At 44.6% G+C, this 60,948-nt stretch overlaps 2 protein-coding genes across 2 annotated transcripts; one reads left to right on the top strand and one right to left on the bottom strand.

Moving 5' to 3' along the window:
* Nucleotides 1-20,015: 20,015 nt before the first annotated feature.
* LOC116981999 (oxytocin-neurophysin 1-like) lies at nucleotides 20,016-25,838 on the top strand. The gene is made up of 3 exons (XM_033035267.1): nucleotides 20,016-20,135; nucleotides 23,099-23,303; nucleotides 25,783-25,838. Exons 1-3 carry the CDS (start codon nucleotides 20,016-20,018, stop codon nucleotides 25,836-25,838), a joined length of 381 nt encoding a protein of 126 aa, XP_032891158.1.
* Nucleotides 25,839-49,365: 23,527 nt separating this feature from the next.
* Nucleotides 49,366-56,619, bottom strand: LOC116985372 (progonadoliberin-2). Its single transcript, XM_033040187.1, has 2 exons — nucleotides 56,482-56,619; nucleotides 49,366-49,479 (listed from the first exon to the last, which is right to left on the bottom strand). The coding sequence occupies exons 1-2, from the start codon at nucleotides 56,617-56,619 to the stop codon at nucleotides 49,366-49,368; spliced, it is 252 nt and encodes an 83-aa protein (XP_032896078.1).
* Between the last annotated feature and the right edge of the window lie 4,329 nt (nucleotides 56,620-60,948).

Genomic DNA, 60,948 nt, shown 5'->3' on the forward strand with positions numbered 1-60,948 from the left:
TAAAGAGATTCATTCATTCCCACTTCAGCACCATTTGCTTTCCCAACCCGAACCATCACCTATCTATGTTCTCCAGACATGCTGCCTGACCTGCTGAGATGCTCCAGCACCTTATAATACAATACAATAATACTTTATTAGCCAAGTATGTTTTGCAACATAAGAGGAATTTCATTTGCCAAGTCAGTCATACAAATAAAAAGCAACAGAACACACAAAATACATTTTCACATAAACATCCACCACAGTGTCTCTTCCACATTCCTCACTGTGATGGAAGGTGAAAACAAAAGTTCAATCTCTTCCCTTCTTTGTTCTCCCGCGGTCATGTGCCTCGAGTCTTCCGTTGACGGGCTCATCTTACTCCCGTAGCCGATGGTCGAGCCATCCTCGTCGGGGCGATCAAGCTCTGGCAACGGAGGGGAATCTCAGCTCCCCCACGCTGGCGATCGGACCCCGGGTCGGGGCTTGTCGAATCCTTCTGTGACATTGGAGCTCCTGGCATCCAAGGCCTCTACCCGAGACAGCGAGCTCTCAATGGTAAAATCCGCAGGCCACGGATGGAGCGATCCCAAGGGAGAGATTGGCTGCGATGGTAAGTCCACGGCACCCGGGGTGGGGCTCAAAGTTAGTCCTGAGCAAGGCATTCAACTCCACGATGTTAGGCCGCAGAGCGACCGGAGATACGACCTGGAAAACAATCGCATCTCCGGCAGGGGAAGAGATTGAAAACAATTGTGACATTTCGGGTGGAGACCCTTCTTCCGTCTGAATTCCTTCTCTCCAGAGATGCTGCCTGTCCCGCTGAGTTACTCCAGCTTTTTGTGTCTATCATCACTGTAACATCACCAGGAAGTGCAAATTAAAATCATCATGGCTAATAGAGTGCTCATTTTGTCTAACTAGAGGATGAGAATTCAGAGAGCAAAGCTTTGATACATCGATATAAATTGCTTTGAGCATGTTTGGCATATTCTGTATAGATGTGGGCACCACAATTACAATACAGTAAACACTCAATATAATGGACCACGCAGAGTTAGATGGTGTCTGTTAATACCGCTACGTCCGTTATAACCGAAAAGGGGGGTTAATATGTACAATGCTAATGAGAAAATAGCCAATAAACCCACACTACACAATAGACGGTAAAGGACACAGAATACACAGAACCTTGGGGCTGGACAATGGCGTCACGGTAGAGTTGCTATCTTACATCGCCAGTGACCCGGGTTCGATCCTGGTCTCGGGTGCTGCCGGCGGCAGCGTGGGTTTCCTCCCGTGTTGCGGAGGCGTGTAAGTTCGCGGTTAGGTTTGGCTTCTGTAGGGTTGTGCGGGTCGCTGGTGGAGCAGCTACCCCACGGCTCTGGGGGCCCGGGTACGAGCCTGGCCTCGGGAACTCACGGTGGCTTCATGAGTTTCCTCCAGATGTTCCAGTGTACTGGTTCTATCCCTAACATGATGAGTTATCCCCGGTTGTGCGGGCTGCCGCTGGTGTGCCGGGTCCTGGAGCGCTCGGGATCGGGCCCGGGTCTCTGGTGCCGTGAGGGCGATGGCTCTGCCGGCAATTCAAAGGGTTCGCGGTGCCTGTGGTGCTGAAAGCCTGCACGTCTGAGCGGTGGGGGGTGGGGAGAGGTGGCAGCTGGGGCTGCGCTGCTCGGGAGAAACCCACACTCTCACAATGTCTTTGCAATGTGGGAGGAAGGATAGAACCAGCACCGTTTGTAGGTTACTTGCCTTGGTATAACATGTTTTTTTAAATGCCAGGGGTGGGGAACATTTTCATGTTGGAATGCCGCATTAAGTTAGCTGTAATCTAATAAGGCCGCATCCAAGAAACTTCAATTAGATATACTTCACGACATTTATCTTGAAAGTTGTTGACAAAATCTATTCCTCGTGTTCTACCTGTAAGAGTGCCCAAAGCGAGTAACTCTTCGCAGCAATTAAATAGCCCTCATGACTTACTAATGTTTTAATTGTGGCCGTCAGTCGGGGAGGATTATTTCTTTGAATCTTCTTTTACTGTTTGGTATTTTAAATACGTTCATTTTAAGATTAAAATAAAAATAATAAAAGACGAACAAAACATATTAATAAAAATAAAAGGATTTGTTCTACAAAGTTTTGTTCTATCCTACACACTACAATTTTACTTCGGAGTCATGTGAGTGACTACGTGAAGAACCCCGCCAGGACGCATGCGTGTCATATCGCTACACGCATTGCGAAGCGTCAGACGCGATGGAAGGACGTTCCCCCGCGGCGGCAGTTTAAAAGCCGCTAATTGCAGGTAAGCGTTTACTCTGCGGTCTTTTTTGTTTCCATTTCCAACTACAGGTAGGAAAATGGAGAAAACAAAGAAGACAAGGGCTGCGACAAAGCTGGTGAGGGGGGACCGCGGAGTAGCGGGCAGCCAGCAACAGCAGCCGACGGCACTTGGATCACCCGTAGTGGGATCAGCTATGCCCGATGTCGCCACCGCACCGGCCAAATCCACGCGGCGGGGCGGCTAGGCTAGACACAAAACTAACAAGGTCGTGGACTCAGAGGAGCCCGACTTTGAACCACCGCGGGCGGCCAGCGACCGAGAGCGCTGGAGCCGAATGGAGCGGTGAATGGAGCATTTGCTCCAACGTGACAGACTCCGGGAGATGGAGTCGGGTCACTGTGGGCCCTATGATAAACCCACAGCAGTACCTTTTCAAAGGCTGCACAGTGCTTCTACCTCATCGGAGGGGAGCACAGCGGGTCAGTTCTGGGCTGACCTGGAAGAGGGGTCCGCAGAAGAAAAGACAAGTGTGCATGGGGTGCGGGAAAAAGAGAATTTACTGGACATGGTGGCCAATTTTATACAGCCGAAACAGACTGGACAAAATCTGGAGCCAAAGCTTGCTGCCAGTATTGACTACATGTCTCTAAACCAGTTACAAGAGCAGGCTGTACTGGACACCACAGGAAGACACCTGGCACCGGGCAATTGCATATCTCTGAACGTTCCAATAGTTAACAACTGTATATGGAAACACATTGGAACAGGAGTCAGGAGTATGGATGTAAAATTGCAAAAAGTACTGAAATTACTGACCGCAGGGATAACAGCATTTGCCCGTACAGTGGACGACAGGGAAATGTCCCAGGACCAACAAGATGCACTGGCACTATTCTGCAACACCCAGCATGAAATAAATAACATCAGGAAAAGTGCCATTCAACCCACACTGAACCCAAAATTCGCGGGACTGTGCAAACCTGGGACCACGAAACCACCCATACTCTTGTTCGGAGGCAACCTATCGAAGCAGGTAAAAGAGCTCGATAAGGAAGCCAAAACCTTGGGATTAATAAAAGGAACACCAACAAAAACCCACTACAGCCAAAGACAGCACCCCTACGCACCCACCAGCAGAACTGGTGAAAGCTCGAAGGCACGGTATTTCAAACATGAGTCTTTTTTAGGCCATGGCCCAGGCCGGCCTTTTTGGAAGATGCGGGGAACCCCAACGCCAACCAAACCGAAAAACCAGACACCAGCGCAACAACAACAGCGAAAAAACTACAAAAAGAAGTAAACCTGCCACTGGTAACAATGGAGGTAGGTGGGTCTGGTTCCCTAAAAAATATGGAGAGCATGGAGGTTGGGGGGAGACTACACTGGTTTTTGAATGCATGGAGCATATTAACAACCGATACTTACATCTTAAGCAGTATCCAGGGATATACAATAGAGTTTATACACAAGTACAGCCCTCCAGTTCAACATATACCGAACCGAGTGTTCGTGCTTTCTGATAAAGAAAAATCAGAGGCACAAGCTGAACTGGAGCGGCTTTACATAAAAGGTGTAATTGGGATAACTCAACACGAACCATTAGAATTCGTGTCCAATATTTTTACCAAAATCAAAAAAGATGGTGTAGTGGCCATTTGGCCTATTTTGCATGTCATTGTGGATGGCATGTTCCTTTAAATTTTAGCCAGCCCGTTATAATGTGGGTGGGATTTTATGACGTGTCTTGGGGCGTGTTTATGCAGCTTAACTGCTTGCGTGTTAGTTTAGTTGGGAATTCGTTTTGGACAGGAGAGGGAGAAGGTTTATCCTTCGACCATGTCAAGCATGTCAAGCATGTCAAGCATGTCAAGCCTCATGTGAAGAAGAAGACACGAAGAGTTTTCTAGTATCTGAAGCAATGCGCTGGAGTTCGAAGAAGATAGCTGGAACAAGTCGGAAAACCTTGGATGTATCTTACTGTTTTATATCTACAATAAAGAAAATATTCATTAAAAGACTGTGTGCTGAAGCTTTATGAAAGTAGAAGCTCTGTAAGTCTCTGAGGCAGCTTGCATGCGTACCGAAGATATTCCCCTTATCCCCTCTCAACCAATTAGTGGCTAGGGAGTTAATTTCCTGAAAGATCTGAAAAATCTGCCGCTACATTAAGTCGAAGGATACCTCCGGCAGGGGGTAATTGCCAGTCCCAGAGATTGGGACAGAAGAAGAAGAAGAAGATAAGTAAAAGCGAACCTCCGGCGGGGGTAAATACCAGTCCCTGAGATAGGGACAGAAGATCGAAGTGCGAAGGCTAAGACCTAGGAGAGGTGCGGCCAGAGCAGGACGAAGGCTAAGACCTCGAAAAGGCGCAGCCAAAGAAGATTGGTTCCAATCGTGGAACTGAAGAAGATCTCGGCCAGGAGGAGCCTTGAGGTCTATCAACAGCATCGGAACGCATCGGAAGACGTATCACTGGATTGTGAGTACGAATTGATTATTACCTTTTGAATTAAAATTACGGTTTTAATTGAAAGAATTCTGTAATAGAGCTCAACAAGCTGTTTTCTCCAGCGTGTCTGGGAAAGGCAGACCGACCTTGGATTGTTTTGAATCAAAGAGATAAAGGAGCATTCCATTGGAATTAGCATCATTTATTTTGCACCTGGAATTAGAGAGAAGTTCTCTACATTATCAGTATGTTTTAGTTTTGGAAGAAATTGTTGATAATAACAAAGTCACTCAGAAGCAGAGACTTTTTTTCGACTAATTTACAGACTTGGCAATCTGCCAAGACCTCTTTTAAATCATGAAGGAAGATGAGGGCAGAGCTATGCCAGAAGAGCCACATGGTGGTGAAGAAAGACCAGCCAGACAACTTAAACTCACTGAGAAAGGTCGAGGTTATGTTCTCAAGGAGGCTGAATTGGATAGGAATAAGTTGGGGAAGAAGATTAGAAAGCTGTTTGAAAGTGTGAAGACACTCATGGAATCAGAAGAGAGCCAGGAAAAGGTGGAAGAGAAATTACGCCTGATAAGTAGCCTTAACCATGAGCTGAGAGAGAGGCAGGACACACTGCTGGAGGCAGAGCGTTCTCCAGAGGAGCGTGAAAGACATTTTAAGTGGGATTGTGAAAATACGGAGTATTATGATGAATCCAAAGAAGTTGTAGAAGGATGGTTAGAGCAAGTTAGCAAAAGTAAAGGTAGCAGAAAAGAAGATACTAAGCCAGAAGAAGAAGGTGATGAAATAGCACCGGAAGATAGTATCTCAAATGTATCTTCACAAAGATCAGGCCGTAAATCTGGTAGCTCAGCCAGTTCGGTTTAGAGGGCTTCTGCTCATTTGGGAGCAAAGGCTGAGTTAGCAGCGCTCTCAATAGAAGCGGATGCTATGAAGAAAAAACATGAGATGGCCCGACAGCAAGATGAGACAAACCGACAGCAAGATGAGACAAAGCGACAGCAAGAAGAGATGATGCAACAGATGGCCCGACAGCAAGATGAGACAAAGCGACAGCAAGAAGAAATGGCGCGATGTCAGGAACAACTGGAATTAGATACAAAGTTGAAGGTGGCTAAAGCCAGAAGGGACATACTGGAAAGTGAAGGGTCTAGATGCAGCTCTAGATCATCAAAGGCGATAAGCTCTAGACAGAGAGCCAGACCTGCTCAGAGTGAATTGGCAGTTGAATCGATTCCACGGTCAAAGTCCACAGGATACCTTGGATTGGAAAACCTAAATAGGTTTAGTGAACCTTCAGCTCAGCAAATGGATGCTAGACCGAAACTAGCTACTATAAGAACATCCGTACAAACTCGAGAAAGACCAGTGGACCAAGGAGAAGGGAATCAGGTTGGTCTAATGGCACTGCTACATAAGCAATCTGAATTCAACGAGATTATAGCTCGATGAAATAAATCTCTCATTTTGCCACCAGTTGAAATTCCTACGTATGCTGGAGATCCTTTGGAATATGAAACTTTCGTGAGGGCACTGGAAGAGGTATTAGAGAAGAAAGTTATGGATGAAAAAGAGCGCTTAAGGTTTCTGGTGAAGTACACACAAGGAAAGGTGAAGAGGCTTGTGGAAAGTTGTCAGATGGAGCCAGACAACCAGGGCTATAAAAAGGCGAGAAGATTATTGAAGGAACGTTTTGGTGATGAACAGAGGATTGCGAATGCATACATTGAAAAGGCCCATGATTGGAAAGAAATCAAGCCAGAAGATGTGGAAAAATTGAGTGAATATGCAATATTTCTGAGAAGATGTTGCAGCTCGATGAAAAATCTTGGCTATATGGAGGAAATTAATCTTTCAAGTAATATGAGAATCATCATTAGCAAGTTGCCCAGAAGAATGAGAGAAAAGTGGAGAGAAAGGGCAGGTAAAATACGTGATAAGAGCAAACAAGTAGCCAGGCTACCAGACCTGGTGGAATATTTAGAAAGAGAAGAACGGTACATGTCAGATTCATGCAGCGGGATTATTGAAGAAGCCAAGCCACTTGCAATTTATAAGGGTTCTACCTATGTCAAAACTAAACAAAAGACAGGGCCTAAGAAAAGCAATTTTGCTACCAATATAATACCTGAGAAGGTGTTAGGTGGTGCAAAATAGGATGCACCGACCAGAAAGAATGAATTCTGTCCATTTTGTGATGAAGTAGGTCACACCATAAGATGGTGTCGTAAATTTAAGGAAAAGAAATATGAAAAAAAGATGGACTTTTTAAAAAGGAATGGAATCTGCTATGGATGTTTAAAGAAAGGGCACATGGTAAAAGACTGTAGGTGTCCAATAATTTGTGACAAATGTAAGCAGAATCATCCTGATGTGCTTCATACTGTAAAGAAAGAGCCAGATCATACTGAGCAGAAAAAGGAGTCAGCGGATGTAAATGCTATCACCTCGCCTCAAGTAACTGCACATATTGGGGCCGGAGAGAAAGCATGCATTTTCTCTATTTTACCAGTACAAGTGAGAAATAGGGAAACTAATGTAGTGTTGCATACATATGCATTTCTGGATCATGGGAGTTCAGCTACTTTTTGCACAGAGAATTTGATGAGAAGGTTGGACATTACTGGAGAGAAAGTTAAAATTCAAATGCGTACCATGAATAAAGAAAAGGATTACCAGAGTTATTATATAACAAATATGGAGATATCCAGTTTGGATGAAGATAATTTTATTCCAATTTCAGAGGTTTTCACACATGAAACAATGCCTGTTGGTCGTCAAAATGTACCCAGATGTGAAGACTTACAGCAATGGCCTTACCTGAAAGAAGTCAAAATAACAAAGATAAATTCTGATATTGACTTACTTATTGGAACGAATGCCCTGAGAGCATTAGAACCTGTACAGATAATTAGGAGCCAAGGGGATGGACCGTATGCTATGAAGACCCCATTAGGATGGGTTATTTATGGCTCCTTGGGTAAGAATAAGGAAAGCACCAGCAAAATGAATTGCCGTGCTGTTGCTGTTAACCAAATATCTACAGGTAAATTGGAAAAGCTGTTAATGAAGCAATATAACCATGACTTCAATGAAAGTACTAGCCAAGAACATGAAGAAATGTCTAGAGAAGAATTGAAATTCTTAGATATTATGAACCATTCAGTTAAGATGAAAAATGGACATTATTGTTTGGATTTACCTTTCAAGAAGGAAAGTGTCAATTTACCAAATAATCGCTATATGGCTGAACAGCGTATTCAAGGTTTGAAACGTAAATTTGTTAAGAACACGAAATTTCAAGAGGAATATACATCCTTCTTACAGAATATGATTAATAATGATTATGCCGAAAGGATACCAATGAATCAACTATATCGAGATGATGGAGAGATCTGGTATATTCCGCACCATGGGGTGTACCACTCGAAGAAAGGGACATTGAGGGTGGTCTTTGACTGCGCGGCAGTCTTTAAAGGGACATCACTTAACAGTGAATTACTGCAAGGTCCAGACCTTACTAACTCGCTCCTTGGAGTTCTCATCAAATTTAGGCAAGAACCGATAGCTTTGATGGCTGATATCAGAGCAATGTTTTATCAAGTGAAAGTAACTGGTAAACATATTGATTATCTGTGATTCTTATGGTGGCCTGAAGGGGATGTGCAGCAAGACCTTGTTGATTACCGAATGAAAGTACATCTTTTCGGAGCAGTGTCATCTCCAAGTTGTGCGAATTTCGCTTTGAGGAAAACCGCAGAGGATAATAAAGATTATTTCCCAGAGGAGGTAATTTCCACTTTGAAAAATAATTTTTATGTGGACGATTGCCTAAAATCCGTATCTACCGAGTTAGAGGCAATTCAAATAGTGAAGCACCTAACCTTTCTCTGCAATAAGGGAGGATTTGTATTTACCAAGTGGGTCAGCAACAGTCGTGCTGTTTTGGAAAGCATTCCACCAGATGACAGAGCCGAAGAAACCAAGGTGATGGATTTAGACAAAGACAACTTGCCAATGGAAAGGGCACTGGGACTGCACTGGTGTGTGGAAACGGATGTGTTTAAGTTTAAATTGTCAATTCAAGAACGACCATGCACAAGAAGGGGTATCTTATCTGTGATTGTCTGAGGAAGGGTTTCGGCCCGAAACGTCGCCTATTTCCTTCGCTCCATAGATGCTGCTGCACCCGCTGAGTTCCTCCAGCAATTTTGTGTACCTTCGATATTCCAGCATCTGCAGTCCCCTTTTGAACACATTGGTTCAGTATATGATCCTTTGGGATTTCTTGCACCATTTACACTGCTAGCCAAGTTAATTTTACAGAATCTGTGTCGAGAAAAACTTGGTTGGGATGAGAGTATAACTCAAACATCCTCGCACAGTTGGACAGAATGGTTAAAAGACCTCCAAAAAATGTCAACGTTTAAAGTAGATCGGTGTATAAAGCCTAAAACCATTGGTAATATCGGAAATGCGCAACTGCATCACTTTTCGGATGCCAGCGAAAGTGGTTATGGGACTGTTTCATACTTAAGACTACAAGATGTAAACAAAAGAGTGCATGTTGCATTCGTAATGGGAAAAGCCAGAGTAGCACCATTGAAGCAAAAGACGATTCCCAGAATGGAACTTACAGCAGCAGTCTTAGCTGTGAAAATTGACATAATGCTGAAAAAGGAACTGCAATTTCAACTGGAAGAATCTACCTTCTGGACCGATAGTACTACGGTTTTGAAATACATTAACAATGAAAACAAACGTTTTATGACATTTGTTGCAAATAGAGTTTCCTTTGTACTAGGAGCTACTAATGTTTCTCAATGGAGATATGTTAATACAAAGGAAAATCCTGCGGATGAAGCCTCTAGGGGACAAACAGCAAATTGCTTTCTTAATAACAAGAGATGGATCAATGGGCCAAAGTTTCTTAGTATGCCAAGTAGAGAATGGCCAAAGCTTGAACTCGGATTTGAAATCTCTACAACAGATCCGGAAATTAAACAAAACATTTCGGTGAATGTGATTGAAAAAAACTCATATGACACCGTGAATAGTTTAATTACCCACTTTTCATCATGGAATAAATTGAGAACATCGGTAGCCTGGTTTCTTAAGATAAAAACAAGATTGTTGATGAAAATTCGGGAAAAGAAACAAATAACAGAAAGTATCTTGGAGAAGAATCCTGCGGAAAGGGAAAAGGAAATCAAATTCCAGACGCAAGTTTTTGAAGCTTCACCTAGCCAACAGTGCCTATGTCTTGATGATCTCCTCAAAGCAGAAAATGCGATCATTTCTTTCTGTCAAAGGCAGAAATACAAAGAAGAGATATTAACATTACAAGCTGGTGGAGAAGGGGTAAAAAGAAGTAGTCAATTGTATAAGCTCGACCCAATTTGGGAAGGAGATCTTCTGCGGATGGGTGGACGCCTAAACAGATTGGCAATGCCTGAAGAAAGGAAACGTCCTATCATTCTCGCTAAGGATTTTTACATAACAACATTATTATTACGGCATATTCATGAACAAATTGGGCATGGAGGAAGAAATTACATGCTATCCCAACTTCGTAAAAAATATTGGGTTACCAAGGCAAATTCAGCAGCAAGAAAGATAATAAAAAATTGCATCATATGCACGCGAGAGCGTGGGAAACTTGGTATACAGAAGATGGCAGACTTGCCTTTGGAGAGGATCACTCCAGACAAACCTCCATTCACAGATGTGGGGGTGGATTATTTTGGTCCTATGGAAGTTAAGAGAGGACGTAGCCTTGTGAAAAGATATGGTGTGATCTTCACTTGTATGGCGAGTAGAGCGGTACATCTTGAAGTTGCATCTACACTCGACACGGACTCATGTATTCAGGCATTAAGGAGATTTATTTGTCGACGGGGTCAAGTTACTTCGTTAAGATCGGATAATGGTTCGAATTTCGTTGGAGCGGATAGGGAACTAAAAAAAGCACTCAAAGACTTAAATCAGGATAAAATCCAATATACTATGCTTCAACAAGGCATAAAATGGAACTTTAATCCTCCAATGGGTTCCCATCATGGCGGTATTTGGGAATGATTAATTCGTATGGTACGAAATGTGCTACGCTCCGTTCTGAGACAACAAGTTTTGGATGATGAAGGGTTACAGACACTGTTTTGTGAAATTGAGGCGATTTTAAACGATCGACCTATTACGAAAGGTTCTGACGATCCTAATGACCTGGAAGTACTCACACCAAATCATATTCTTCTGCTGAAAACCATTCCAAAACTTCGACCTGGGCTTTTTGTAAAAGAAGATTTGTATATGAGACGTAGATGGAAGCAAGTACAATATATGGCAAATCTTTTTTGGAGGAGATGGATACAAGAGTATTTGCCTTTAATCCAAGAACGACAACGATGGCTAAGGATTAAAAGGAACTTTGTTCCAGGCGACATTGTGTTGGTGGCTGACTCTACAGCATCTAGAGGTTCTTGGTTAATGGGTAGAATACTGGAAATCATGCCTGATGTTCAGGGTTTGGTACGTATAGTGCGACTGAAAACAAAAAACAATGTTTTAATAAGACCAATAACTAAGTTGTGCTTGCTTCTAGAAGGCGAAAGCGAGGAAGGAAGAGTCGAGAAAGAATTGTGATTGCAGATATATAGTGCATGCTATTTTTTCCTCATTAGTATGGTGGTTAGTATCCACGCCTGGCATGCGGGCGATCGCGGTTTGATTTCCTGACGAGGGAGCCACAGGGTTTTATTCCCTGATATTTTGATTTTGATTTTGATGTATGTTAAGCCTTAATGGCCACTTTTTTGATGTTATTTGGTAATTGCCTCATTATGTATTCGGAACAATTAGGGGCCGGTATGAAGTGGCCATTTGGCCTATTTTGCATGTCATTGTGGATGGCATGTTCCTTTAAATTTTAGCCAGCCCGTTATAATGTGGGTGGGATTTTATGACGTGTCTTGGGGCGTGTTTATGCAGCTTAACTGCTTGCGTGTTAGTTTAGTTGGGAATTCGTTTTGGACAGGAGAGGGAGAAGGTTTATCCTTCGACCATGTCAAGCATGTCAAGCATGTCAAGCATGTCAAGCCTCATGTGAAGAAGAAGACACGAAGAGTTTTCTAGTATCTGAAGCAATGCGCTGGAGTTCGAAGAAGATAGCTGGAACAAGTCGGAAAACCTTGGATGTATCTTACTGTTTTATATCTACAATAAAGAAAATATTCATTAAAAGACTGTGTGCTGAAGCTTTATGAAAGTAGAAGCTCTGTAAGTCTCTGAGGCAGCTTGCATGCGTACCGAAGATATTCCCCTTATCCCCTCTCAACCAATTAGTGGCTAGGGAGTTAATTTCCTGAAAGATCTGAAAAATCTGCCGCTACAGATGGTAGTTGTCGCATCATCATCGATCTGACAAAATTGAATACATTTGTACAATATATTCACTTTAAAATGGAAACCTTTGTTACTGCTAAACAATTAATTTCCAAAGGTTACTTCATGGCCAGCATCGATTTAAAAGATGCTTACTATACAGTGCCTATACGAGGTGACTACAGATGTTACTTAAAATTCAACTGGATGGGACAACAGATGGCAGTATAAAGCACTGCCAAATGGTCTATCATCAGCCCCCAGGCTGTTCACAAAAATTTTAAAACCAGCCCTAGCATTTCTACGGAAACATAAATACATGGTTATGGCATATTTAGATGACATACTCATTGTGGGCAAAACTTTGGAATTGGCCAAACAAACTGTAACAGCCACAAAACAGCTATTTGAAAAACTGGGGTTTATCATCCATCCAGTTAAATCTAAACTAACGCCGTCCACTACTATGGATTATTTGGGGTTCACCATTGACTCAGTTCACATGACGGTGGCACTACCTAAGGGAAAGGCTAGAGATTTAATAGAGGCTTGCAATAACCTCATTGACATCAGAAAACCATCCATCAGATTGGTAGCAAAAGTAATTGGTAAAATGGTGGCTGCTTTCCCAGCCACACAATTTAGACCTCTACATTACCAAAACGTACAGAGAGCAAAAATACAAGCGCTCAAAATTAATGCAGGTCACTTAGACAGACTTATGAGACTACCAATCCAAGCCAAAACGGAACTAATATGGTGGATAGACAACATCTGGCTTTGTTCAAAACCAATCATTGTCAGTAACCCTTCCATGGTACTACAAACTGATGCCAGTGCACTTGGGTGGGGAGCCACCAATACCATCACCAGCTGTGGAGGTAGATGGACTGCACAGGAGGCATCTTACTTACTCACACTGGGCATAAACTACTTGGAAATGTTGGGTGCATTCCATGGCCTAAAGTCATATTGTACTGGGTCATATCACCAGCATGTTAGACTACAAATAGACAATACCACTGTGGTAGCATACATTAACCACATGGGTGGAAACAAATCGATATCATGTGACAATCTGGCTAATTCAATTTGGCAATGGTGCATCCAAAGAGATATTTGGATATCAGCCACTTACCTACCAGGAAGACTAAATTTAGTGGCAGACACCAGGTCACGCAAATTTAATGAAAACACCGAATGGATGTTGAACAAAATAGTATTTGCTGATATTATTTTGGAAGTGGCGGCGCTGGGAACGGCTGCGGCTCGCCTGCAGTCCGTTGTCTTTTACTTTTTTGTGTTGTTTTTTTCGTTTTGTCTAGTTACGTTTTTGGTTTTTAGGTCGTGTTTATGTGGGGGGGGGGGGGTGGGGGGTGAAACGGGGCTTGAGCCCGGGGCTGGAACTGCGCTCTCGTGAGAGCGGCCTGACGAGGGGCTGAGAGACTTTCCCGTGAGGGGCTGTGGCCCGTCGGAGTGGCCCAGCCCGAGGGTGGAACGGCACTCCCGTCGGAGTGGCCCAGCCCGAGGGTGGAACGGCACTCCCTTCGGAGTGGCCCAGCCCGAGGGAGGAACGGCACTCCCGTCGGAGTGGCCCAGCCCGAGGGAGAACGGCACTCCCGTCAGAGTGGCCCAGCCCGAGGGTGCAACGGCACTCCCGTCGGAGTGGCCCAGCCCGAGGGAGAACGGTACTCACGTGAGGGCGATCCGGCTCGGGGCTGGAACGGTGCTCCGGTGGCTTGGACGGCGTTCTGGCAGCGGTGACCTGAGTCCTGGGTTGAGCCGCGGGCCAGCGGCTGCATGTGCTGGACTGGAGGGCGGCAGCTTCGACCACCCCCGGGCCGCGGTGTTTGAACCAGCCCGTTTGCGGGGTTCGGTGAGCCGCGGGACTGTTGTGCCATCGCCCGGTGGGGAATCGCCTCAGCGCAGAGGGAGAAGAGGAGGGAAGAGACAGTAACCCTAAGATTTTTGCCTCCACCACAGTGAGGAGGTGCTTGGAGGATACACTGTGGTGGTGTTAATTTGTGTTTATTGTTGTTTATTATTGTATGATTGTATGTATGACTGCAGGCACGAAATTTCGTTCAGACCGTAAGGTCTGAATGACAATAAAGGTATTCAATTCAATTCAATTCAATTACAGCAAAATATGGAACACCAGATATCAATCTGTTCGCATCCAGACTAAACAACCAGATACCAAACTATGTTTCATGGGAGCCAGACCCCGGGGCAGCAGCGACAGATGCATTTTCGCTGCATTGGGGGAAATTGTTTATTTACGCATTCCCTCCTTTCTGCCTCATCAGTCGGGTATTAAGGAAAATACAACAAGACTCTGCGTCTGGTATTTTGGTAGTACCCGATTGGCCTACACAATCATAGTTCCCAGTGGCACAAAACATGGTGTTAGAACCATGTATTACCATCCCACATAGACCAGACTTATTGTTACATCCCGTAACAGGAGATAGCCACCCATGCCATACATATTTGAACCTATTAATTTGTAGAGTTTAAAAACACCACTTCTACAACTGGGACTAACGGACCGAACAGTGAACATGATCTCGGCGGCCCAAAGACAATCGACTAAAAAACAGTATCTGGTCTACATCAGGAAGTGGGAAATGTACTGCCATAAAAACAACATCACCAACAGAAACATGAACATCCCGTCTGTTCTGGAATATCTGGCAGGCCTCCACTATGATGAGGGGTTCAGTTACAGTGCCATCAACAGCGCCAGAAGTGCCCTGTCGACTTACCTATGGCAAGGGACAGAGCGTTACTCTGTAGGGACTCACCCACTGGTAACAAAGCTCATGAGGGGAATTTTTAATACTAATCCCCCAAAAACCAGGTACTCCCAAATTTGGGATGTAAGTATTATCCTGAAGATGCTCAGAAACTGGTCTCCAGCATCAGCTCTGTCCCTACACAGACTGACTTTAAAAACAGTCATGCTAATGGCATTAGTCACGGCACAGAGGGTACAGTCACTGCATAAACTTAGACTGGACAACATGACTTCCTCACCTGACAATATTACGTTCCACATCTACGAGCTAGTAAAGCAGAACAGACAGGGATCAGCAGGCCTCAATATACCATTTAGGTCATACCCTACAGATGACCATCTCTGTATAGTTAGACACCTGTCATTATACATAGAGAAAACAAAAATCCTAAGAGGCAATGAGAAGGGACTTCTGATCAACCACAAGCAAACTCACAAAAGAGTGATGGTCCAGACCATCTCGAGATGGCTGAAACAGGTGCTTACACAGGCTGGGGTGGATACTAACATTTTTAAATCTCATTCCACCAGGGCTGCAGCTACATCGGCAGCAATACAATTGGATGTGCCCATGGACCAAGTCCTCGAAGCAGCAGGATGGTCAGGGGAAAGAACATTTTTGGAGCGCAGAAGGTTAAGGGGGGACTTGATAGAGGTTTTTAAAATGATGAGAGGGATAGACAGAGTTGACGTGGAAAAGCTTTTCCCACTGAGAGTAGGGAAGTTTCAAACAAGGGGACATGACTTGAGAATTAAGGGACTGAAGTTTAGGGGTAACATGAGGGGGAACTTCTTTACTCAGAGAGTGGTAGCTGTGTGGAATGAGCTTCCAGTGAAGGTGGTGGAGGCAGGTTCGTTTTTATCATTTAAAAATAAATTGGATAGTTATATGGATGGGAAAGGAATGGAGGGTTATGGTCTGAGCGCAGGTATATGGGACTAGGGGAGATTATGTGTTCGGCACGGACTAGAAGGGTCGAGATGGCCTGTTTCCGTGCTGTAAATTGTTATATGGTTATATGGTTATTCCAATTATTTTACAATAAACCAGTAATGAAATCTGGAACATTTGCAGAAAAAAATTTAAGTTCTGTAAATTAATTCAAACCCATAAAAGGGTTATAATTTGTGTTAATAAATTTTATGATTTCAATGTCGAATTCATGTCCAAATTATGTTAACACTATTCCTCCTACAGTCAAGGCAGACGTGATGCATGGACTCGTTTCCACGGCATGAAATCACAGAGCTTTAAAATCTTCACGTAGTCACTCTGGTGACTCCGAAGTAAAATAGTAAGATTAAACGAGAACTTACCAGTTTGAAGTTTGATCTGTATTTTATGAGGAGTTACGATGAGGGATTACGTGCCCTCCGCTCCCACCCTTGATCATATACTTAACTAGTATCTCTTCTCTAATCTTACTATGTTTAGTCATTACAGTTGTCTGTGATTTCACACCGCTGCTTTGAAGAATGACACGCATGCGTCCTGGCGGGGTTCTTCACGTAATCCCTCATCGTAACTCCTCATAAAATACAGATCAAACTTCAAACTGGTAAGTTCTCATTTAATCTTACTATTTATGTGTAGGAAGGAACTGCAGAAGCTGGTTTAAACCGAAGATAAACACAAAATGTTGGAGTAACTCAACGGGACAGGCAGCATCTCTGGAGAAGGATTGTGTGATGTTTCAGGTCGAGACCCTTCTTCAGACTTCAGCCCAGTCCAGTCTCGACCCGAAACGTCACCCATTCATTCTCTCCAGATGAGGTTAATGCCCGGGATGGCGGGACTGTCATATGATGAAAGAATGGAGCGACCTGGCTTGTATTCACTGGAATTTAGAAGGATGAGAGGATATCTTATGGAAATATATAAAATTATTAAGGGATTGGACATGCTAGATGCAGGAAACATGTTCCCGATGTTGGGGGAGTCCAGAACCAGGGGCAATAGTTTAAGAATAAAGGGTTGGCCATTTAGAACTAAAATGAGGAAAAACATTTCCATGCAGAGAGTTGTGAATTTGTGGAATTCTCTGCCTCAGAAGGCGGTGAAGGCCGATTCACTGGATGCATGTTTGTGTCACAACATCTGACATCTGTACTAATCAAGCAGTTGCATGTCGAGGCATTTCTTCAGAATGAGCATCAGTGGAAAGGGGAACGAGAGATATAGATGGTGTTTAGGACAAGTGAATGGAAGATATGCAGAAAGCAATAATAATCAAGGAAATGTTGAGCCCACAATGGATGCCTTCTTTGACCAAGGGCTGGGGTAGATGTCTCTCGAATCTTACCCAGTCTCCATGGATATATTACCAGAACCACAGCTGTTTCTCAGGGTAACTTTCTGCCCCAGCTACTCTGAAATGATGGGGTTTGGTTTCCTGAGTTTTAAATGTTCTTTGCATTGAATGGACACGTTACTACGGTTCGAAATCTGCTGACTCGGATGTTTACAAGGGATTGGTCTCTTCGGGCCCTTGCGCCTGCCAACCTTTCCAACCTCCTTCAGCACATCCCACAAATGCTCCCGTCCCTCACTCCAACCCACTGTGCTTTTCATCCCGAACGTCAGAACGACCAGCTGTCTTTGCACCACGCTCTGGATCTCCCTCCGTTTCACACGCCACCTCCTTTTCAGAACCTCCCAACGTCTCCAAAAGCAAGCTGTTCTCCTGTCTGTTCACATCCCAGCTCAGTGTCCGCTTTGCCCGGAGTCTTTGCATGCAACCAGTAACATGGCACGCGTTCAAATAATCCTTTCAGAATCTTTCCTCTACAGACATGCTGGGGCCAGTTCAGGATAAGGCTCTTCCTTATGTTATGAATTATCATGACCAAAAGAACTGAAGGATTCAACAGTGGCAGAGGCCAGAGAGAGGCTCACAGGCAGAAAGCAAAGAGTAAAGGTTTGCAACTGGAATACTTGCCAGCGAGATTCACCAGGGCTCAGTACAGTGTCACTTGATTTTCGTAATATACATTAATGATTTAAATTTAAATGTAAGGCGATGATACTGAACGGCGGCCAAGCCAGGCGACTCTCTCTGTGCCAGAACTCGGGTTCGATCCTGACTATGGATGCTGTCTGTACGCCATTTGTACATTCTCCCTGTGACCTGCGTGGGGTTTGCTCCCACACTCCAATGACGCACAGGTTTGTTGGTTACTTGGCTTGGCAAAGTTGAAAAACATTCCCTAGAATGTGCGGGATAGTGTTAATGTACGAAAATCACTGGTCAGCACAGACTCGGTGGGCTGAAGGGCCTGTTTCTGCGCTGTATCTTTAAGTAAACTAAACTAAACTAAAGTGTATCTGTAATCATGCATTACAACCGCCCCACTCCTTCAAACCTCTAATCCAACAGCAGCATTTCTTACTTATTGCTATTGACAGCAGTATTACTTACTTACGCTATTCCCTTCATCATGTGAATATGCAGGGATATGGGTACTTTGGGTAATGGCAGGTGCCTGTGAAAGAGTGGGCTTCACTGATAGTGACAATACATTGCAAGATGCTGGAGACCCATGTGACCTACCTGTCGCCAGTAAGTCTGGACCTCTGAAGAAGCTCCAGGAAGCTTCTGCCCATGTGACCCACCTGCCACCACCAAGTCTGGGTTACTAAAGAGGTTTTTGTTATGTTTCAATACACTGATACAGGGTACTGAATAGGTGCCGTGATTGGTTTGTAGGGGTAGCCTCCCCCAGTACTTTCAAGCCGTTAGTTTTCCCGCCACTGTTCAGGGATATATAAGGGTGATCCTTTCGTTGGGGCGTGTCGGTGGTCTTTACTTCTGTTCTGTTTACGCGAGGCTGCTGAGGGCTCGAGTGAGTCGATCCGAGGCTGGCCCCACGGTGTTGGATACAAATAAAGAAGGGTTTGGACTCGAGTGTTGGACTCAGTGGTTTACTAACCCAGACTAGGGAGAGAGTATTTGATCCGGAATCAACAATCACCGATCTGGTCCCACAATGGAGACTGGTCCAGAAGGTTATCTCCCATGGAGATCCAGGCCACGTTGGCAAACTGGATCCACAAACGGCAATGGGAGACACAGGGCTACATAAGAACATGCAGATGCTGGAACCTTGAGTCTTGCTGGAACCTTGAGCAACCTTATCCCTCTAAACCTGCCCTATCCATGTACCTGTCTAAATATTTCTCAAACGTTGTTATAGTCCCTGCCTCAACTACCTCCTCTGCCAACACGTTCCATACACCCATCAACCACTGTGTAAAAAAGTTACCTACAGTATGTCCACTGGTTCTCTCTGTGCAAGAGACTCTGTGCGTTTACCTGATCTATTCCTCTCATGATTTTGCACACATCTATAAGATCACCCCTCATCCTCCTGCACTCCAACAAATAGAATCCTAGTCTGCACAACCGCTCCCTATAGCTCAGGCCCTTGAGTCCTAGCAACATCTTTGTTAATCTTCTCCGTACCCTTTCCAGTCTGACAACATCTTTCCTATAACACTGCCCATGGATGCTATAACCTGGTGGTGTGAACTTGAATAGCAAAGTTCTATAGATCCAGTAGTTTCACCAAAGCTGTTGTAGGTCCATTCATCAACTCTACCATTCACTCTTGTCTTTATCTGGATCCAATTCTCATTGATGACATCTTACTGAGTCTGCTCAAACTCATTCATGTCTTCTGGTGGAAAGCTCAGTCCAATTTGTTACCTCATCAATTCCAGACACTTCTGACCCCCAAACCTTTCCCTAAATCACACTAATTTGGACTGTTAATTTCCACCCATCCCTTGATTGTGATGATCTTTATGCATTAAAATACATCAGTAGATTTTAATTGGTAAATGATAATTCAGTTTGGAACGGCCTGCACTTTTATGCATTAAACAAATTAAGCGTTTGTAAAATTAAAATATCGAAGTCATGGATTGACCTCAGGTGAATTGTGAGTTGCATTGTATGAGTGTAATCAGCTAACAAAACATTAGTAACATGATAGCATCGCAGTGCACGGAGTATTCTGAAGGGTATAAAAAGGGAGTGGATTGGAAGTTGCTCAGTGCAGGTTGGAAGGTTTCCTGTTGTCAGACACACCAGGAGAACATCATGCACTCCGCTTGCCTCACTGTCGGTCTCCTCTTCCTCATCTCCATCGCTTCGGCTTGTTACATCAGCAACTGTCCTCAAGGAGGCAAACGATCCATCATGGACATGGACATCAGACAGGTAAGGAGAAGCTTTCTTCATGCATCGTCCAGTACTAATGGCTCGTCATGGTTTCTTGTTCCTCAAAATGGCATTTTCACGTTGAGAACCAGTACGGAATTTCACAACTGTTCCGTACTGAATGTAGCCCAGGGTTCTTCCCGCAGCCTCCGACAGGCATTAGCATGGTCCTTAACCAAGATTGGCTTCCACCTAGACTGGCTGTGGTATAAGAGTTAGTGACCCGTCCTGTACAGACTGTTGAATGCAAACCCTCTGTTCATAAGTAAGTGGACTATTATACAGTGACATCAGTGACCATTTACCTGTTTTTATTGTTTATCACTGTAGTTATAGGAAACCTATGAACACCAGTCATTTCAAATACCAAAGGGTGAGAACCGAAGAAAACATAAATGCATTTAAGAATGAATTACTGAAACAGAATTGCAGGGTAATATATGAGGGTGAAGATGTCGACAAAGCTTACAATGGATTTCTAAATATTTTAAAATCACGTTATGACAAAAACTGTCCTGTGAAACAATTTAGTGACAACAACAAACAAATATTCCATGGATCACTAAGGGTTTAAAAAATGCCTGCAAAAAGAAAACCACACTATATAGACAATTCATAAAATATCGAACTTCAGAAGCAGAAAATAAATATAAAAAATATAAGAATAAATTAACCAATATTATGAGGATATGTAAGAAAGAATACTATAATAAAACGTTAGAGAATAATAAAAACAATATGAAAGGTTTATGGAACGTGCTAAATAGTATTATTAGAAATGGATCAAAAAATACAGGCTACCCTTAGTATTTTATTGAGGAAGACAATACAATAAATAAGATGGATGATGCGGTTAATGGTTTTAACAAATTCTTTATAAATGTGGGACCAGATTTGGCAGAAAAAATGAATGACCCAGAAACAAAAGAAGGGGCAGATACTGATCTTGGGGATAGAAATAATAGCTCTATCTTCCTTAGAGCAGTCGAAGGAAAAGAAATCATAGACACTGTAAGAAAATGTAAAAGCAAATCCTCTACTGATTGGAATGATATTGATATGATTATAATAAAAAACGTTATTGAAGAAATTGCAGAACCATGAACTCATATCTGTAACTTGTCTTTTCAATCCGGTAAATTTCCGAACAAAATGAAAATAGCTAAAGTAATACCATTATATAAAACTGGGGATAGACACCATTTCACAAATTACAGTCCTGTTTCTTTACTCTCCCAATTCTCCAAGATCCTTGAAAAAATTTTTACATAAAGACTTGACAATTTCATTGAAAAACATAAGCTTTTGGTCCACAGTTAATATGGACAGACAGATCAACATCTATGGCACTAATGGAACTAATCGAGGAAATCACAAATTGCATAGATAATAAAAAACTTGCAGTGGGAATATTCATAGACTTAAAAAAAGCATTTGATACCGCAAATCACGACATTTTACTCATGAAACTGGATAGGTATGGCATCAGAGGGGTTGGATTGGATTGGGTGAGATGCTATTTAAGAAACAGGCAACAATTTGTAGAAATAGGTGAACACAAATCAACTTACATGAACATAACTTGTGACCTCAAGGGTCTGTGTTAGGTCAAAAGCTTTTCATAATATACATTAATGACATATGCAAAGTATCAAATATACTGAAATTGATTATATTTGCCGATGATACGAATATTTTTTGTTCCGGTGACAATTTGAAGCAGCTTTTGGAGGTCATCACATCAGAAATGAATAAATTAAAACAGTGGTTTGATGTCAACAAATTGTCTCTAAATTTAAGCAAAACAAAGATTGTGCTATTTGGAAAACATAAAACAAACCCTCAAGTACAATTGAAAATAGATAATATAAGTATAGAAAGTGTATATGAAAATAAATTTCTTGGTGTGATCTTAGACCACAAAATATGCTGGAAACCACATATAAACCACGTCAAAGCAAAACTGGCAAAGTCTATAGTAGTATTGGGAAAATCAAGACACATTCTGGGCCACAAATCATTACATACTCTGTATAATACACTCACATTGCCATATCTGAGTTACTGTGTGGAGATATGGGGTAACACCTACAAAACCAACCTATAGCCGTTATGCACATTACAAAAAAGAGCAATAAGAATTATCAATAACGTTGGATATCTTGAACATACCAATTTATTATTCTTAAATTCACATACACTGAAGTTCACCGATCTGGTTAAATTTAAGACTGTGCAAATCATGTACAAAGCAAGAAATAATTTACTTCCAAGAAATATATAAAAACTGTTTATGTAAAGACAGGGTGGGTGTAAATTGAGAGGGGAACATAATTTAAAAAAACTCAATGTCAGAACAACTCTTAAAAGTATGTGCATAGCAATCTGTGGTGTGAATTTGTGGAATGGTCTGGAACAGGAGATAAAACTTAGCACAAACATAATTCAGTTTAAAAAGATGTACAAAAACACTTTTTTTAAAGGATTTTGGGATGAGGATAGGTGATTGTGAGTGGGATATTTGTTGTACTGATTGTATTGGGAAGGGTGATTATAGGGCGATGGGTTGTATATATGACTAAGATACTGTATAGTATATGAGGGTTTTTTCTTTTCTCTTTAATTTATTTCTCCCTTTTTTGTATGGCTTTGCAAATATTTGATTAGTGTATAAATGTAAATAATTTGGTGTACATATAGCTGCTGGTGTACATATGGTGTACATATAGCTGCTAAATTTGATCTGCTGATCTTGGGGATAGAAATAATAGCTCTATCTTCCTTAGAGCAGTCAAAGGAAAAGAAATCACAGACACTGTAAGAAAATGTAAAAGCAAATCCTCTACTGATTGGAATGATATTGATATGATCATAATAATGTTGCCATTGGGGTTTCGTGATACTGGTTTATCTCTGCCAGAGGCTGGTCTTACTGATATAATTCATTCTGTGCTCTTGCCCAGTGCATGTCTTGTGGTCCCGGCAACAGAGGCCAGTGCTTCGGGGCCAAGATCTGCTGCGGGGAGGAGATCGGCTGCTTCTTCGGAACGTCGGAGACATTGAGGTGCCAAAAGGAATCCTACCTGCTCTCTCCGTGTGAACCTGCCGGCAGGCTCTGTGGCACGAACGGTGGGAAATGTGCCGCGGCGGGAACCTGCTGCACTGCTGGTGAGATGCTGCCACTTTAAACCGCCTTCAGTTCAGTTCAGTTCAGTTTAGTTCCTCCACTTCCCAACACCATGGCTCCGGGGTGGGGGAGATGGAGAGAACTAGCAGAGGGATTGGGGAATGGGTGTTAATGGGAAGAAAACTGCAGCGTTTTAATAATAACAGAAACTGTTGAGGCTAGAAATGTGGAACAGAAGCAGAAAACGCTGGGCGCCCCGTTTCAGCCAAGTCTTTTAGTTTGAGTTTAGTTTATTGCCACGTGTACTGAGATACAGTGAAAATAGTTTGTTACGTGCTAACCAGTCAGCAGAAAGACAATACCTGATTACAATTGAGCCATTTACCGTGTATACAGTAGATACACGATAGGGGAATCATATTTAGAACAAGGTAAAACCGGCAAAGTCCGATCAAGTATAGTCCGACGGTCACCAAAGAGGTAGATAGTAGTTCAGCACTGCTCTCTGAATGTGGTAGGATGATTCAGTTGCCTGATAACAACTGGGAAGAAACTGTCCCTGAATCTTGAGGGACTGCTCCAATGGCTTTGTTTCAAATTGTCTTAATTTCAAACTAATCTAAGCTTCCAGGTTCTGATGAAGTGCATGGTCCATTTTGCCATGGACCCCTTCAGTTAAAAACCCATGATAGTTCATAAGTTCATAAGTCATAGGAGCAGAAGGAGGTCATTCTGCCAATTGAGTCGACTCCACCATTCAAACATGGCTGATCTACCCTTCCTTCTTAACCCTATTCTCCTGCCTTCTCCTCATAACCTTTCACACTCTTACTGGTTTGGCTCAGCCACCAAGCACGACACCTCGTCAGCAGAGAAGGTTATTAGCTGCAACCTTCCCTCCATTGATGAACTGTACACTGCAAGGGCCAGGAAGCGAGCGGGTAAGATCATCTCTGACCCCTCTCACCCTGGCCACAAACTCTTTGAATCACTTCCCTCTGGAAGGCGACTCCGGATTGTCAAAGCTGCCACAGCCAGACATAAAAAGAGTTTTTATCCACGAGTAGTTGCTCTACTCAACAGCCAAAAATCTGCAGCCTCCCTTTGATCTGGTATTTAGTTGGTTCACATGCTTGATCAATGGTGTTTTATCATTAATGTTTTATTATTATTAATGTTTAGTGTTTTCTGAGTCATTCGTAACTGTCACTGTATGTCATGTTGTTACTTGTACGCGGAGCACCAAGGCAAATTCCTTGTATGTGAATACTTGGCCAATAAACTTACTTACTTACTTACTTACTTACTTACTTACTTACTTACTTACTTACTTACTTACTTACTTACTTACTTACTTACTTACTTACTTACTTACTTACTTACTTACTTACTTACTTACTTACTTACTTACTTACTTACTTACTTACTTACTTACTTACTTACTTACTTACTTACTTACTTACTTACTTACTTACTTACTTACTTACTGTATCAAGTATCTGTGTATCTCCACATTAAAAATACCCAATGACTTGGCCTCCGCAGCTCTCTGTGGCGATGAATTCCACAGATTCACTACCCTCTGACTATAGAAATTCCTCCTCATTACCTTTCTAAAGGTACGTCCTTGTATTCTGAAGCTATGCCCCCTGGTTGTAGACTCTCCCAATAATGGAAACATCCTCTCCACATCCACTCTATCCAGGCCTTTCACCCTTCAGTAAGTTTTAAATCCTCCGTCATCCTTCAAAACTCCAGCGAGTTGTGGCCCAAACATTGATCTGTCCATGTACTGTACCTGTTCACATGACTTTTAACTGGTGTAATTACATCTGCCTCAACTACCTCATGTTCCATACATGTACTGTCCTCCGAGTTAAAATGTTGCCCCTCCAGTCTCTTTTAAATCTTTCCCCTTTCACCTTAAACCTGTGCCCGTAGTCAAGATCGAATCCGGATATTTAGCGCTGTAAGGCAGCAACTCTACCGCTGCGCCACTGTGTTGCCCTGATGAATAAAGTCATTTGGCCCATTGAGTCAATGCTGACTCAGAGCGAAGCTCTAACTTGCTTTACTTCTCTAACCTTTCTTAGTTGTGAGTAAATGTGATAGAAATGAAAAAATTAACTCTGTTTCCCACTCCACGGATGCTGCCCAACCTGCTGAGTACTTCCAGCATTACCTGGTCCATTTCACAGATTGGATTATTCACCAAACTCAAATGGATATTAATTCCTTCTCTATGTCTCATGAGATGGCAATGTTATGCTTTAAATGGTTTAAATAGCTTTAGTCATAAAGTCATACAGCGTGAAAACAGGCCTTTCCACACAACTTGCCCATACCGGCCAACATGTCCCAACTACACCAGTCTGTACTGTGTTTGGCCCAAATACTAAACGTGTCCTAAACATGTACCAGGCTAATTGTTTCTTAAACGTTGTGATGGTAACGCTGTTGTTGGAGATGGTTGAATGTATGTCGATAATAAAGGTCACTTGTGCTGTTCATTCATTGCAGAGAGCTGCACATTGGATCCTGCGTGTAACTCCAGGAGCATCTTCACCTCAGATTAAAGCGCGTCTCTGGGGAAACGTGATCTGCAGCACAAACCCTCGCTACCTAAAGCTCAAGCCGATAAATGTTTAATACTATTACGTTTTGATGCTGAATAGATAGAAATTATAACCTGTAAAGGTTTCCAGACATGTACAGATGTGTTAAATAAATGTGAAATAATGCAGCACTTGGAATAACCATTAACATTAAATAAACAAAATACAAACACCTTGCTCTTTTTTGAGATTATTTCAGAATGCATGAAATGTCTGTCACTGACAATGCCGCACCTATAGTACTGCCCTGATGTCTGTGTTCATATCTGTGTTCGTATTTCACAAATTACATTTCAAGCAATGAATGTAAAACATTTAATGGTACATTCTGAATAGAGTTAATAATATAATTAGGGCGGCTTGATGGCGCAGCAGTAGAGTTGCTGCTTTACACAGCTTGGAGCACTGGAGACCCAGGTTCGATCCTGACCACGGGTGCTGTCTGTGCGGAGTTTGTACGTTCTCCCTGTGACCGTGTGGGTTTTCTCCAAGATCTTCAGTTTCCTCCAAAACTCCATAGACATACAGGTTTGTAGGTTAATTGGCTTGGTGTAAATGTAAATTGTCCCGAGTGTTTGTCGGGCAATGTTAATATGCGGGGATCGTTGGTCGGTGCAGACTCGGTGTGCCGAAGGGCCTGTTTCTGCGCTGTATCTCTAAACTAATTAATGTACTGGAGCAGTTCCAGCGAACTGACGTCCCTCTCCTCTCCTCTCCTCACCTCACCTGACCATCCTCGCCCCAGGGGCGCCTCCTGCAGCCCACCTTGAAGATACTGGAGGCATTACCCAGGGTCACCCTCCTGCCAGCCCTTGCTCCTCACGTCCGACATCTCCAGCTTCCTCCCAGTTATGTCGTCCACTGAGCCTTCGAACAGGCCCCGTCGTCCGACGAGCCTTCGGGTGGGTTAGTGGTCTCATCGTCCGACGGGCACGTTGTGGGGAGGGGAAGGTGAACCATTCAGGTCTGCAGTTCGCTCCTAATTTTGATATGGTGCAATGGTATTAAGCAGGATTGCCTATATTACTTGTAGTGGCCAACTTTCCCGATATTGGGGGAGTTCAGAACCAGGGGTCCCAGTTTAAGAATAAGGGGTTGGCCATTTAGAACTAAGAGGAGGAAAAACCTTTTCACCCAGAGAGTTGTGAATCTGTGGAATTCTCTGTCACAGAAGACATTGGAGGCCAATTCACTGGATGTATTCAAGGTAGAGTTACAGTAGATGTAGCTCTTAGGGCGAACAGAATCAAGGGATATGGGAAAAAAGAGGAGCGGGGCACTGATTTTGGATGATCAGCCATGATCATGTTGAATGGCGGTGCTGGCTCAATGGGCCGAATGGCCTACTCCTGCACCTATTTTCTATGTTTCTATGTTTCTGTCGGTCAGCCAGCTTTTGATATTCTGGACTATCCCCAGATTATATTGACAAAATGAGACTGAGAACCAGCAATCATCTTTTATAATATCTATAGTCTCTTTAGTTAAACATTTGCAAGGACAAATACCAGGTAAAGCTATCCTTTATTGAAGGTATTAAACTCTCACAGTGTCTGGTGCAACAATTTATCATCAGCCATGTCACATGGTACTCATAGAAACATAGAAACATAGAAATTAGGTGCAGGAGTAGGCCATTCGGCCCTGTGAGCCGGCACCGCCATTCAATATGATCATGGCTGATCATCCAACTCTGTATCCCATACCTGCCCTCTCTCCATACCCCCTGATCCCTTTAGCCACAAGGATCACATCTTACTCTCTCTTAAATATAGCCAATGAACTGGCCTCAACTACCTTCTGTGTCGGAGAATTCCACAGATTCACTACTCTCTGTGTAAAAAATGATTTTCTCATCTCGGTCCGAAAAGACTACCCTCTTATTCTTAAACTGAGAACCCTTGTTCTGGACTTCCCCAACATCAGGAACAATCTTCCTGCATCTAGCCTGTCCAACCCCTTAAGAATTTTGTAAGTTTCTATAAGATCCCCCCTCAATCTTCTAATTTCTAGCAAGTACAAGCCGAGTCTATCCAGTCTTTCTTCATATGAAAGTCCTGCCATCCCAGGAATCAGTCTGGTGAACCTTCTCTGTACTCCCTCTATGGCAAGAATGTCTTTCCTCAGATTAGGAGACCAAAACTGTACACAATACTCCAGGTGTGGTCTCACCAAGACCCTGTACAACTGCAGTAGAACCTCCTTGCTCTTATCCTTTTGCTATGAATGCTAACATACCATTCGCTTTCTTCACTGCCTGCTTCATCTGCATGCCTACTTTCAATGACTGGTGTACCATGACACCCAGGTCTTGTTGCATCTCCCCTTTTCCTAATCGGCCACCATTCAGATTATAAGTCTGCTTTCCTGTTTTTGCCACCAAAGTGGATAACCTCACATTTATCCACATTATACTGCATCTGCCATGCATTTGCCCACTCACCCAAACTATCCAAGTCACCTTGCAGCCTCCTAGCATCCTCCTCACAGCTAACACTGCCCCCAGCTTCATGTCATCAGCAAACTTGGAGATGTTGCATTTAATTCCCTCATCCAGATCATTAATATATATTGTAAATAGCTGGGGTCCCAGCACTGAGCCTTGCGGTACCCCACTAGTCACTGCCTGCCATTGTGAAAAGGACCCGTTTACTCCTACTCTTTGCTTCCTGTCTGCCAGCCAGTTCTCTACCCACATCAATACTGAACCCCCAATACCGTGCATCCACTATTTTTGCGGCTACTTCCTTAAGTACTCTGGGATGCAACTTATTTGGCCCTGGGGATTTATCGGCCTTTAATCCATTCAATTTACCCAAAACCACTTCCCGGCTAACCTGGATTTCACTCAGTTCACTCAATCATTTAACCCCCGGTCCCTTGCTATTTCCGGCAGATTATTTATGTCTTCCTTAGTGAAGACAGAACCAAAGTAGTTATTCAATTGGTCTGCCATGTCCTTGTTCCCCATGATCAATTCGCCTGTTTCTGACTGCAAGGGACCTACATTTATTTTAACTAATCTTTTCCTCTTCACATATCTATAAAAACTTTTGCAGTCAGTTTTTATGTTCCCTGCCAGTTTTCTTTCATAATCGATTTCCCCTATTTTTTAATTAAGCCCTTTGTCCTCCTCTGCTGGACTGAATTTCTCCCAGTCCCCTGGTAGGCTGCTTTTTCTGGCTAATTTGTATGCTTCATCTTTTGTTTTGATACTCGATGATGTTTCATCAGAAGGTTCCGGTTATTGGGTATTTTTAAAGCGGATTTTGACTGATTCTTAATTAGTAAGGGTGCCAAAGGTAATGGGGAGAAGGCAGGAGAATGGGGTTGAGATGGAAAGATAGATCAGCAGAAAGATTGAATAGACAATAGACAATAGGTGCAGGAAAAGAACATTCGGCCCTTCGAGCCAGCACCGCCATTCACTGTGATCATGGCTGATCATCCACAATCAGTAAGTCATTCCTGCCTTCTCCCCATATCCCTTAACAGATAATAACCTGCCTTCCTGTTTTTGCCACCAAAGTGGATAACCTCACATTTATCCACATTAATCTGCATCTGCCATGCATCTGCCCATTCACCCAACCTGTCCAGGTCATCCTGCATCCTCATAGCACCTTCCTCACAGTTCACCCTGCCACTCAGCTTTGTGTCATCTGCAAATTTACCAATGTTACTTTTAATCCCTTCATCTAAATCATTAATCTATATTGTAAAAGCTGCTTGCAGTGTCGCTGCTGCTGGCGCCGACGATGGCTGCCACTGTGTACTGCTCTGTAAACTGCAAGGGCCAGGAAGCGAGCGGGCAAGATCATCTCTGACCCCTCACATCCTGGCCACAAACTCTTTGAATCACTTCCCTCTGGAAGGTGACTCCGGGCTATCAAAGCTGCCACAGCCAGACATAAAAACAGCTTTTTTCCACGAGTAATAGCTCTACTCAATAACCAAAAATCTGTAGCCTCCTTTTGCTCTGGCAGTTTATTTAATTCACATGTTTAATGAATAAAGTTTTATTATTAATGTTTAATGTTTTATGTGTCACTCCTAACTATCACTGTATGTCATGCTGTCACTTGCGGGGGGGAGCACCAAGGCAAATTCCTTGTATGTGAATGCTTGGCCAATAAGCTTATTCATTCATTCATTCAGTCTTGTGGGCAACACTATTGTTAATCATCTTATGTATGCAGACGACCTGGTCCTGCTCTGTCCATATAGTGCTGGGCTGCAGCAGATGCTGAAGGTGTGCTCTCAGTATGGCCTTGATTATGACATAAAGTATAACGCTAAGAAAAGCCGCATAATGATAGTTAGAAGCGCTGAGGACAGGAAATCAACTTTTCCGACCTTTTATTTGTCAGACAGTCCTCTTGCTGTGTGTGAGGAAATTAAATACCTAGGTCATGTCATATCCGATGACTGGACGGATGACAAAGACCTCTACCGACAGCGCTGTAAATTTTATTTTCAAGCTAACATGCTTATAAGGAAGTTTTCTATGTGCTCTGACTCTGTGAAGTGTTCCCTGTTCAGAACCTACATCACACCGTTATATACTGCTCAATTGTGGTCTAACTATAAGAAAAAGAGTATGCAGAGGCTCAAGGTAGCATACAATGATGCAATGAGGTTGCTGCTTCGTGTCCCTAGGTGGCATAGTGCCAGTCAATTGTTTGTGTCCACTAGAGTGCCAACCTGTGAGGCACTCTTAAGGCAGCTGATGTTTAGTTTTATGTGTCGCCTGGACAAATCAGAGAACCACATAATTGAAGCCCTAGTCAGCCCTCTGAAAAGCTGCTATAGATTCACTTCTAGGCTAAGATGGCATTGGTGCAATAGCTTGTATATCTTATAGGCTAATATGCAATTTTTAATGTATTTTTGTATCTCCTTATACTGTATGATGTGTTATATGGACCTGTGTCTGAAATAAAGCTTTATTATTATTCATTCATTCAAATAGCTGCAGTACCAGCACCGAGCCTTGCGGTACCCCTCTAGTCACCGCCTGCCATTATGAAAGGAACTCGTTTATCCCTACTCTTTGTTTCCTGTCTGCCAATTTTCAATCCATGTCGGTACCCTACCCCCAATACCAAGTGCTCTAATTTTGCCCACTAATCTCCTATGTGGGACCTTATCAAATGCTTTCTCTACGTCCAGGTACACTACATCCACTGGCTCTCCCTTGTCCATTTTCCTAATTACATCCTCAAAACCTTCCAGAAGATTAGTCAAGCATGATTTCCCCTTCATAAATCCATGCTGACTCAGACCGATCCTGTTACTGCTATCCAAATGTGCCGCTATTTCATCATTTACAATTGACTCCAGCATCTTCCCCACCACCGATGTCAGGTTAGCTGGTCTATAATTCCCTGTTTTCTCTCACCCACCTTTCTTAAAAAGTGGATAACTTTAGCTACCCTCCAATCCACAGGAACTGATCCTGAATCTATAGAACATTGGAAAATTATCATCAATGCGTCCACAATTTCTAGAGCCACTTCCTTATGTACCCTGGGATGCAGACCATCAGGCCCTGGGGATGCATCAGCCTTCAGTCCCATCAGTCTGCCCAACACCATTTCCTGCCTAATGTGAATTTCCTTCAGTTCCTCCGTCAATGTAGAACCACTTGTACATCAGGGAGATTGTTTGTGTCTTCCTTTGTGAAGACAGATCCAAAATACTTGTTCAGTTTGTCTGCCATATCCTTGTTCCCCATAATTCACCTTTTTCAGTCTTCAAGGTTCCAACTTTGGTCTTAACTAATTTTTTCCTCTTCACATACCTAAAGAACCCTTTACTATTCTCCTTTATATTCTTGGCTAGCCCTTCGTACCACTTTTCTCCCCATATTGCCTTTATTGTTATCACCTGGTGCTCTTTAAAATTGGAGTAAACTTAGTCATGGAGTCATAGAGTGATACAGTGTGGAAACAAGCCCTTCGGCCCAGCTTGCCCACACCAGCCAACATGTCCCAGCTACACTAGTCCCACCTGCCTGCGCTTGGTCCATATCCCTCCAAACCTGTCCTATCGTTGGGATAGTCCCAGCCTCAACTTCCTCCTCTGGCAGCTTGTTCCATGCACACACCAGTGTTTGTATGAAAACGTTACCCCTCAGATTCCCATTAAGTTTTTTCCCCTTCACATTGAACCTATGTCCTCTGGTCCTTGATTCACCTACACTGGGCAAGAGACTCTGCATCTATTCCTCTCATGATGGGCCAACTGGACTAATTCTGCTCCTATGACATAAACCTATGGTACATTTGGTTCTTGTAAAGGAGTCAAGTCTGACACACTGTAACCTTTACTGAGTCTTTAATTAAGGCACATGTCACACACGTCACAGTACTAACTGCATCTAGTCTTCAGGCGTACTGGAACAAACAGGGAGGAGCAAGGGGAGGATATCACAGTTATACTGATATGGCTGGGCGTGGTTAGTGGTATTGAGGTAGCTACATTATAGGTTGCATGCATAAACCATCTACATCCTTTCCCTTGGAAATTTAAAATTGAAGTTATAACAGTGGCAGGGTGGTTATACAACACCTGCAAAACTAAACGAAATCACCGTAACGGTCAGGAGGTTTGACAACCCGACCCGAGCGAGTGCGCATGGCACCCTCACCCTCCCCACCCGAAAGAAGAGGAGGAGGAGCAATATCAGCCGGGAAGGAGAAAGCCGGTGGAGACCCAACCGGGAATGCGGAAGGAGACCCGACCGGCACAGGCGAGCCAGGGGAAGGAGACGGGGGAGAAGGAGAACTAAGAGATTAATTAAGACGGGGAAAATAGACTATGAAAGGAATTTAGCGAACAACATAAAAACTAATAGTAAGAGTTTTTATAGCTATATAAAAAGAAAAAGGGTGGCTAAGGTGAACGTTGGTCCATTGGAGGGTGAGACTGGAGAGTTGTTGGTGGGGAACATGGAAATGGCAAAGGCATTAAACGAGTATTTTGTATCAGTCTTCACCATAGAAGACACAAAAAATATTCCAACGCTGGATAAACAGGAGGCGGTAGGAATGGAGGAGCTAAATACTATTAAGATCACCAAGGAGGTGGTATTAGGGAAATTAATGAGACTGAAGGAGGATAAATCCCCTGGGCCTGATGGATTACATCCAAGGGTCTTGAGGGAGATAGCAGTGGGGATTGTGGATGCATTGGTGATAATTTTCCAAAACTCCCTGGAGGCAGGAACGGTCCCAGTGGATTGGAAAATGGCCAATGTAACACCTATATTTAAAAAAGGAAGTAAACAGAAGGCGGGTAACTATAGACCGGTTAGTCTAACATCGGTGGTGGGTAAAATGTTAGAGACAATTATTAAAGAAACACTAACGGGGCACTTGGATAAACATGACTTCATCAGACAGAACCAGCATGGTTTTGTGAAGGGGAAATCGTGTTTAACGAATCTGCTCGAATTCTTTGAGGAAGTAACAACCCGGGTGGATAAAGGGGGACCGGTGGATGTGGTATACTTGGACTTCCAAAAGGCTTTTGACAAGGTGCCACATAAGAGACTATTGCTAAAAATAAAAAATTATGGGATTGGGGGTAATATATTAGCATGGGTAGAGGATTGGCTAACAAATAGGAAGCAGAGAGTGGGGATAAATGGTTCATACTCGGGATGGCAACCGGTAACTAGCGGGGTTCCGCAAGGGTCGGTGCTGGGACCCCAGTTGTTCACAATTTATATAAATGATTTGGAGGAGGGAACCAAGTGTAATATATCAAAATTTGCAGACGATACAAAAATGGGAGGGAAAGTAGGGGATGAGGAGGATAGGAAGAGTCTGCAAAAGGATATAGATAAGCTAGGTGAGTGGGCAACAACTTGGCAGATGAAATTTAATACTAATAAATGTGAAGTCATTCACTTTGGGGAAAAAAATGATAGGGCAAGTTATTTTCTAAATGAGGAGGAGCTGCGTTGTAATGCAACGCAAAGGGATCTAGGGGTATTAGTACATGAATCACTAAAAGTCAGTATGCAGGTGCAGCAAGCAATCAGGAAGGCCAATGGAGTTTTGGCCTTTATTGCTAGGGGGATTGAGTATAAAAACACGGAGGTCTTGCTGCAGCTGTACACGGTATTAGTGAGACCACATTTGGAATACTGTGTACAGTTCTGGGGTCCATACTTAAGAAAGGATGTACTAGCCCTGGAGGCAGTGCAGCGAAGGTTTACAAGATTAATTCCTGCAATGAGGGGATGGACATATGAGGAAAGGTTAAGTAAGCTGGGACTCTACTCTTTGGAGTTTAGAAGAATGAGAGGCGATCTCATTGAAACATATAAGATCGTGAGGGGCCTTGATCGGGTGGATGCACCGAGGATGTTCCCAATGATCGGGGAGGCTAGAACTAGGGGACATAGTTGCAGAGTGAGGGGGGGCTCTTTTAAAACTGAGATGAGGAAGAACTTCTTCACCCAGAGGGTGGTTAGTTTGTGGAATTCACTGCCCCAGGGAGCAGTGGAAGCAGAAACGTTAAATATATTTAAATCTAAAATAGATGTTTTTTTAGCTGCCAAGGGGATAAGGGGCTACGGGGAGAGGGCAGGGATATGGACCTAGGTATGGTTAGTATAGTAAGACCTGAGTGATCTCCTGGACAAGTGTCGATCGCCTGGATTGGGGTCGGAGAGGAATTTCCCGGATTTTTTTCCCGAATTGGACCTGGGTTTTTATCCGGTTTTTTGCCTCCCCCAGGAGATCACGCGGTTCTTGGGGTGGAGAGGGGTGATAGCGGTATAAAGGGGAGGGTAGTGTCTTGTGTTCTGTGTCTTGTGTCTACTGTTTGTGGGTAAGTGTGTCTGTTTAGTGTTCAGCCATGAGCGAATGGCGGTGCGGGCTCGACGGACCTGGTGGTCTACTCTCGCACCTACTTTCTATGATTCTAAGGAGGAGAAGGAGAGCGGGCAGGGGAGGAGAACCCCGGAAGGGCAGAGGGAGGAGAACAGGGCAAGCGGACTGACCGGGGCATGCAGGGAGCTAAGGGGTAGTTAGTAGTGGGAGGCTCGAAACGCAACGGAGGAGCATAGGGGGGCCGCAGGAGGAGGCTGAGGCTCGTTAACGGCCAACAAGTGCTGGCGGCTACGGCGGTAGATAGTTCCTTCAAAGTCCACCAAGTAGGATCTGGGTGAATTGTCCACCCCAACCACGGTCGCGAGTCGGGAGAATCCGGTGGCTGTCTGCATGCGGACGACCTGGCCAGGCAGTAGTGGTGAGAGCGGGCGGCAGGACTTGTCGTGAGAGTGGCGCTGTACTTCATGCCTTTCAGCAATCCGTTGCTGGACGGCAGCAGGCTGGAGGACCTTGGGCACTAGGGATTGCTGGGCGATCGGCATCGGTGGGCGAAGAACGCGGGACATCAGACGTTGGGGAGGGGATCGCATGGTAATGTCCCTGGAAATGTTACGAAGGTTTAGCAGACCCTGGTAGAAGTCACCATTGGAGAGACGAGACTGCTCGAGCAAATTCTTGGCACTGCGGACAGCACGTTCGGCCAGGCCATTGCTCTGCGGGTATTCAGGGCTGCTGGTATAGTGAGTGAAGTTCCACTTCACAGCGAAAGCTTTAAATTCTGCACTGGCGAACTGACGGCCGTTGTCGGTCTGCAAGCGGACCGGGGACCCAAAAGTGGCGAAGTGGCGGCGCAGCTTACTGATGACCATTTCAGAGGTGATAGCAGGGAGAAGGTCCACCTCGAACCAGTTCGAGTAGGAGTCGACCAACACCAGGTAGTGCTTGCCTCGCCATTCGAATATGTCATCAGCCAGCGATGACCAGGGCATGGCAGGGGCGGGCTGCTGCAGAAGTGGCTGGCGCTGCTGATGTGGGGCAAGAGTGTTGCAATCAGGACAAGGGGCTACTCGGGCTTTAATGTACTTGGCCATGCCGGGCCAATAGTATTGTTCTTGGGCATGTGAGACGGTGGCATCGGCTCCGGGATGCCCCATGTGGGCAGCGATGTAGTACAAGTCGTATAGGGAGGCAGGGACGACCACCTTGTGACCCTTGATGATGATCCCGTCCCGGAGCACTAGTTCATCTCGAACCAGAAAGAAAGGGTGGACACCAGCAGGCAGCGAGGTTCGTTTGCTTGGCCACCCCTGCTGGATGACAGCAGCGAGCTGTTGCAGGTCTGGGTCGTTGGCGGTGTGTTCAACCAGGCACTGCAGCTGTTTAGAGGGAACAAAGTTGACATTGAGTACCTGCAGATCCTCCTGTTCGTAGGGATGTCTGTCGCAGGAGGACCGGGGGGCCCTGGACAGCGCGTCAGCCACATGCATCTCAGTGCCCCTCTTGTAAACGATCTGAAAGTCGAACCGCTGGAGCTGTAGCATCATGCGCTGGAGTCTAGCTGGAGCGATGTGGATAGGTTTGTTGAGGATGGTCACCAAGGGTTGATGATCCGTCTCGACGGTGAACTCGGTACCGAAAAGGAAGTCCTTGAACTTGGAGCAGGCGAATACAACCGCAAGAAGCTCTTTCTCGATTTGTGCATAGCGCTGCTCAGTGTCCGTCATGGTTCACGAGGCATAAGAGATGGGCTGCAGCGAGCCATCATCATGGAGTTGCGGGCAGGCAGCACCTAGTCCGAAACGGGAAGCATCACACGTAACTACAATAGGACGTTGCAGATCGAAAAACTTGAGAGTCGGCGTGCTGATCAGCTTTGTTTTGAGGAAGTCGAAAGCCTGCTGGTGTTGGGGAAACCAGGACCAGGCGATGTCTTTTTTCGTCAGTTGCCTCAGGGGTGCGCTCAACTCGCTGAGGTCGGGGATAAACTTCCCCAAATAGTTGACCATGCCCAGGAAACGCTGCAGGCTGGTAACATCTGTCGGGGCAGGCAGCTCGGAGATAGCGTTGGTCTTCTGCGGATCAGGTTTCAGCCCGTGGGCCGTGAAGATGTGGCCAACATAGGGTACTTCAGCTACACGGAACTTGCACTTTGACAGGTTAAGCTTTAAGTTGATCTGGCGAGCGTGGTCTAGAATCCGTCGGAGGTTGTGGTCGTGCTCAGCAGCATCTTTCCCATAGACCAGGATGTCATCCACGATAATGGCACACGGCAGGCCATCAAACAGTTGCTCCATGGAGCGTTGAAACACTTCGCTAGCGGAGTTGATGCCGAATGGCATCCGCAAAAATTTTAACCTTCCGAAGGGGGTGCCAAAAGTGGTTAAGTCTGAGGAGCGTTTGTCTAGGGGTATTTGCCAGAATGAGCTCCTGGCATCAAGGACAGAGAACACCGTGGCCTGACCAACCTGGGCAGCAACATCTTCTACAGTCCTCATAGGGTAATGGGGACGTTTTATTGCCAGATTCAAATCTTTGGGGTTGATGCACACCCGTATCTCGTTCTTACCCTTCTTCATGGTGGCGACCATGGTGGAGACCCACTCGGTGGGTTCGCTGACAGCTGCAAGCACTCCCATGTCAACCATGTTCTTCAGCATGGCTTCGACCTTGCCCTTCATGGCAAAGTACACCCTGTGTGGAGCACGGACCACCGGTACAACCGACGGGTCAGTTGCGATCTTGTATACAAGGGGCAGCTTACCCAGTTCATCATCGAATAGGTCAGGGTACTCGGAGAGTGGATTCAGCATCACACGCACTTCGTGGACAGTACGGTCGAAAGACACCAGACCGAGATCCTGACACGCCTGATTGCTCAACAGAGTCACACAGTCACAGTCAAGAATGAAAAAGGACAGGTCACGGGATGATTTCTGCAGCACACAGTGTAAGGTGGCCCTCCCCACAGGTGTTAGCTCCTCTCCCCCATAAGCACGCAATATGGAGCGATCAGCAGTTAACAGCTCATTATTTCTTATCTGTTTGAATAGGGATGTTGACATAACATTCACCTTCGCCCCCGTGTCGAGCTTAGCAGTGAAGGACTTGTTGTTGACAGTAATGAGCACAGAAGGATCAGGGAGGCGAGATCGGCCATGAAGGAGAGTGTAAACACTGGCATCTCCCATGGAATTGCTGGGCTCAGAGTCGAGGGCAGTGTCGACAGAAGACTGGGAATCGAATTCGTTATCAACTTGCTGAAGGTTGTTTAAAACTTGTCTAGGAGCTGGGGGAACGTTCCCACGGGAGCGACAGGCAGCTGAAAAATGGTTCATCTTCCTACAGCAAGCTTTGCCAAATGCTGGGCACTACGACTGCATGGAGTGGATATAATTGCAGTTGGGACACTTCTTGACAAGCGGGACCCGAGGGGCATAAGTCGGCCGCGGCGTAGGGCAAAAGCTGTCTTGCTTGCGACGGGGCATAGCAACACCAGTCAGATTAATAGCCCGATTGTCAGATCCCCTCTGCCCATGTGGCGGGTCAACTACTTCAGCCATGCGGCATGCATACATAGCCTCAGTCAGGGTGAGGTCTGGTCTTCGCAGCAGATCTGCATGTAGCTTCTGATCTAGCATGCCGGCGACAAGGATATCTCTGGTGAGCTGATCACGCATGGTCTCGAAACGGCACCGCTGAGCAAGGTAGCGCAGGTCAGCGATAAAACATTCAACAGGCTCATCAGGCTGCTGTTTCCTTGTAAAGAATCTAGCCCGCTCCAATATACGGTTGGAGGGCAAGTCACAAATCTCCGCAAACTTGCGTAAGAGACATACCGGGTAATTGGCAGATTCCGCCTGCTCGACGACCTGGTCGTTGTCATCCAGGACCGCTGGATTGTAAGTGAAAGCCTGAGCACGCTTCATAGCATCGGGACCGGCAAGGTTCAGCAGTAGTGAGGCTTTGACTGCATCGGGGTCATTTCGGTGCACGATGTTGATGAAGTGGTTGTAGTCCATCACGAAAATAGCCCAGCGTTCCGCAATGTCAGCGTCAAAGACAAGGGGAGAGGGCTTTCGGCATGAGAATGCCATGGTAAATGGGGAATTAAACACTAGTAAAACTAGGGACAAATAAAACCCGATAAACAGGAGGTGCGCGTTTAACTTACTGACACCATGTAAAGGAGTTAAGTCTGACACACTGTGACCTTTACTGAGTCTTTAATTAAGGCACATGTCACACACGTCCCAGTACTGACTGCATCTAGTCTTCAGGCGTACTGGAACAAAAAGGGAGGAACAAGGGGAGGATATCACAGTTATACTGATATGGCTGGGCGTGGTTAGTGGTGTTGAGGTAGCTACATTATAGGTTGCATGCATAAACCATCTACAGTTCTTAAAGGTATCTATGTTTATATAAATTGCTTGCCCTTCTAAAAATTAAAAACAAACTCATAATTATCTACTACTAACATATATGACATTTTACAACCAGTTAACTCTCTATTACAATCTACCGTTAAAATTCAGATTCAGATTCAGATTCAGATTCAATTTTAATTGTCATTGTCAGTGTACAGTACAGAGACAACGAAATGCATTTAGCATCTCCCTGGAAGAGCGACATAGCAAATGATTTAAATAAATAATAATAAGTGATAATAAGTGTCCGGGGGGTGGGGGGGTGATTGGCAGTCACCGAGGTACGTTGTTGAGTAGAGTGACAGCCGCCGGGAAGAAGCTGTTCCTGGGCCTGCTGGTTCGGCAACGGAGAGACCTGTAGCACCTCCCGGATGGTAGGAGGGTAAACAGTCCATGGTTGGGGTGAGAGCAGTCCTTGGCGATGCTGAGCGCCCTCCGCAGACAACGCTTGCTTTGGACAGACTCAATGGAGGGGAGCGAGGAACCGGTGATGCGTTGGGCAATTTTCACCACCCTCTGCAATGCCTTCCGGTCGGAGACAGAGCAGTTGCCATACCATACTGTGATGCAGTTGGTAAGGATGCTCTCGATGGTGCAGCGGTAGAAGTTCACCAGGATCTGAGGAGACAGATGGACCTTCTTCAGTCTCCTCAGGAAGAAGAGACGCTGGTGAGCCTTCTTGATCAGAGTTGAGGTATTGTGGGTCCAGTTAAAAATTCAACTAACTACAAATTCACTCGATGACTTGATCCCTTTTTTCACCGATGGAAAATGGAAGCTACCCTTGAGATCGCTGTAATATTCATTCCAAGCACTGGTAATTCCAGTGAACTATTTTTCAAGATAGACACAAAAAGCAGGAGTAACTCAGGGGGGACAGGCAGCATCTCTGGCGAAGAGGAACGGGTGACATTTCGGGTTGAGACCCTTCTTCTGACTAACAGGAGATCAAGCTACCTAGATTGAGTATCGTGCAATGAGAAGGGGTTAATTCATAATCTGCCTTTCTGGGACCATTGGGGAAGAGTGACCACAATGTGATTAGGTTTAGGACACGGGTTTCTGAATGAACCCATGCACTTGCCTTCGTACAGAAGAATTCTATTATGTTACAGTCACTCACAAAGAATCCACAATGGATGAGAAATGAGTTGTCTATGAGATGGGGAGCTTTGTTGAAAGGCAGGACAGTGGACGGACAATGGCTGATATTTAAGAATGAAAAATGCAGGGCCGACAGCAGTTTTTCCTCCCTCCCTCGGCCTCCTGAACTCAGTGCTTTGCTGAGCACAGCCTGTGCTTTCACCTCACATCCAGAGAAGCTGGAAAACAGAGCCCTGTAAGTTTAGTAGTTGCTTCAACACATGTAACAGTGGATATTTTTCTAAGGTAGAGATAGACAAATTCTTCATTAGAACAGGTGTCAAGGCTTATGGGGAGAAAGCAGGAAAATTAGATTAAGAAGAGTCTCGACCCGAAACGTCACCCATTTCTTCTCTCCAGAGATACTGCCTGTTCTGCTGACTTACTCCAGCTTTTTGTGTCTATCTTAGGAAAATAGGATGAGGAGGCAGAGATCAGCCATGATTGAATGGCGGAGTAGACTCGATAGGCCGAATGGCCCAATTCTACTCCTACAACTTGTGAACTTGTGAACACGGCACAGTCTGAAGAGGTGTTTCGGCCCGAAACGTCGCCTATTTCTTTCGCTCCATAGATGCTGCTGCACCCGCTGAATTTCTCCAGCACTTTTGTCTTCCTTCAATTTTCCAGCATCTGCAGTTCCTTCTTGAACAGATTGATCCAGATCTGTGAACCCTCCTCCAGGGAATCACTCTCCATTAATCTCTGTGGTCCCGTCTGGCCTGCCTATCTCAATGTTTCCTAAACACTCCTATCGTACCTGCCTCCACCACCTCCCCCAGCAGCACGTTCCAGGTACTCGCCACCCTCTGTGTAAAAAAACCTGCCGCACACATCTCCATCAACTTTGCTCCTCTCACCTTAACCTATGCCCCCTAGTATTTGTTTTCTTCCCATCCTGAGAAAAAGACTCTGACTGTCTACCCTATCTATGTCTCCCGTAATTTAATACACTTCTTCCATGTCTCTCTGCAACCTCTGGTGTTCCAGTGAAAAATATCCAAGTCTGTCCAAAAATATCCAAATATCCAACCACCCTGTGGCTAACAATGCCCCCTAATCCCTGCATCATTCTGGTAAACCTCCTCTTCCTCCTTTCCAGAACCTCCACATACTTCCTGTAATGGGGTGACCAGAACTACATGCAACACTCCAAATGTGACCTAACCACAGTTCTATAAAACTGCATCATGCCTTCTTGGCTCTTATACTCTATGCCCCAACCAACAAAAGTCAGCAATCTGATGGGGTTTTTTACCACTCCTTTACCATATCCCCACTTTTCCTACTTGTGTTGCCACTTTCACAGAGTTATGGACTTTGGACTCCAAGATCCCTCTGTACATCAGTGCTCTTGAGGGTCATGTTATTCATTGTATGTTTTCCCCGTAAATTTGACCTCCCAAAATGGACCTCACACTTGTTCAGATTGATCTCAATTTGCCATTTCTCCAGCGATTGCTGGTTCTTACGTAAAAAACTCAAAGCGCTGGTGTGGCCTGGCAGTGGCGGCAGGGGAGATGGTGTGAGCCGGGGGTAGCAAGGGCAGCCGTCGCCAGGTCCGTCCGCAAAAACCAAAATCCATTGTAAAGAGGTCCATTAATACAAGGGTTTACCATATTTCTCCTGATGTTACATATTCCGTCTGTTGAGTTTGCTCATTAATAGAACAGAAACATACAGAATAATGAAAGGCTTGGATAGAGTGGATGTAGAGAGGATGTTTCCACTAGTGGGAAAGTCTAGGACTAGAGGTCATAGCCTCAGAATTAAAGGACGTTCTTTTAGGAAGGAGATGAAGATGAATTTCCTTAGTCGGAGAGTGGTGGATATGTGGAATTCATTGCCAAATAAGGCTATGAATGAACATTTTTAAGGCAGAGATAGATACACAGTAGATTCTTGATTAGTACGGGTAGATTCTTGATTAGTACGGGTAGATTCTTGATTAGTATGGGGATTCCTGATTAGCACGGGTGTCAGAGGTAATGGGGAGAATGCAGGAGAATGGGGTTAGAAGGGAGAGATTGATCAGCCATGATTGAATGGCAGAGTAGACTTGATGGGCCGAATGGACTAATTCTGCTCCTATTGCTTATGATCTTATGAGCTTACGATTAACGATTATTTTCTCATCTGTAAAGATTCATCTTAGGCAATGTACAAAGAAGTACCGAGAGTGGCAAGGTGGCGCAGTGGTAGACTTGCTGCCTGGGCTCAAGACCCGGGTTCGATGCTGACTACAAGTGCTGTCGGTACGGATTTAGAACGTTCTCCCCGTGACCTGCGTGGGTTTTCTCCGAGGGCTCTGGTTTCCTCCCACACTCCAAAGACGTCCAGGTTTGAAGGTTAATTGGCTTGGTAAAATTGTAAATTGTCCCTTGAGTGTGTAGGGTTGTGTTAGTGTGCGAGGATCGCTGGTCGGAGGGCCGAAGGGCCTGTTTCTGCGCCGTATCTCTAAACTAAACTAAACTAAACTAATCTAAACTATTCCTTCTGTCACGTTTGCTCGGTAACAATGATTTTCTCATTTGTAAAGATCCATCTTAGGCAACTTACTGAAGAAATGTCACCCATTCCTTCTCTCCAGAGATGCTGCCTGTCCCACCATGTTACTCCAGCATTTTTTGTCTGTCTTCGGTTTAAACCAGCATCTGCAGTTTCTTACTATACAAAGGAGCATCTAGTTTAGGACGTCGCAGGTGGTACATGCAATGGGAGTGATTTGCATTAAGAACTGGAACACTAACTGTTGTGTTCTTCTGTGACTGACTGCGCTGCAAACACCATTCAATCTTCAGATTTTGGTGGACCAACCCGCAACACAAGATCACAAAGAACATTTTGTAACCTGAAGCTTTAATGCAATCAACTTTTAATGCTGAATAGGTAGAAATTATAACTTACAAAGGTTAAGGAATGGACAGATGTTCCAAGGCAGATGTTTAGAGGTGTATAAAATCTTGAGGGGAATAGATAGGATGAATGTACAGAGCCTTTTACCCAGAGGAGGGGAATCAAGAACCACAGGTTTAAGGTGAGAAGGTCAAGATTTAATAGGAAACTAAGAGCCATTTTTTTTTACTCAGAGGGTGGTAGGGATATGGAATGAACTGCCAGAGGAGGTAGTTGAGGCTGGTACGATAACAGCATTTAAAAGACAGTTGGACAGGTACATAGATAAGAAAGGTTTGGAGAGATATGGTCCAAACATGGGCAGTTCAGAGTAGCTTAGATGGGGCATCTTGGTGGCATGGACAAGTTGGGCCAAAAGACTTCTTTCCATGCTGAATGACTATGACCCTATGATGGATGTTAAACTGTGCCAAAGCTTGAAAGAAGAGCTAAAGATAAATAAAATGTTTGTCTTCATACCTTAAATATTTTTCATTTTCGAACAATGACAGTTCAGAGCTGGTGTTGTGATGTAACCAGCACAGAGGTGAACATCTCTACAGTGTTTAATATAATGTTCACGTGAACAGCCTCTCATCACTGCCGTGTGTTCTGGACTCGTGTACATATTTGACACAAAATTCTTTGCAGATTTTAAAATCATATTTTTAGATGTTTTTTTTCATTATCAGTTTGGCTTACAATTTACACATTTGGACACAATTTGTAAGGAAAGTAGACTTCATTTCTTCTTCTGAATCTGTCGCATCAACATATCAGTCTGATGTTAGAGTGGGGCAAAGTGGGAAGGGGGGGGGTGGGGGTGGGGAAGAGAAAAAACAGAGTTAACAAAACCCCGTACAGCCACGAACACTCAAATCTACTGAGACTCCGAGGATTACCTGTACCCCCCAAGAAAGACGAATGCAACAATTTCACGCCTGCAGTTCTACATAATAGCAATTCTGTTGAAGTTTAGTTTAGAGATACAGCACAGAAAAAGGCCCTTCGGCCCGTCAGGTCTGCGCCGACCAGCGATCCCCGCATATTAACACTATCCTACACCCACTGGGGACAGTTTTTACATTTACCAAGCCAATTAACCTGCAAACCTGTACGTCTTTGGAGTGTGGGAGAAAACCAAAGGCTCACACAGAGAGTTGTGAGTCTGTGGAATTCTCTGCCTAAGAAGGCGGTGGAGGCCGGTTCTCTGGATGCTTTCAAGAGAGAGCTAGATAGGGCTCTTAAAGATAGCGGAGTCAGGGGATATGGGGAGAAGGCAGGAACGGGGTACTGATTGGGATGATCAGCAATGATCACATTGAATGGCGGTGCTGGCTCGAAGGGCCAAATGGCCTACTCCTGCACCTATTGTCTATTGTCTATCTCGGAGAAAACCCACACATGTCATGGGGAGAACGTACAAACTCCTGACAGGCAGCACTCTTAGTCAGGATTGAACCCGGTACTCCAGCGCTGCATTCGCTGTAAGGCAGCAACTCTCCCGCTGAGCACCGTGACTGCCCTCATGACAGTTATGACATGTTGGCTGGAATGAAAGGAATATCACACAAACAGACCCTGGATGGCAGTGTTCAATCACGCAATCTTGCAGCACTGTATAAGGCCTCTCACCTTATTGTGCTCTTTGCAAAATCTATCGAACAATAGAAGTCCCCTCTCTTGCTCCTTGCCTATTGTCCTTCAATTTTGAAAGATACTGTTAAATGTGCTAAAAGTGCTTTTTTTAAACCAGAATATCCTACATCCTAACAACTTGCTGCCCGTAAATAAAATTAATTTTGAATATCATTCAGACAAAAAATGTCAGGAGGTTGTGGGGAGACCTGATGATATTACATAAAATCATGAGAAGCATAGATAGCATGGGTAATCAGAAGCTTTTTTCCTGGGATGGAAAAATCAAGTACTACAGGACACAGCTTTAAGTTGTGAGGGGCAATGTTTACAGGAGATATGCAGGGAAAGGTTTTTACATGGAGGGTTGGTGAGTGCCTGGAGCATGCTGCTGAGGGGCATGGTGGAGGCAGATATGATGGGACATTAGAATGACACTTGGATATGCAGGTAATGGAGGGATATGGATTATGTGCAGACGGATAAGAGTTGGTCCAGCATTATGTTTGGCACTGACATTATCGACCTGTTCTTGTGTTGCATGTGTTATAGAAACAAGGAACTACAGATGCTGGTTTACCAAAAAAGACACAAGGTACTGGTGGAGTAGCTCGACAGGTCAGGCAGCGTCTCTGGAGAACATGGACAGGTGATGCTTGACGTTGGGACCCATCTTCAGATTGATTGTAGTAGGGGGAAGAAACCTGGGGGAAACATACTGTTCTATGTTCTATGTATTTGTTAAAAATAAACAGTGAGAAGCCAAGGTTTATTTTTTTGTGTAGGTTGCTGGTTTACACCGAAGATAGACACAAAATGCTGGAGTAACTCAGTGGGTCAGGCAGCATCTCTGGAGAGAAGGAATAGGTGATGTTTCCTCATGCTTTAAGACCCTGAAAAGACCCTGAAGAAGGGTCTCAACACGAAATGTCACCTATTCCTTTTCTCCAGAGATGATGCCTGACCCACTGAGTTACTCCAGTATTTTGTGTCTATCTTCAGTGTAAACCAGCATCTGCAGTTCCTTGACCAGAACCACAGGCAAAACTCCAAATAAGTCAAAGTCCGACCAGGCTACATCACAACTTCCTGACTCTGATACTCATTGCCCCAACCAATGAAGGCAAGCATTCGACATGCCTTCTATTTGTGTTGCCACCTTCAGGGAGTTGAGGACTTGGACCAAAAGATTCCTCAGTAATTCCTCTGTACTAGGACGGCTCGGCGGCACAGCTGTAGAGTTGCTGCCTTATTGTGCTTGCAGCGCCGTAGACCCGGGTTGGATCCCAACTACGGGCGCTGTCTGTACGGAGTTTGTACGTTCACCCCGTGACCGTGTGGGTTTTCTCCGAGATCTTTGGTTTCCTCTCACACGCCAAAGACGTGCATGTATGTAGGTAAATCGGCTTGGTACAGTGTAAATTGTCCCTAGTGTGTGTAGGATAGTGTTAATGTGCGGGGATTGGTTGGTGCAGACTCGGTAGGTCAAAGGACCTGTGCCCGTGCTGTATCTCTAAACTAAAACTAAACTAATCTTCAATGCTCTTGTGTCTTTCCATTACTTCTAGATTTTTCCCTTACATTCGTCCTCCCAAACTGCAACACCTCACACTTGCTCGGAGTAGACTCCATCTGACATTTCTCCACCCATTATTGAGGCCGAAGATAGATACAAATTGCTGGGGTAACTCAGCGAGTCAGGCAGCATCCCTGGAGAAAAGGAATAGGTGACATTTCGGGTCGAGACCCTTCTTCAGACTGAGAGTCAGGGGAGAGGGATACTTGGGATATGAAGTGGTACAAAGAACAAATGAATGAAAGGAAGGCCAAATAATAGTTTAAATCTGTGTCCTGCACTGTCAATAGAATGTATTCCTCCTGGATTGATCAATGGACTTCCTCATTGCGAGTCCCCTATTAAATTTCCCTTTAGATTTTTGTGCTCCTAACTGGAACTAACCCAACTACTCCAGTCTCATCACATAATGGAAGATCGTTTCTAACCAGGGAGTGTGCGAATGCTGAACAAAGTCCATCGATGGGTTTCTGAGCCTATGTACCAACTTGTGGACATATGTGTGTTGTCGATTGAGATGTGTGAATACGACCAGGGTCCGATATTTTTACCTTTACCACCCTTACCAGCATTGATGTGCAGAAGGATCTTGGGGTCCAAGTCCATAACTCTCTGGAAGTAGTAACATAAGTAGAGAGAGTGGAGAAGAAGGCGTATGGTATGCTTGCCTTCATAGGTTGAGGCATTGCTTATATGAGCAGGAGTCATCTTGCAGCTTTGTAGTACTTTGGTTTGCTGCATTAGGAGTATTAGCAGTTCTGGTCGCCCCATTACATGAAGGATGCAAAGCCTTTGGACAGGGTGCAGAAGAGATTTATGCCCCTGTCCCACTTAGGAAACCTGAACGGAAACCTCTGGAGACTTTGCGCCCCACCCAAGGTTTCCGTGCGGTTCCCGGAGGTTGCAGGTGGTTGCCGGAGGTTGCAGGTACAGGTGCACAACCTTTTATCCGAAATTCCAAATAACGAAAAGTTCCGAATAGCGGACATTTTTTCGGTCCTTGAAGTAAGGGCCTTGAAGACGTTCACCGAGGGCGGCCCGCAGAGGTGACAGCGGAACCTCCGGTCGGTCCTCGAAGAAAGGGGAACTAAATCCCCATTCATAAACGAGAAGGTGAGGGTATATTGCGCGGGAGGGTTAATAATTGACAATCTGCTGCTGCCTGCCCGCTGAGTTAAAAAGTTCCCACGGTAGACTCACGATACACAGTGTATCGTGAGTGTTGCGTGGGAACATTTTAACTCAGCGGGCAGGCAGCAGCAGATTGTCACTCCCTTCAGTTTCACCCCACCTACATCCCTCTGCTTCCCGGCCATGTGTGTGACCCCTTCCCTCCCCTCTCCAGCTTCCCGCTCATTGCAACGGCACGGGGGCTTTGCACTGTCTTCACGTCGGCGATGCCAGCAGGTCAGTGCCAGTCACCGGAGACGTCAGGACCAATGGGACACCGACCCCCAGGCCCACTGCAAGCACGGAGATCCCAGATCAGCAACTCCAGCCCAGCCCCGCTCCAACTCCAGAGGAACACGCTCCCCGTAGGGGCAGAAGCTGATGGTGTGCAAGGTACGTCTTGTTCTTGGGGTGGCGCAGCTCGGGCTGTGGGCAAACTGCCACTTGTCGCCGTAGCGGCCCATCGGGGAGCGGATTCCTCTGGAGTTGGAGGGGGAGGGGGGTATTGTGCTGTTTGATCTCCCCCTGCTATCCCAGGGACAGGGAGACACAGCGGCTTTTGAGAATGGTGGGCAATCACTTCCAAAGTTCTGCCCACACAGTCAGTACACCTCTCCTACACTTGTCTCCCGCACTAAGATCATCTCGCAGAGAATGATCCCAGCCTAACCCTCCCTATTCTCTCCTGTTCTGCAAGAAAAAACTACATTGAAGCCTCAAACACGCGATCGAGTAACTGCCGGGATCGAGGCGCAAACTCGCGACCTTGCGGATATGAGCCGAGCACTCTACCACTGAGCCAGCCGTTAAAATCTACGCTAAAAATCTTCCATTCCGAAAGCCGAAAAACTCCGAATTACGAAAGGTGTCTGGTCCCAAGGCTTTCGGATAAAAGGTTGTGCACCTGTAGTTGAAGCAGGTAGGGAGACTGACAAAAACCTCCGGGAACCGCACGGATACCTTGGGTGGGGCGCAAAGTCTCCAGAGGTTTCCTTTCAGGTTTCCTAAGTGGGACAGGGGCATAACCAGGATGCTGCCTGTATTGCTGGGCGTCAGCTATAGGGAAAGATTGAACAGATTTGTATAGTTTTCTCTGGAGCATCGGAGACTGAGGGGAGACCTGATTGGAGTATATCAAATTATGAGAGTCATAGATAGAAAGTCAGTAGGAATATTTAGTTTAGTGTAGATATACAGCACGGAAACAGGCACCAAGTCAGTGCCGAGCAGCGATCCCCGCACATTAACACTATTCTACACCCATTTGGGACAATTTTTACATTTACCAAGCCAACTAACCTACATACCTGTATGTCGTTGGTGTGTGGGAGGAAACCGAAGATCGTGCAGAAAACCCACACAGGTCACGGGGAGAACGTACAAACTCCGTACAGATAGCACCCATCTCCGGTGCTGCATTCGCTGTCAGGCAGCAACTCTACCGCTGAGCCACCGTGGCTGCCCTAAGTTAACCCGAGGTTTCTCGGGTGGAAATGACAACTACCAGAGGGCATAGATTTAAGGTGAGAAATTTAACAGAGGTGAGAGGCAGGCTTTTCATGTACATAGTGATGGATGCCTGGAATGAACAGCTAGACGTGGTGGTGGAGGCAGGTATAAAAACAGTGTTAGACGTTTAGATATGCCCATGGATATGCAGGGAATTGGGGGATATGGATCACGTGCAGACAGAGGAGATTATTTAACTTGGCATCACGTTGGCCACAGATATCGTGGGCCAAAGGGCCTGTTTCTGCGCTATACAATGTTCTAAATTAATTGGTTATAAATCACTATTTTTTCCACAAGTGGTCTTTACATACCAGGAAACTCCTCATGAAGTCTTTTTGAGCACTTCGCAGGAACACACAGTTCTCTCCTTCGCATAACTTGAGTTCTTCTGGAACCTGAGAAAAAATAACAATGAATGGTGAATTCTATGTGTACCTCCAATATCCCAGATCATTGACTTCATTACCCATAGATACATAGAAACATAGAAACATAGAAAATAGGTGCAGGAGTAGGCTATTCGGCCCTTCGAGCCTGCACCGCCATTCAATATGCGGAGGCTGCGATGCGGAGTCGGAGCAGCACTGTGTGGGAGGGAGAGAGAGGGGGAGGGAGAGTGGGAGGGAGAGGGGGAGGGAGAGTGGGACGGAGAGGGGGAGCGAGAGTGGGAGGGAGAGAGGATGTGAGAGGGGGAAAGGGGGTTAAGAGAGGGGGAGAGAAAGGGAGGGGAGGGGGAGAGAGAGAGAGAGGGGGAGGGGGAGAGAGAGAGGGGAAGGGGGAGAGAGACGGGGAGGGGGAGGTGGAGGGAGAGGGAGGAGGAAGGAGGAGGGGGGAGAGGGAAAGGGAGATTGCTAAATTAAGGTAGGTTTTAGAGCAATTATATTTTCTCCTCCATATGAATAATATCAAACAATTGGAACTGCTTTCTTTTCCTTGATAACAATACTGAAAAATATGAATTCCATAGTTTGCGACTTTAATTTTGCATCATATTTTTAATGTTCACACACTAACACAGTCGAACAGTAACAGGCAATCAAATCAACACACAAAACATTTTCTAAAAAAAGGTTTTATTTACTGCAAAAACTTACAGTATTTTATTTGAAGTGTTTGCATGCTCCTTTATAACATTTTACATAACATTTTACAGTACAACTTGATTATTAAAACAAGGACAGCTTCAATTATTTATTTTTAAAAATGTATACAAGAATGACCCCAATCATCCCATTCCAACCACTCATTACTCTTGACTCAACCAAAATTATTTCTGAAATATTGGTCATAAATTTGGTGCAAAAATACTCCAAAATAAGGCTCAGAATGCACCAGAGAGCATCTAAAACCCCGGCCGCAAGGGCATTTGAGCTTCGCGCTTGTGATATGCGCTGCATGAATATATTTCACATAACATTTTTGTAATCTTGCCATGGCACCCCCCTTTTTGAAAAACTTCGTAAGGGCCTGGTGTATAATATTTTTGACACTGTCATTGGCCTTTCGTATATATGCTGTCACAATGCACTGTAGTCTCCAAACAACACTTCAGTAATTTTCCTTGCCCTCCATTTCAGAATAATAATGTTTTAAGCCGATAACTCGACACTAGCAGTGGCAATAAATAAAAAGCGCAGCTTTCCAGCCCTTACCTCATTGGCCACGCTCGGCTGCACATCGGTGTCAATCTTGTGGACTCTTCCATCTTCCTCTCGTCATGGGGGTGGATTGGGAGGGGCCTCACAAGTGGTATAGCCTAGGGCCTCTCTTCATCTAAATCCGGCCCTGCCCATATCCCTTGATTCCTTTAGCCCTAAGAGCTAAATCTAACTACCTCTTGAAAACATCAAGTGGATTGGCCTTCACTGCCTTCTGTGGCAGAGAATTCCGCAGATTCACAACTCTCTCGGTGAAAGAGTTTTTCCTCATCTCAGTCCCAAATGGCCTACCCCTTATTCTTAAACTGTGACTCCCTGGTTCTGGACTCCAACATTGGGAATTTTTTTCCTGCATCTAGCCTGTCAGAATTTCATGTTTCTATAAGATCTCCTCTCATCCTTCTAAATTCCAGTGGATACAAGCCCAGTCGACCCATTCCTTCATTATATGTCAGTCCCGCCATCCCAGAAATTAACCTGTGAACCTACGCTGCACTCCCTCAATAGCAAGAATGTCCTTCTTCAAATTATGAGAACAAAATCACACACAATATTCCAGGTGCGGTATCACCAGGTCCTACTGCACAACTACAGTATGACCTCCTTGCTCCTAAACTCAAATCCTCTCGCAATGAAGGCTCGCATGCCATTAGCTTTCTTCACTGCCTGCTGTACCTGCAAGTTTACTTTCAGTGACTGATGTACAAGCACACCCAGGTCTCGTTGCACCTCCCGTTTTACTAATCTGTCACCATTTAGATAATAATCTGCCTTCCTGGTTTTGCCACCTCACATTTATCCACATTATACTGCATCTCCCCAACCTATCCAAGTCACCCTGCAGCCTCATAGCATCCCCCACACAGCTCACACTGCCACCCAGCTTTTTGTCATCCGTAAACTTGGAGATGTCACATTTAATTCCCTTGTCTAAATCGTTAATATATTGTAAATAACTGTGGTCCCAGCAACGAGCATTGCGGCATCACACTAGTCACTGCTTGCCATTCTGAAAAGGACCCGTTAATTCCTACTCTTTGCTTCTTGTCTGCCAACCAGTTCTCTATCCATGTCAATACACTGCCCCCAATACCACCTGCACTAATTTTGCACACTTATCTCTTGTGTGGCACCTTGTCAAAGGCTTTTTGAAAGTCCAGATACACCACACTAATCCTCAAAAAATTCCAGATTAGTCAAGCCTGATTTCCCCTTCAGAAATCCATGCCGACTTTGACCGATCCGGTCACTGCTTTCCAAATGCTCTGCTATAACATCTTCAATAATCAACTCAAGCATCTTCCCCACTACTGATGTAAGGTTAACTGGTCTATAAGTCCCTGTTTTCTCCATCCCTCCTTTCTTAAAAATTGGAGTTACATTGGTTACCCTCCAGTCCACATGAACTGATCCAGAGTCATTGGAAAATGATCACCAATGCATCCACGATTTCTAGGGCCACCTTCTTGAGTACTCTGGGATGCAGACCATCAGGCCGTGTGGATTTATCTGTCTTCAGTCCCAACAGTTTATCTGACACCATTTCCTGACTAATGTGGATTTCCCTTCAGATCCTCCCTCCCACTAGATCCCCGGTCCCCTAGTATTTCTGGGATATTGTTTGTGTCTTCCTTAGTGAAGACAGAACCAAAGTACTAATTTAACTGTTCTGCCATTTCCTTGTTTCCCATTATAAATTCACCTGTCTCTGACTGTAGGGGACCATAATTTGTCTTCACTAATCTTTTCCTTTTTACATATCTAATGAAGCTTCTACAGTCATTTTTTATATTTCCCGCAAGCTTTCTTTCATTCTCTTTCCCCCCCCTCGTAATTAACCCCTTTGTCCTCCTCTGTTGAGTTCTAAATTTCTCCCAGTCCTCTGGTTTGCTGCTTCCTCAGGCCAATTTATATGCCTCTTCCTTGGATTTATCACTATCCTTGATTTCCCTCGTTAGCCATGGTTGAGCGGCCTGCCCCGTTTTATATAGCTAATGGCTGCTATGTATCTTAACTTTATCCATCCTCAGTACTCCACACTCTTGTCCAACAGCCGCCTCAGATACGATGATTTCAATGGAGCTGGCTTCTTCTGCTTCCCCATTTCAATACTTCCCATTCTGACCTAGAAGTGAAAGGTTGCTCCACATCAAGCCACCCCTTGATGTAGGAAATATCTGGGTTAACGTTTAATGAGTGTCTGAAGGCACTGGGCCTGTACACGTTGGAGGTTAGATGGATGAGGGGGACCAGCATTGAAACTCGCCGAATAGTGAAAGGCTTGGATATAGTAAATGTGGAGAGGATGTTTCCACTAGTCGGAGAGTTTAGGACCAGAGGCCATAGCCTAGGAACAAAAGGACATACTTTTGGAAAGATGAGGAGGAATTTCTTGAGTCAGAGGGTGGTGAATCTGTGGCTTTGTTGCCACAGAAGGCTGCGGAGGCCAACTCAATGGATATTTTTAAGGCAGAGATTGATAGAATCTTGATTATTTCAGGTGTCATGGGGTTATAGGATAAAGGCAGGAGAATGGGGTTGAGAGGAAAATATAGTTTTGTTAGTTTAGTTATAGTTTAGTTTAGAAATAGGCGTTTCAGCCCACCGAGACCACACCGACCAGCGATCCCTGCACACTAGCACTCTCCTGCACACACCAGGGATACATTTGCATTTACACCAACCCAATTAACCTCCAAACCTGTACGCCTTCGGAGTGTGGGAGCAAACTAAAGTTCTTAGAGAAAACCCATGCGGTTATGGGGAGGACGTGCAAACTCTGCACAGACAGCACGTGTAGTGAGGATGGAACCCGGGTCTCTGGCGCTGTAAGGCAGTAGCTCTACGCTGCACCACCGTACCGCCCAATTGATGGGTCGCATGGCCTAATAATTCTACTCCTATAACTAACAAACAAGAACTGATGAAATGCTGGAAATTATAAGCAAAATTACTGGTTTGTCATATGCATAACACAAGCATACATACGGGGGAAGCATGATGGGAAAAGAGGCCAACATAGTGAAGGTAACTTACAAGGTCATGACAGTCAGGAAAGGCAATTGTAAGATTTAGGGGCATGTTCTGACTACAAGCCATTGCCAGCTGAAGTAAAAATAAACACAGGAAGTTGTAAACCACTCTAAGGGCAATAAAATAAATCATGAGATAAGAAGGGTTCTTTATTACACCCATTTGTCAGTCAAAATAGGAGGATGGCTTTTTAATTAAATAAGAGGAAACAGTTGTGAGTTACTCAGAGAAAGTAAACAAGGATGAATGACCATAAAGAAACATTGATAAATGATGAATTATTTCTAAAATGTAAAATCCGTAAGTTACCATTGAAGGACAGACTGTAAGAGTCTGTGGGTGCTGTGACTCATTAAAAACTGGTAGCGTTCTCTCAGAGTGTTTCACAATGCATCCTGTTAAGGCCTTGAATTAAATGAACTTGTTCCAGAAACTCACCACTGCTCGACAAGATTTCTTTTGTGTGCTGCCCATCCAGGTGAAACACACAACTACCTCCAGCACTCCGTCATCAACTCATTCCCATATGAGGTTATTTTTCCTACCTCCAGATCCCCCCCCCTCTTTTCAGTCTGAAGAAAGGTTCCGACCCAAAGCGCCACCTATTATTTTTCACCAGAGATGCTGCCTGATCCGCTGAGTTACTCCACCACTTTGTGTCTATCTTCGGTGTAAACCAGCATCTGCACATGCCTCTTGCACTCCCACATCAGGTCACACCCGCATCAGGTTAACACCAAATACTTTCTACCACTTGCATTCTTCATGGTGTTTGAGCCTACTTTCTGGGCAAAAGTGGCGATCAGGGCCAGACTGGGGTTGTAGGCTATTTGTACATCTAGTTAATCAGGCCTAGTGAAATTCAACATTTAGATTTTTCACATGTTATTGTTGATATCTATATCCTATATAATTAATAAGCTTCAAGCAACAATGTTGTAAGTGACAATATACTAGCAATAGAACAAATAGGGTTTTAAAACTTGACATGTTTTTATTTTATTTCACTGTTAGAGAGGAGACTGAATGGTTTTCTAGAATTGAAACCTCCCACAGGATTACTGATACACTGCCGTGACTTATACACTGAGTTTATGGTAGTTGGCAACAATACTCATAACTTCAGTCTTAAGCTCTTAAGCATCCAGCTCACTGGGAATTATTATCTCCATGTTCCTTCCAAGCCTTCCACCATCCTGTCTTCTGTCTTGTACATACATCAGCATCTCTGCTGGATAAATAAATCCTGGAACTTCTACCATCAGGAGCAGCGTGGGAGCATTTTCACTGCAGGGTCTCCATGGGTCACGACAATGACTTCCCACGGGAAGGTAGTCAGGCAACATTTCCAGCATCACCACTGATGCCTGTATAGATTATCACTCTGCTGTGGGCGCTGTGGTAGAGTTGCTGCCTAAAGGGCCTGTCCCACGAGCATGCGACTCCATGCGGCAAGCGCGACCTAAAGGGCCTGTCCCTCGAGCATGTGACTCCATGCGGCAAGCGCGACCTAACGTGGTCGCTTGAGCTGTACGGCCTCGCGGGGCCGATCCCACTTCGATCCGCGGAGCCGTATGGAGTTGTGTGGAGCTGGTCCCGACATCGCGCGGGGCTCCGAAAAACTGACCGTGTTCAAAAATTTTGCGCGGCAATGGCCTGCCGGCCCGCAGCCACCTCGACGCCGTACGCACTGCCTCGACGGGCTACGCAGCGTCTTGACACCGTACACAGCGTCTTGATGCTGCGCACGCCCTTCGAACTTTGCTCAAACTTCACGTCACTCACTCGACCTCCGCGCAGCCCCTGCTTCCGGTTTGGTCGCGCTTGCCGCATGCAGGTCGCATGCTCGTGGGACGGCCCTTTATAGCGCCAAAGACCCGGGTTCGATCCTGTCTACGGGTGCTCATCTGTACGGAGTTTGTACATCCTCCCTGTGACCTGGATGGGTTTTCTCCGGATGATCTCCTTTCCTCCCACACTCCGAACACTTGCTGGTTTGTAGGTGAATTGGCTTCTGTAAATTGCCTTTAGTGGGTAGGATGCAAAACTGAGTTAGCAGTGACCGAGTGTGGGTGATCATTGGTGGACGTGGACTCTGTGTTTCCATGCCGTACTTCTGAACTAGAGCTAAACTATTGTGTCCTGGAAAAGCTGTCAATCAATCCAACTCTCCTGGGAATGAACTCCTTTAAAAAAATTACTTGCAACTGCAACTAGGATAAATCAATTTTTTAATTACTGTTTCAATACGTTCGCTATACTGGAAACATAGTTTTTTTTTGCATTAAAGTCCTCTTAAGAATGTTAATTGTTTGATAATTTTTATAAATTGGCAACATGGTGGCACAGCGGTAGAGTTGCTGCCTTACAACGCCAAGACCTGGGTTCGATCCGGATTACAGGTGATTGTCTATAGGGAGTTTATACGTTCTTCCTGCGACCTGCGTAGGTTTCATCCGGGATCTCTGGTTTCCTCCCACATTACAAAGACGCACTGGTTTGTAGGTTAATTGGCTTGGTTAAAAATTGTAAATTGTGTGTAGGATGGTCTTAGTGTGCGGGGATCGCTGGTGGGCGCAGATTCGGTGGGTCGAAGGGACTGTTTCTGCGCTGCATTTCTAAAGTAAATGAGTTGCAGACCTGTTGGAGTTGCAGTATGTTTAGTATTGCATAATGTGAACAAAATGAAAGATATTTTAAACTCACCAATGGAGACTGAGGCACATCCAGTTCCCTTTTGCCCCCTGGATACCAACCATGTGACCAGTGTTGCGCTCTCGAAAACTGAGGGTTAGCAATCAGCAGGAGAAACACCAGTGAGCAAAGACTTTTTTGGAAGGCCATTATATGGCTAGTGATGAGACCTCAACTCCTAACGGCTCTGGAAAAGAGGCAAAGAAAGTCCATGAAACTGAAAAGTGAGACATAGAATACGTCTGACTGTGATGGTGAGACAAAGGGGCCACATGCAAAGTGAATACATAGGAAGCAACTGCAGATGCTGCTTTATACCGATGGTAGACACAAAGTGCTGGAGCAATCAGCGGGTCAGGCAGCATCTCCAGAGAAAAGGAACGGGTGACGTTTCAGGTCAGGACCCTTCTTCAGACTGGACGGTCTGAAGAAGGGTCACGACCCGAATCATCCCCCATCCCTTTTCTCCAGAAATGCTGCCTGACCCACTGAGGTGCTTCAGCACTTTGTGTCTACAGGCAAAGTGAAAACAGACATGCTTGTTTACATCACAATAATGATATGACCTTTGGATACCTGTGCTAGAAACCCAACTCGGTTCTAAAGGCAATGCTGTATTTTTCCAGTTTAATTATTGCATGTTTAATTATTACATAATATTATCTTTGAATGTGTTTTGGTTCCCAAGTGCAGGGGGATATAAGCAGACGAATCTCTCTCTGAGGATAAACCTTGCAACCTATAACCATGTATCGAATACTTTGGAACATTCTTCTGTTGCATAAGGATTATCTATCTATATACTAAAAGTTTCATCTTGTGTGCGTGCATGTGTGTGTGTATGTTTTGTATCTTCCTCAAAATGCTATGTGCCAGCGCTTAAATGTTTACATATTCTAACTCACATTTTCCCCCTCCACGCCGTACTCAGGTTCATTTAAGATTACATCCTATATTTCACAAGTTATTCGCAATTAAAGATTTTTTTTAAAGCCAAAAACCACTTCTCACAGAGAGCCTTTTTCCAGCAACTTCCAGTGATGATGTCACAATGCCATCTCACAGACATCCAATCACAATGGATCTCATTTAGAAATGACATCACAATGGGATGTTGCCAACGGTAACCACAGCTTCTCACAGAGCCTTTTTCCAGCAGCTTCTAGTGATGATGTCACAATGCACCAATGCACAGAGGGCACCAATCACGATGGGCTCTCAAGCTGCTGAGTGCCACAATGACATCCCAATGGGATGTTGCCAACGGTAACTGCAGCTTCTCACAGAGAGCCTTTTTCCAGGAGCTTCCAGTGATGATGCTATATGTCATAGTTATTTGTTGATTAAAGCTTTGAAAATGCCAACTTTAACAAGATTTTTACTGTTAAAAACCTTCCTGCCAGCTTCCACTTCGATACAAAGTTGAAATACAGGAACACTCTGAACTTTTCACCGCAATGGGATATCACAGCAAGTGAATCTACAGGAGGGGGAGGGCAAATTGGTATTGCAATTGGAACTGCTGCGGCAGGCAGGGAAAGCAAATTGGAATTTTTTTAAAGTCCACTGCTGAGGGAGGCAAGGGAGTGCTGGAATCTTACGTTTGGGAATGGGTTCAGTTGTGGAACCACGCCTCCCATGGGAGCTACGGGTTAGTGGTGCAATATTGCGTTGGGCAACGGGATCCGTTGGGGGACCAGGGCTGGTGAGACCAAATCTGGAGTATGGTGTACAATTTTGGTCGCCCAATTATAGGAAGGATGTCAACAAAATAGAGAGAGTACAGAGGAGATTTACTAGAATGCTGCCTGGGTTTCAACAACTAAGTTACAAAGAAAAGTTGAATAAGTTAGGTCTTTATTCTCTGGAGCGCAGAAGGTTAAGGGGGGACTTGATAGAGGTCTTTAAAATGATGAGAGGAATAGACAGAGTTGATGTGGATCAGCTTTTCCCTTTGAGAATAGGGAAGATTCAAACAAGAGGACATGACTTCAGAATTAAGGGACAGAAGTTTAGGGGTAACATGAGGGGGAACTTCTTTACTCAGAGAGTGATAACGCTGTGGAATGAGCTTCCAGTGGAAGTGGTGGAGGCAGGTTCGTTGGTATAATTTAAAAATAAATTGGATAGGCATATGGATGAGAAGGGAATGGAGGGTTATGGTATGAGTGCAGGCAGGTGGGACTAAGGGAAAAAAGATGTTCGGCACGGACTTGTAGGGCCGAGATGGCCTGTTTCCGTGCTGTAATTGTTATATGGTTATATGGTTATAGGGCTCACCGTGTGACAGGGACCCAAAGGGTCCCACTTGGTCTAGTATATTTTATAAACTACTCTTTTCTTAGAGCAGGGAATACTATCTGTTTTAGTTTCTGTTCACTCTGAGTTGATAAGTCCTATCCTGCTGTCCGTTTGAGTTTACGTTTGAGTTTAGTTTATTGTCATGTGTACTGAGGGACAGTGAAAAGCTTTTGTTGTGCCCTATCCCGCCAGGGGAAAGACAATACACAATTGAGCCAATCTCACTGTACAGATAAATGACAAAGGGAATAACATGCATTTAGTGTAAGATAATATCCAGTATTTTGTTTGTTAACTTTTGTTACTTTGTCGGTGCCAGAAATGTGGTGACAGGCGAACTGCCTAGGTGAGGTCTGTTATATGATTTTACCGGGTTTTTTGTGCAAAACAAAGCTTTTCACTGTACCTAGGTACATGTGGCGATAAAGTATCAATGAAGTGAATCATTGAATCATTGATTGAACCAAAATAGTCCACAGATGTTCAATTAGGTAGATAGTAGTTCAGGACTGCTCTCTAGTTGTTGGTGGAATAGTTCAGTTGCCTGATAACAGCTGGGAAAGAAACTGTTCTTGAATCTGGAGGTGTGCATTTTCACACTTCAATACTTCTTTTCGTTGTCTCTGTACTGTACACTGCACAATGACAATAAAGTTGAATCTGAATCTTCTTGCCCATGGAAGAGGGGAGAAGAGGGAGTGGCTGGGGTGCGATCAAGTGACCTTGTCAAGCTTTTTTGCATAATTCATCGTGCTGTATTCCACTTCCCTAATATTGTATCCAAGCTGAGTTACTCACTGGGAATAGATTAGATGACGTGCATGACTCCGTGGTGTCACTCTTGACCTCTGCAGTAGGTTGGGTTCGAGGCTCACTGGAGGGAACTGAGCGCTAAAAGGCTGGCACAGTGGCGCAGCGGTAGAGTTAGAGCACCAGAGACCAAGGTTCGATCCTGCCCACGGGTGCTGTCTGGACAGAGTTTGTACATTCTCCCGTGACCTGTGTGGGTTTCCTCCGGGTGCTCCGGTTTCCTCCAAAGACATACAGCTTTGTAGGTTAATTGGCTTTGGTAACATTTTAAATTGTTCCTTGTGTGTGTGTGTGTGTGGGATAGTGTCAGTGTGCGGGGATCGCTGGCTGGGGCGGACGTGATGAACCAAAGGGACTGTTTCCATGCTGTATCGCCAAATTAAACTACATTTCCTGGTTGGTATTGCAATGAAGTACTGAGGGAATGTTGCTCAACATGAGTCCTGAATAAGATGAATAACATGAACAACATGAGTCCTGAATAACCTGTTAGTTCCCAAAGATCAGTGGACAGATTCTTCCTGGTATTCTGCCTTTAATGCTAGATAGGATAGCATTGCATTTAAGAGACTTTTACAGAGACACAAGCACAGGATATGGATGTAGAGCAGGCAGAGGAGATTAGTTTAAATTAATGTTCATGTTGGGCACAGACATTGTGGGCTGAAGCACCTGTTCCTGTGCTGTACTATGTTTATCCTTTAGCTAATGTCATTACTAAAACACATCGTTATCATATTGTTGCCTGATTGTTGCCTGTGTGAGGCTCACCGGTGGGTTTCCAATATACAGGAATTCTTCAAAAGTATCTCGTTGGCTCTGGGTAGGCTGAGCTGGTGAAAAAAAACTTTATGCATTGAGATTCTTCCTTTAAATTGTGGTTTAATCTTCAGGGAGCAAATTTGATCTTCTACACGAACCATGAAATCAGAGATGTGGTGTAAATCTAGTGTACACTTAGTATAATCAAAGACACATGGTGATTCTATGTGTGTTGGTCCCAGATGAGGATCGACTAGCATCCGATGCAATCGTTCTATTTTAAATCTCTTTTCTACTCCTAAATCTCGCACCATTTCAAGTTGTGCTGAGAACTACACTCTGGATCTGGATCTGTATACAGATTCTGTATCTCTCCCTTTGCCCTATCTATTGTATTGGGTTTAGCTTGATTGCATTTTTGATAGTATTATCAGATATAATTAGGTAGCATACAAAACAAAGCTTTTCACTCTACATCGGTACACATAACGATAACAAAACATAAACCCAAACTTTGATTTAGGTTACATTAGTGCCTTAGGAAAGAATGACAAGGCTCTCTGCCTGCACCTCTTACAAATGTGCTCGCGCACGACAACTGAATCT

This window comes from Amblyraja radiata, chromosome 1 (assembly GCF_010909765.2).
Source record: "Amblyraja radiata isolate CabotCenter1 chromosome 1, sAmbRad1.1.pri, whole genome shotgun sequence".
In the NCBI taxonomy this organism is placed as follows: domain Eukaryota; kingdom Metazoa; phylum Chordata; class Chondrichthyes; order Rajiformes; family Rajidae; genus Amblyraja; species Amblyraja radiata.

Coding starts and splice junctions, on each gene's coding strand:
- LOC116985372 (XM_033040187.1), bottom strand. CDS start 56,619: ATGGCCTTCCAAAAAAGTCTTTGCTCACTGGTGTTTCTCCTGCTGATT. Junction 49,480..56,481: donor ATGTGCCTCAGTCTCCATTG/GTGAGTTTAAAA, acceptor ATTTTTTCTCAG/GTTCCAGAAGAACTCAAGTT.
- LOC116981999 (XM_033035267.1), top strand. CDS start 20,016: ATGCACTCCGCTTGCCTCACTGTCGGTCTCCTCTTCCTCATCTCCATC. Junction 20,136..23,098: donor TGGACATGGACATCAGACAG/GTAAGGAGAAGC, acceptor GCTCTTGCCCAG/TGCATGTCTTGTGGTCCCGG. Junction 23,304..25,782: donor GGGAACCTGCTGCACTGCTG/GTGAGATGCTGC, acceptor CATTCATTGCAG/AGAGCTGCACATTGGATCCT.